The 72,089-nt window shown below is 35.4% G+C and overlaps 1 protein-coding gene across 1 annotated transcript; it reads left to right on the top strand.

Annotated features, from left to right (window-relative positions):
- The first annotated feature begins 41,175 nt into the window (after positions 1–41,175).
- On the top strand, positions 41,176–43,216 carry LOC110777582 (uncharacterized). Its single transcript, XM_021982183.2, has 2 exons — positions 41,176–41,707; positions 43,047–43,216. Exons 1-2 carry the CDS (start codon positions 41,176–41,178, stop codon positions 43,214–43,216), a joined length of 702 nt encoding a protein of 233 aa, XP_021837875.2.
- Positions 43,217–72,089: the final 28,873 nt, after the last annotated feature.

The raw sequence follows: 72,089 nt of genomic DNA, 5'->3' as shown, positions 1-72,089 counted from the left end.
CAACGAGAAAGACGTTTGGAAAGGGAGAGGTCTTCCATTCGGACAAAAGACCACTTCTTCCTCCACCAAACCCAACTAGAGGTCTTACCCACCACCGTCTTATATCCCCGACGGCTGTAAAGGGTGAACCATCCCTGGGGAGAACGAGAAGAAGGGGCAATAACTACGAGACGAAGGAAAGCATGAAAGGAAGGGGTGACGCCGCTCAAAGCACACTTGGCAATAAAACCAAAGACATTTGCCCAGGAGTTGGGTGTCAATTGAGCAAGGCCAATGTCATACCCCTCTAAAACGTCCATCACAAAAGGGTGCAATGGAAATCTAAGGCCCAACCTAAAGGCAGCAGTATAAACGACTACCTCCCCTTGGGAGAGTTGGTCCACGGAGTCATGAGGTCAGTGAAGGAAATAATGCCCTTGGTCCAAGTATGCATTCTATGTTAAGTCTAATAAATGCGGTTCAGTATTAATTAACAAGTTAATAATTCAGTGAGATCAAGTGAGCTGAATGCCTAGCTAGAGGCCGCTTCATGTCAAGTGGAATTAATGATATTAGTCCACAGCTTACTCTTAACTGAACCCGTAGGGTCACACAAATAGTACGTAAACGGATCAAGTATTTAATGGCATTAAATACTCCATCTATGGATATTCGGATTCGACGGATCTTGGTTTCAGTGGGAGCTGAGATCGTCACAGGCAAGAAAAGAATACTCCGGAAACGATGATATTGCCGGAAACGGAAATATGGATCGTATCGGAAATATAAATATTATCCAAGTCGTAGATGTTGCCGGAAACGGAAACATGGTACGCATCGGAAAATATTATCGGAAATGGAAATATTGCCGGAATCGGAAATATTGCCGGAAACGGAAATATTGTCAGAATCGGAAATATTATCGGAATCGGAAAATAATTCCGGAAACGGAAATATTAAATATTTGTTCGAAACGGAAATTGATTCCGGAATCGGAAATATTAAATATTGTTCGTATCGGAAATGAATTCCGGAACCGGGAATTTAATCGGAAGCGTATCGTACATCGGACGAGGCCTGCCGGACGAAGGCCCAGCACGAAGTCGGGCCATCGCCCAGCAAGCCAAACGCGCGCCCAGCCAAGGCAGCGCCCAGGCCCACCGCAAGGCAGGCCCAGCGCGCGCCAAGGCCATGGCCTCGTTGCGTGGGCTGCTGCTCGCACGCACACGCATGGCCGGCCCTCGTGGCTGCCGTGTGTGTGTGAGTTTGTGTTCATGCATGATTCCTAAAACTATTAGAGTTAGTATATGATTAAATTCCTATTCCTAAAAGGATAAATTAATTAATTAGAGTTCTTGTAGGATTCTAAGTTTAATTAATTCGTATCCTACTAGGATTCCAATTCCCTTTCCATAACTCTATAAATACGTGCCTAGGGTCACATATTTTCAGAGATAATTCAAGTATTCAAAGTGAGTTTTGAGAGAAAAATTCAGTCATATTTCTTACCTAAGAGTGCCGAAAATTCTAGTACCTTAAGGGCGATTCTAGTTGGTCAATCTTAAGGCGGATCCGGACGTGCTGTGGACTATCTACGGAGGGACGACACTTGGAGTCCTAAAGACTTGTTCTTGTTCGGTTCGGGCGCAGCTAGGGAAGGCACGCAACAAAGTGTATGCATCTAAATTATGCTATATGATTATGTGTAAATAATATGTATTCCTGGGTTAATGGTTGTTTCCGCATGATTTATGTAATATCATATGTATCATAACCTAACAGTGGTATCACGAGCCCCTTATTATTTTCATAATCTAAATTGCATAAACATGGTTAAATATTACAAATTTGCAAGAATTAAAAGGGGTGATTAATTTTCGTAATTGTTAATTTATTGCAAATTGCGTTTATTTAATTATACGTACGCAGTTTTTCGGCAGTTTGTTCGTTACTCATCCAAATCGAGTGATTTTTGTGTCAATTCCGCATGTAAAAGGCATTCTAAAATTTTGACAAAAATAGTAATTTTCTGCCGAACCCAGAATTCTCAAATTCGAAGCCTAACTATGACTTTTCGAAGGTTTTAGTTTTTCGAATGCAAAATTTCGTAAATTTAAGATGTTAAATTAAATATTTGCGATTCTTGTTGATAAATCTTGAATTTTTGATTGACCTAATGTATATGTTTAACAAGTTTGAATGCCTAGCCTTGTTAATTATGCAATCTAATTTGTAATTATGATTAATTTGTTGAAAATTAGAATAATTTAGAATTAATTTGATTTTCATAATTAATTATAATTTAATTAGAAACCTATGATTGTAAACCTATGATTGTAAACCACCATAAAAATTGTAAATTTATGATAAATTTTAAATTTTTATGACCTAGACTTGAATCCATAATAATCGGAAATCAATTGGATAATAAATTTTCGATTTTTCGCCCTAAAATTATGAAATTAATATTATTTATTAATTTGTCATTAATTTTAAATATAAATTTTAAATATTTATGCGATTCGTTCATATAACTTGCACGCACAAAGCAATGGACGCTTCGTGTTACCCTTAAGGGGTGTTGTATAGTGCGGGCATGCGACGACGAGCAAGGGAGCTCGTCGCCCGTGCGGCACGAATGTAATGAGCAAGGCATGGTGCACGAGCACAAGGCAGCAGCCCTGCCTTGTGTCGTGGGCCACGAGCTATGGACGAATGGGCATGGGCGAAAGGCAAGCCATGGCAGTCGCGTGTGGGCAGCAAGCGAGCTGCGCCACAACGCGCACTGCCTCGCGCAAGGGCGCGCAGCCTCGCGCGCAGCGAGCGCAAGCTCGCGTGCCACGAGCGCTGCGCCCAGCGTTGATCGCGCGAAATTGCTCGCGTACAGCGAGCGATGGCTCGCGCGCACAGCGAGCGATGGAGCGCGCGCAGCGAGCGCTGGCGAGCGCGCATAGCGAGCGATGGCTTGCGTGCGTCAAGCGCTGGCGCGCGTGCAGCGAGCACCACAGCGTGCGATGGCTTGCGATGGAAGATGCAGCAGCTATGCGACGAGCGCATGGGCTGCGCACACATGGCCAGCGATGGCTGTGTGCGTGCGGCCCATGGGCGTGCAATGCGTAGGGTGTTTGCGTTGCGATTAGATCGTTTTGAATGTTTAATTTGAAATTTTTCAGTTTACGTAATTTTAATTAATTTTAAAATTAATAATTTAAATTATTTTCTTGGATTTTAATTTTGAATATTGTAATTATAATAAATTTTATTTATTCTAATTATTTTACTAAAATTAAAATCATGAATTAATTTAACTACGACTGAAATTAAATTAAACTTTTTGGATTCAATTATAAATTTATATGAGCTTTAAATTTTAATTAAATTTGTATGTTTCCGGTTAGACTTGAAATACATTTTTATGTTTAAAATTAGTAAAGCATATGAATTTATTGGTTTAAGTGGGAGCGCTTTTAGTCATAAACTCTTGATTAGGTCTACAAATCCTTAAGGTTAAAACAACTTGATTAGAATTAATAAGGACTGAATAATTGGTAGATTATTGGTGCCCTTGATTAATTGCTGCAAATGTTTACGTGATGCATAATGTGTTTTACTAACCAGCTATGTGGGCCATTCATGATAATGAATGGGTGAATGGTATATATTGTATATGTACTGTTTTGCAGGTTATGAAGTGACTAGTATGGCCCAAATAGGATAGAAAATATGGTCTGCGTACCATTAATTTGAATGTAATTGGTCTAAAGTACCAAAGTCGTTTCTCAATTCAAATATGGTCTGTGTACCATCAAATAGTTGTAATTAGTTTTAATTATAGCTTATCCTATTTGAAGAAAATGGTGCCTCCCACGGAGATTTTCGAGACGGACTTTGAAGTTAAAGCTTCAAGATGAAGTCGGGCCATACTAGATCACATTTATCTTATGCATGCTTTAAGTTATTTATTGCTTTAAATATGTCTTAATTATGCATTAGATTGTGGCTTGATTATGTTGCATGATTAAGGATCTTAGTTCACTTAAAATCTAACCAACATAGTAAGAGCCTTAAGTTCCAAACTTAAAAATTGAGTTAAAAGGTGCCATGCCAAAATATACACTTGCTTGGATATCCTTTACATCAATCTAGTAATAGTTTTCGCTCAGCGAGGTGTTACTTATTGGTCCTAAAGGGGCAAGGTACACAAATAATTGTGAGTACATGTTAGTTTTGGTGAAACTCAACGATATAAGTAAGGAGTCCTTTTATGTCGTGGCAAAATCGATAGGTTTACCTAATAAGTTCTTAGACGTACCTATCAACCAAGAATAGTTTCTAGACTATTAGCAAAAGGCTTTTGCTTACCTAAGATGTTTTAGGATTAAGTCGACAAACTGTGCTTAGTTCTTCAATGATTTTAGGATCTTGGAATCATTTTATTCACACCTGCCGGAACAATAAAATCGAATAAAATGCTAATAACTTGTTTGAATTGCATGGTTGCTTTAATTTCAAGTTATTATTCATGATAAATGTTTAGACTTTGCATGCTTCAATGTATGTTTTAATTATTGTTTATAATTAAATATCTTGCACTGCAATAAATCCTTTTAGAAAGGTAACAGTAAATTTCCTCGATTGGTAGTGAATCCAAGAACGATTCACGGAAATGAGAGAAAGTGAGCAATTTAAAATGTACGTTTCTTATAGCGACTTTTATGGTTGTTTTCGAATATCAAAATCGAATGGCAAACCAATTGGTGCTTGTGAATTCAAAATACAATGTAGTTTTGAGATCATAAAGCATTGAGTTTAATACGCTCAGCTTTACCAATGGTTAACAACCTAAAATCTTTGTCCATTTAATTCTCGAATGAGTCTAGTCCCTAGACATTCGAATAGATCGATGCTTAGAGAACTTTAGAAGCTCCTGGTAAGATCATCTAGTTGAAACAAAATATTCAACATAAATTAAAATGGTAAAGAACCTTGTTGGTGACATTGGACATGTCTAACAAAGTATAAAAGTCAACACTAAAGAATTCAATTCTTAAGACTATAAGAAAGGGTACAAGAAATAGGAAAACGAGGAACAAATGAAAGGAATTTACGATTCCGTTTCTACCTATAAATTTATGTTTAAAGAGAAGTGACCTAGCAATCAAACTTCCTTGGTATCATATACCGCTTGAGGTTCTTACTTCGGTAATAACTCAAACAATGGAAGCTAGGATACACTAATGACCTACAAGTGGGAAATGAAGCATGGCAATGCTACATTAGTTGTAGGGTCATCTAGTTTGTTTTAAGTCCTTTCAAAGGCTGGAACTTAATGGCTATTTTGTTCCATAATCAACATACCTAAATTTCTGTTTTCAAACACAGAAAGACTCACATTCAAGAAAAACAAAAACAATGTTTGTTTGTTTATTTGAATGAAATGGTCAATTACAGGTTGAGTCAATATGCTTGATTAAAACAAACAACTCTTTAAAGAACTTTACTAGGTTCAAATCAACCCCTTGATTTGAGTTCCACTAATCTTTGGCACTGTTGCTTAGACCATATCAACAAGTTAACATTCAAAAGCTCTATTTTGATAGACTCTTGAAAATTGATTGATTTCTAGATCAATTTAAGACAACTAGTCTTACTTGTTGAAAGTAACAAAAGATATGAACTATTGTTAGAACGCCTAGACAATAGAGTTCAAAGCTAAAGAAAGATTTTATGACTTTATTATTTCACATGGATTTGAGTGAATATAGGTTTATTTACTCAAATGTGATATAAATTTGAATCTGTTTGGCTAGTTCAAAGATTCAGAAGTATAAAATCCACTTGGCAAGAAATCATAAATATCTAGGTTAGATCATGTTCATGATTACTTGAGACCAAATATGATCATCAATGATTGTGTGTTGTAATTTCACAATCTAGGTCCATAAGATATGGCATATCTTAGTTGGAATAATCGAAGTCAATTAGTACTTGATTCGATCAATGATGGATCATAAAGACTTTTCCTATAATTTCTAAAACAAAATGCTCAACTACCACCAAACTAAACCAAATTCGTCAAAGCTATTGAAAAGTAATTTCAGGATATCTTTTCAATTATATATATCTAAATAGTTGCTAAACTCAGTGGGAGCTTAGTGTTTGTTATTCAACAAACTAAGGCCCAAATCTAGATATATGTTTCATTGTGATTTATTCAAATGAGACACAAGGGTATTGTTTCTACCACGAATTTTTGAGAACATAATGTTTGTTTGCTCGAAATAATGTCCTTTTGGAGATTCGTTTCCAAAATGACAAGTGGGAGAAAATAGACCTCGAAAGTCTTCGAGGCGAACAACAAACATAAACGGACATTCCGGAGGCTTTTCGAAGTGCTTCAGAAAATCCGAACTTATTCTGTAAGGACTTTACAAGTGGCTTTAAAGAATAGACATCTCTTAGAAGACTTTACAAGTGCTACAAGGAGAACAGAATATTCAAAGGACTTTCAAGTGGCTATTGATATTCTATTGTTTGATGTTCTATACTCAAGTAGGCATAGAATTCAAGTCACTGAAACTATGAGATTCTTCTATTAGATAGTGAAGAAACATAGAGATCAGGTCAATGAAATTATGAGATTCTTCTATTAAATAGTGAAGAAACCTACAACTTGCAGTCAAACTATTATCATATAGATTAATGAGTTTGTGACTTGTAAGAAAGCTATGACGAAATATAGATTCCCTAAAATGGTTAGAGGCCATATATAGACTATATGTTTAATTGGTTAAAGGCCATAAAACATACTCAATGTTTTGATGACAAAATTGAAATTTTGTTGATTTGCAAGAATAGTTTCACACCTATTGGTTGCAAGTTTGTTTTAAGGATAAAAACCATCAAACATGGAATTGTGTTCACACACAAAGCTAGATTAGTTGCTAAAGGTTACAAGCAAATTCATGGTGTGAATTGTGTTGAAACCTCATGCATAATCGTAATGCTCAAGTCTATAATTCAAGCAATGATTGCATATTGGTACATATAGCAATTGGATGACAAAACGTATTCCTCAATCAAATGTTGGAATAAACTATGTACATGGTATGTCATAGGATTTGTGGATCCAAATAAATGCTTGAAAGAGAAAGCTAGCTTATAAAATCTAAGTACAGATTTAAGCAAGCAATTGGGAATTGGAACTGTATTTTAGTGAAGCTAATAAGCATTTTAGTTTCATAAAATATACATGATTCTTATAGATATATAAGAAGTTTAGTGGGATTACGTAAAACTTATTTGGTCCTATGTGTATCACACATATCTCTCTGTTGTGAAATAACATTCAAATGCTAATGACTTAGGTTTGAAATTATTCATCAATGATGGACCAAGGCGAAACTTAGTACATACTGGGTATTAAGATCTATTTACAAAGATCTTATGATATTGTTTTGGATTAAGTAATGGCATTTACTAAATCAAACACGAAAGTCTCCATTGGAGATATTCGACCCATGTGAATAAATCTAAGTAAAGGATGTTTGAACTATGTATAAGCATTTACTAAGTTAAAACATCAAAGGATCTAAGTGAGATTCTTCACCTATATTTTATGTCAAAGAATTTAGCTGGATTCAGTATCTACTGAAATTGAATGAGCTAAAGTTACATGAATAGAACTCAATTGGGAATCATTCTGCAAAAGAATTTATCATGTATGATATAATATGAGGATCGCCAAAAACGTATCGTATGACTTTAGGCATGACGAACATATACCAATCTCTATTGATCTAAGTAAAGATCAACTAGATTGAGATCAAGAATACTTATGGTACTTGAAAAGGTACATAGGAATAGTTCTTGATTCAAGGAAATAAAGATATGCTAAATATTGATGCTACACGCATAAACACTGGCAAAGGATCAAGCAAGACCCTTTGGAGTTAACCATTGATAAGGACGAGCTATAGAGCATCGTGTTTTGAAAATGGCAACATGGGTTGGAGACCATGAGTTGTTGCGTGGGAAATTAAAATAATAATTTCTATGTTCTAAGATATAGTTGGAGAATCTTCCACATATCTATGAACTGCCTGGATAGGTAAATCCAAACAAAGCATCACTAGCAACCTATACAGTTGAAGTAAAAGTAATTATTGCCTAAGAAGCAATAAAACAGGGTTGTTTAAAGTTCTTCACTGAACTTGGGTAGATCACCTATCTGCTGGCTTGATGGTTCTTCATTGAAAAATGCGTAGAACCACTCTTGAAGCAAGAAAAACGTCTGCTAACTTGATGGTTCTTCATTGCAAAATGAGTAAAACCACCATCGAAGTAAGAAAGACTAGATCACATAATAAACAAACTCGAAAAGATCTTATCATCATATCTCAAAGAACATTCGATGAAAAGGATGTTAAGATTGGCAAAGCATGATAACTAAACCTATGCAACAAGTGAGAAGCAACACTCACATTGTCGCACTGGAAATCAAGCATAGCTTTGAATTCCATGAACTGTTTTAAAGATGGGTTTGAGGCCCATGGTTGTAAAACATTAGGGTTGAACATTTATCATATATGAAATGTATTTTCATATTCCATTTAATCTTGGTTTAGTATTAAATGATGAGTCCCTTCAATTTGACGATATATTCAAGATAGACTATCAGGACCAGTCCTGTGACTAAGAAATGTCTATCAAGTGAACTTGAATGTCAAAGGTTGAAAATGGTCCCTAGTCGGAGTTTTCTATAAAATTGGACGCATAGAAAACGTTAGACGATTAGAATGCAAGATGACTAGTAGTTCTGTTTCTTGAACTATGTGGACATGGCAATGTCATAATCATTTGCATAGATACTTACTTTGGGAAGACTAGTATCGGACAAGACCTATGAAACTTTACTGTAAGAGATGAAAGTCTGTCATAAGTAAATTTCATTAAAATTATTAGACACTAAATCCTCAATACCTGAGTGATTTGAGATTACTTGTTTGAGAACTGGTTGCTTTGACGTTGACCAACCGTCGCACCGTAAAAGGAGGCTATAAAGGCAACGCTCAGGTAATCACCTATCAAACGAAGTCTAATCTCAAGATCGTAAGATTGGGATTGTCCTCCCATAAATCGGGATGAGATGCTTAAAAGTTGTACAAGGCCACTCGGAGAGCTAGAAACAGTGAAATGCATGGCCGTGCTCGGATGAATCATAGTCTATGATTATCTGTTTATTTGATCAGTTGAACTCTGAAACCGAGGAACACCTCTGGACATAATAAGGATGACAACTCTTACCTTATGTTCAAGAGCAAGCATCGAGCGACAAAGGAATTAGGAAATGCACACTTGTCCCTAAGGACAAGTGGGAGACTGAAGGAAATAATGCCCTTGGTCCAAGTATGCATTCAATGTTAAGTCTAATAAATGCGGTTCAGTATTAATTAACAAGTTAATAATTCAGTGAGATCAAGTGAGCTGAATGCCTAGCTAGAGGCCGCTTCAGTTCAAGTGGAATTAATGATATTAATCCACAGCTTAGTCTTGACTGAACCCGTAGGGTCACACAAATAGTACGTAAACGGATCAAGTATTTAAAGGCATTAAATACTCCATCTATGGATATTCGGAATCGACGGATCTTGGTTTCAGTGGGAGCTGAGATCGTCACAGGCAAGAAATGAATACTCCGGAAACGATGATATTGCCGGAAACGGAAATATGGATCGTATCGGAAATATAAATATTATCCAAGTCGTAGATGTTGCCGGAAACGGAAACATGGTACGTATCGGAAAATGTTATCGGAAATGGAAATATTGCCAGAATCGGAAATATTGCCGGAAACGGAAATATTGTCAGAATCGGAAATATTATCGGAATCGGAAAATAATTCCGGAAACGGAAATATTAAATATTTGTTCGAAACGGAAATTGATTCCGGAATCGGAAATATTAAATATTGTTCGTATCGGAAATGAATTCCGGAACCGGGAATTTAATCGGAAGCGTATCGTACATCGGACGAGGCCTGCCGGACGAAGGCCCAGCACGAAGTCGGGCCATCGCCCAGCAAGCCAAACGCGCGCCCAGCCAAGGCAGCGCCCAGGCCCACCGCAAGGCAGGCCCAGCGCGCGCCAAGGCCATGGCCTCGCTGCGTTGGCTGCTGCTCGCACGCACACGCATGGGCGGCCCTCGTGGCTGCCGTGTGTGTGTGAGTTTGTGTTCATGCATGATTCCTAAAACTATTAGAGTTAGTATATGATTAAATTCCTATTCCTAAAAGGATAAATTAATTAATTAGAGTTCTTGTAGGATTCTAAGTTTAATTAATTCGTATCCTACTAGGATTCCAATTCCCTTTCCATAACTCTATAAATACGTGCCTAGGGTCACATATTTTCAGAGATAATTCAAGTATTCAAAGTGAGTTTTGAGAGAAAAATTCAGTCATATTTCTTACCTAAGAGTGCCGAAAATTCTAGTACCTTAAGGGCGATTCTAGTTGGTCAATCTTAAGGCGGATCCGGGCGTGCTGTGGACTATCTACGGAGGGACGACACTTGGAGTCCTAAAGACTTGTTCTTGTTCGGTTCGGGCGCAGCTAGGGAAGGCACGCAACAAAGAGTATGCATCTAAACTATGCTAAATGATTATGTGTAAATAATATGTATTCCTGGCTAAATGGTTGTTTCCGCATGATTTATGAATTGTCATATGTATCATAACCTAACAGTCAGGGGCTCCTAAGGCTAAAACCTGGAGGCAAGAGCAGAAAACGCTCAAAATCGCGACCCTTCTCCCTCAGGTACCGCAGCCATTTCATGCTGGGAAAGATATCCGACGGGAACAGATTGACGTCTTCCTTCCCCCGGACCATAGGAGGAAGATTTTTTTGCAAACTCCTCGTCTGAGGAGCTAGAGGAGTCATCTTCAAAATCCTCGCGGGGAACGCGGGGACGGGAAGCCACATTCTTTCTTCTCCTAGGAGAAAGTGCTGTTCTAGTGGCCCCATCTCCTGTATCATGGGAAGGATAGACTCCACTCCTACTTCCTTGGGACGGGTTCGAAAAAGGAACCCTATCGTCCCCCTCTCGCGGTGCACCCCATGCACGCACGTTAGCTGTCTGTCTAATTCGAGCCATACCGTCCTGCATAAGGGACAGGATGTCTGACTTTAGCAATGAATGAAAGGGATAGGTGGCATAACCCCCAAGACGCCTCCACAGAATACTATAAACAATAAATGAGAGAGGTCCCACAAGCATGCAAACAACAAGGTGTTGATAGAAAACTTACCAGAAAATGATCAAACTGATGAGAAGTCTTGGCAAATCCTCTAAACCCTCAAGAACACTGGACAGCAAATCCAAGAACACTCAAGCGCACGCACCAGCAGATCTTTGGCAGAACGGAATTTACTTTCTCTCTCTAAAAGAAAAAATCTCTCTGAAGTAACAAAAGAAAAATGAAAGAGGAATTGAAGCTTTTAAAGGAAAATCTAAGCTCGGAGAGGCCCTCACACGTGGCGTTCCTCCCTATCAAGCAGCCTACCCCACAGTGACAAGGGGCATCCTCCTTGAGGGGCAAATGATGTGGCCTAAAAGAATGCCACCTAACTGCACTATCAAAACCCAGAAGAAAGAGCCCACAAGCTTGCCTACGGGCATTCTCCAAAACTGCACAGAGCCCAGGCCCAAACGATAAAGAGGTCCACATTGGGCCTAAACAAGCCTACAGAACCAAGGCAGGACACGTATCCCAATCTTGCGTAAACTCTCAATCATGCGGGACCAGTTCCCGAGTAACCCTAGAACTATAAATAGTGCAAATCCCTAGGTAAAAGGGCATTCAATTCTTGCCCAACCACAACGAACTTGTCTTTGCTCTGCCTTCTCTCTACAAATCACTTATCTCTCTAGCTTATACTTACTTAAGCATCGGAGGGAATATTCCTACGGGAATATTCTTGTTTTGCAGGTTGCCAGAAGTTCGTGCCAAGTCATACTTGATACCTCCGAGGAGCGCGTGCCACATCAGCACCGTAAAAGTTCCCACAACAATACTGGTTCTGGTCTAGATATATAATGGTTCTGATATGTAAAAATCAGTAATGATATGGAAATGATCTGATCATATTGATTCTGATATGGACTTAATGGTTTTAATTTGGACATGATGAATTTTAATATTTTGTTATTGTTTTTTATGCCTTAAATAATAGATTTTAATTGCACCGAAAACAACATTCTTTTTTATTAAAACAATAATAGTAATAATAACAGTGATATAAATATATACCAATAATAATAATAATAATAATAATAATAATAATAATAATAATAGCATTTGGTTTTCTCTCAAAGGGCGATTAGGTTTAGGGTGTTCCGGTGACTGTGGGCTCGGCAAAGAACCACCATCGACGGCGCAAAATTCAGGCATTTTCCCGGCGGTTATTTAGGGCAGTTTGGGTACGATTTTCAGGCGGCTTTGGTGTAGTTTTGGTTCGATTTTAAGCCGTTTTTGGTGTTGTTCTGGGTCCGTTTCCGGTGCGGTGTATGTGCAAAATACAGGGGGTTCAGGCGTGTATCTTCAGGTGACGGATAAAGGTATTCTGACGTGGTGTATTGGCGTAGTTTTGGGCTGTTTTAGTGCGATCATCAGGCGGTTGTTGTGCGTTTTTTTTTGGTGCGGTATATGGGCGAAATACAGGGAGTTCGAAGCATAGGCGGTGTCTTCTGGTGTTGCTGGTGGTTTGGCGGTGTATTGACATCATTTTCAGAGGTTCATTGCGAAGGTTTCTTGTTGGGGTTATTTTCATAAGGTTGTTTGTTGTTTGTTGGTGTTGCGTTGTGGTGGTGTTTTGCGTTGTTGGTAGTAGTTGCTGGTTGTGCGTTGTTCTGGTTGTGCGTTGTTCTGGTTGTGCGTTGTTGGTTGTAGTGGAAGGTTTTGGGTGGTGATACGAGTGGTGTTTGGACATTGGTGTTTGGTCATTGGGTTTGCGTTTGCTGTTTGTTGTGGATGGTCATTACGAGTGGGTGGTCATTACGAGTGGTGTGCAGTGTGGTTAATTCCTTTTAATTTTGTGGGGGTTAGCAGCATTATTTTGGTTTAATTACTTTGGTTTCTACAGCCTATCTCACGGCATCATCGTGGGAAGCTACATAACTCACAGTACATTGGTGGTTTTAAATAACCTTGTTGCTGCTTTGACTTGTTGTTGGTTACCACTTTTTTCGAACTACCACGGGCTAATGCCGATTGTCGTGGTACGTTTTCATTGCCCATTTGTGGGTCTTAATGGGTGTAAAGATGGCGGGGGAAACGGGCTTACAAAGAGTTCTTTGATCACTCATCTTCGTGATCGTCATTGTAGTGTTGATGCTCAAGTACTCACACGGCACTCTCTAACCACTGACTTGGCTATTTTTAATGCGGCTGAGTTGACTTTCCGCCGTATGGGGATTTGTCTTTGTGGGGATTGTTTTAAGACGCATTCTATTCATTCTAAATGTCGTCATGGCCAAGGTTCTGATTTTGTTGCCCCACCTGATGTTGGGGATTGTGTAGTTCGGTTTGTGCTCTATGGTCTTTCTAAACCGTCACTTGCTTCTGATGCTCTCATGGATACTGCGGTACAAGAACATGATTGTGGTTTTACTGTCACTATTCTTGATAGATTGCTTTCTAAGCGGCTTTGCACTGTGAAATCCATTCCTCCTAAGTGTCGATTGGGTTTTTCCCGGGTTTTGAAAGGCGTTCTTGATAAGGTGATATGCATGCCTGGCGACATTTCTGGTTGGGTTACTCTTCTCGTGTTGCCTTTATGTATCCTTAGAACTTTTAGTCCGAGGAGTAACCGCGAGTGTTCATCTGGCGTTAGGCGGCAACGACAGGAAGAGAGCATTGCTAATGTTATTCATACTTGGAGTGAGCCAGGTGGCAGTATGCTTCTTTTGCGGGAAGCTTGGCAGCTAGATCGCCTACTTTGATGGAGGCTGAGGAGGATCTTGAGTTGGCAGAGCGGAATCTCAAGCAGTGTCTTAGGAAGATTTGTGATGGCCATTACACCGCCGCAGTCCGTGTTCTTTCTTCTTCTGGCGTTGCTCCTTATAATGAGGCAACTCTTGTGGATTTACAGTCGAAGCACCCTTCTACTCCTGTTCCAGCCTTGCCTGATATTCCTGTTGATCACCACCATCTCACTGCTTCTTCTGTTGTTGTTTTGGACCGGATTAGGAGTTTTCCACGTGGCACATCTTGTGGGAGGGACGGTTTGCGTGCTCAACACCTTATGGACTGCTTAAGTGGAGCTGTTGTGGCTGTTTCAGATGAGTTAGTTGACTCCATTGCTGGGGTGGTTAACCTCTTTTTTGCTGGAAAATGTCCCATGGAATTGGGACAGTATATTGCTAGTGCTCCTCTCACACCTCTTGTCAAGCCCGGTGGTGGTATTCGTCCTATTGCTGTGGGTACTGTTTGGCGACGTCTGGTTTCGAAGGTTGGTGCTGTTATGATTGGTCCGTCTCTGGGGAGTTATTTTGATGGTCTTCAATTCGGTGTCGGGGTATCTGCGGGTGGTGAGGCAATTCTTCATGTTGTGAATCGGTTAATTGAGGATCGGGGTTCTGATGTGGGTCTTTCGATGTTGTTGGTGGATTTTCAAAATGCGTTCAATTTAGTTGATCGTACGACCATGTTACGTGAAGTTCGTCTTCGTTGTCCGGGCATTTCGCGTTGGGTTGATTTCTGCTACTCTACTCCAGCCAGATTGTATTATGGGGAGCATACCTTATGGTCGTCTCAAGGTGTGCAGCAGGGTGATCCCCTTGGTCCTTTGCTTTTTGCTTTGGTTTTACAACCCCTGATTTGTAAAATCAGAGATGCTTTTGATTTATGTCTTCAGGCATGGTATTTGGATGACGGCACTATTATTGGTGACACCTTGGTGGTTGGAAAGGTTTTGCAGTTGATTATGGAGGAAGGGCCTTGTCTCGGATTACACCTTAATGTGGAGAAGACTGAGGTTTTCTGGCCTACAGATGACCCTCGTAGCAGGCTTGTGGGGGTCTTTCCCGTTGATATTGTTCGTCCTTTGCATGGTGTTAAGTTGCTTGGGGGTCCCGCTAGTTCCGATCCAGTTTTCAGTGGTGAGCTTGTGATGCAGAGGGTAACCAAGACCATTGGGCTTATGGATAAGGTTGCTCAGCTTGATGATCCTCAGTGTGAGTTGTTGTTACTTAGGGCATGTACTGGAGTTTCTAAACTCTACTTTGCTTTGCGTACTTGTCCTCCTGGTATCTTTGAGGCGGCTCAGCGCTCTTTCGATGAGGCTATTCGTTCTTCCTTGGAGCGTATTGCTACTGCTTCGGGGCCTGGCTTTGGTGATTGGCAGTGGCGTCTTGCCACCTTACCTTTTTCCTTTGGCGGACTTGGTGTCTATTCCGCAGGTGATGTTCGTCATTATGCTTTTCTTGCTTCTCGTTTGCAGTCTTCTGGTTTGCAGTCACAACTTCTACGGCATGTTGGTATTGTTGGTCCTGGTCGAGCATTTGAGGATGCGTTGAGTCTATATAATAGAACGGTGGGGTATGACATCCTGAGTAACCCTAGTGAGGTCGCTGCCCCTAAACTCATGAAGAAACTGGCAGATATATACACTAGAGGAAAAAACTTGATAAGTTGCTCTTAAAAGTGGCTTATAAGTTGCCCTTCGTAAGTGCCACCAATGGGGGGGGGGGGGGGGGTCACTTTTGTAAAATTATCATAAGTTGCCCTTAACAAGGGCAACTCAAGGGCACCTTATGTGAAACTTATAAGGTGCCCTTGTTGCAACAAGGGCACCTTATAAGCTGCACATAAGTTGCCCTTGTTGCAAACAAGGGCACCTTATAAGCTGCACATAAGTTGCTCTTGTTGCAAACAAGCGCAACTTTTGAGTTTTTTTTTATAAAAAAAAAAAAAAATCTGCAATATAATTCCTAATATTCTGCAATATAATTTCTGATTTTGCAATATAATTTCTGTTTCATCAAACATCAGCTTGACATTCTCAAAAATCATATAAATTTCAAATTTCCAATAATATTACCAAAATAATTCAAATGTAATAAATTAAATCGATAAATAACAAAATAATGTAAGAGTCACGAATAACTACAAGTCTGCTTTATTTATTACACTGAGGGTAGTTCACAATCGTTGAAGTAAATAGCCCACTTGTCTCGAACTTCATCCAACTCCTTTTTGGTAAAGGGCCCCTCCCTTGGAGTTTTGAAAACCTTTAAAAGAACACCGTACATGCAAACCAATAAATTAAATTAAGTTTCATATGCGAAAACAAAAATTATGTTGGTCGGGAAAACAATTATATTGGCCAAAAATGACATTTTTGAACCCAACTACAGCCAAACGAACCTCTTTCCACATTCTAACCCTTTTTCATGATTTATATGATTAGTCAGATGATTATAAGACTCATTTCAAGTTCGTTAAGCATGCCTATTGGTCATTTGGGTCGATATAGATCATTTATGGCTAAAAATGGCATTTTCGATCCCAACTACGAACAAACGAACTTATATCCACATTCTAAACCTTTTTCATGATTTAGATGATTAGTTATATGATTATAAGACTCATTTCAAATTCGTTATGCACGCCTATGGTTCATTTGGGTCGATATAGGTCATTTATGGTCAAAAATGGCATTTTCGATCCCAACTACCAACAAACAAACCTATATCCACATTCTAAACCTTTTTAATGATTCATATGATTAGTTATATGTTTATGAAACTCATTTCAAGTTCGTTATGCACGCCTAAGGGTCATTTGGGTCGATATAGGTCATTTATGGCCAAAAATGGCATTTTCGATCCCAACTACCAACAAACGAACCTATTTCCATATTCTAAACGTTTTTCATGATTCATATGATTAGTTATATGATTATAAGACTCATTTCAAGTTCGTTATGCACGTCTATGGTTCTTTGGGTCGATATAGGTCATTTATGGTCAAAAATGGCATTTTCTATCCCAATTACCAACAAACAAACCTATATCCATATTCTAAATGTTTTTCATGATTCTTATGATTAATTATATTATTATAAGACTCATTTCAACTTCGTTATGCACGCCTAAGGGTCATTTGGGTCGATATAGGTCATTTTTGGCCAAAAATGGCATTTTCGATCCCAACTACCGACAAACGAACCTGTTTCGATATTCTAAACGTTTTTCATTATTCATATGATTTTTTATATGATTATAAGACTCATTTTATGATATTTATGAACGTCTATGGGTCATTTGGGTCGATATAGGTCATTTTTGGCTAAAAATGGCATTTTCGATCCCAACTACTAACAAATGAACCTAAGGAAACTTTCTAAATCTTTTTCATGATTCATATGATTAGTTATATGTTTATAAGACTCATTTCAAGTTCTTTATGCACACATAAGGCTCATTTGGGACGATATAGGTCATTTATGGCCAAAATTGACATTTTCGATCCCAACTACCAACAAACGAACCTATTTCCATATTCTAAACGTTTTTCATGATTCATATGATTAGTTATATGATTATAAGACTCATTTCAAGTTCGTTATGCACGCCTATGGTTCATTTGGGTCGATGTAGGTCATTTATGGTCAAAAATGGCATTTTGGATCCCAATTACCAACAAACAAACCTATATCCATATTCTAAATGTTTTTCATGATTCTTATGATTAATTATATTTTTATAAGACTCATTTCAACTTCGTTATGCACGCCTAAGGGTCATTTGGGTCGATATAGGTCATTTATGGCCAAAAATGGCATTTTCGATCCCAACTACCAACAAACGAACCTATTTCCATTTTCTAAACGTTTTTCATTATTCATATGATTAGTTATATGATTATAAGACTCATTTCATGATATTTATGAACGTCTATGGGTCATTTGGGTCGATATAGGTCATTTTTGGCCAAAAATGGCATTTTCGATCCCAACTACTAACAAATGAACCTAAGGACACTTTCTAAATCTTTTTCATGATTCATATGATTAGTTATATGTTTATAAGACTCATTTAAAATTCTTTATGCATGCATAAGGCTCATTTGGGACGATATAGGTCATATTTGGTCCAAAATGGCATTTTCGACGGTTCATTCCAATTATAGGCGAATAGTTTTTTTAACTAATTTCTAGCCTAATAATACATCATAAATAAGCTATTTTATGTACCTTTTCCAGATCTTGAACTTCCTTGCAACTTTTGAATATGTCATGCATGAATTTCATCACGTAATAGCCACACTCGACCCCACCCTCTTGTTGGGCGCACTAGATTAAAGACAAAATATGGAATTGATTCTACACAAACAAATAAACATGGAAATGTTAGTTAACATGTATAGTCCCAAGCATATATTCCCGAGTGCAAGACATATGATCAGCAGCTGAACAGATCAGCAACAGCAGATCAGCAGCTGAACAGATCAGTTTTCTGATCAGTTCAGCTGCTGATCTGCTGCTGCTGATCTACAGCTGAACTGATCTGATTCTGATCTGTTCAGCAGCTGATCTGCTGCTGCTGATCTGCAGCTGAACTGATCAGATTCTGATCTGTTCAGCAGCTGATCTGCTGCTGCTGATCTGTAGTTGTGGTCGTTTAACAATTCTAAGGTATGTACATTTTCGTATGGAGCTGCTGTTGTATAGTAGCTACTCGCGAGTGCAAGGATTCATTAAGTTTTAGTAGCTACTGCTGTTGATCTGTTGTATAGTAGCTACTAGAGGATAGTCCACCTAGAAACCGTGCTTGTCTGTATCTATCCCCTAGTCCTAGTGACAGCACAACTGTATTGAAGTTTCTGTCCCCAACCTGTAACTTAGTAGACAAAATACTCTCATTATCCAGATTATACTAATACCTTAAAACTCTCAACCATTAATCCTTAATAAACCCTTCAAGCTCAAAAACTCTCCCAACTTCCCAGGTAATTCCTAGAATCTGATCCCCAAATTCAGATTTAATTAGAGCCCAATTCATCTAAAACCTACTGGATTTTTAACCTTACAGTTACTAGCAGAGGTTTTTTAACCTTACATGCAGTTACCAGCAGAATCTGATGCCCAAATTCAGATTTTTAACCAATTCAACCTTGAGTGAAACTCAATTCACAGAACTCAAATTCAAAAACACAACTCAATTTCCAAAAAAGAGGAAATATTACACCAAATTACAGATAAAATTTTAGAAACAATCTCAAAATTTGACTATCATTAACAATTTTCATTTAGAAATTTCTCCTCATAAACAATCACATTTTGCGTAAGTCAAGTTACTCAAATCTCTGTATTATTTTCTGAATATCTGATATTTGATTTATTTCCAGTTGTTCTACAATTGGAATTAGTTGATACTTTCCTCTGCATATTTGAATTTAGCATAATCTAGACAATTACCATTATGAGTTCCATACAGTCTTTTCTAGCACTTGTAATAATCTAATGCATCAATATTCTTCTGCCTGATTATATGCCATGTGAATTACCCTGAAAAACAAGGCTACACTTCTGCCTTCAACTTCTACATGAGGCAGCCAATTAGACTAAGACAAACCAACTTAGAACGGGAAAACAACACTAAGAATTCAATTACCCTGGACTGCAGCCTCCAAAACCCATCTAACCTTCACCATTTGCTGAACTAACCCGAAACCAAACTGCACTGAACAAAATCAAAGCTCTAGGTTCTGATCAGTCTCCTACAAGACTGCGGGAACTCAGAAAATACATTTGAACTAAACCAAGCACACTTCAGATCTGATCGGGTCTACAAATGAAGTGTAACCTCAGTGTTTGGCGCCGTGTTATAGTGAGGATGTGTTGCTTCTGCTAAAGCCACATTGATAGGAGAGAATCCTTGGCCTTTGACGATGGCATTCTTTTTTTTAATAATAACTGTGATGATGAGAAAAAAGACACACCTGGTAATAATAGTTGCACCTGGTAATAAGAATTTGAACCTGGCCGGCTAGTGTAAGTGGCGAGTGACTCGGAACATGCAACAACAACCAATCAGTTGTTTTTTCCAACTTTTCTTCTCTTTAGATAAAGAAGAGGAGCCTTTATCATATAAAAACATGAATTTAAATATAAAATAGAAACTATTAAGGTAAGTTGTTTTGTACCTGACTAATCCACAGCAGAGCCCAACTCAATAGCTCCAAGTTGAATCATATCCCAATAAAGATATTTAAGACAAAATCAATCATAAATGTTAGCACATTAATTAGCTAATTCTTTGTTTACTATATCAAGTGAAAAATTTCTACTGCAATCTAAACAAGAATAGCACAAAAGTAATTACAAGGAAGAAACCTCCAACTCCATCACAACGAAAGGCAAACTACAAAATTAAACGAAGTAAAACAAACCAAAAGAACTCTCAACTAGAGCAGCAGCAGCAAGTTGACCCCAAACAAGCCAAAAACAACAAGCAACATACCAACAGACAACAACAACCCAACCAACTGAAAAAAATCAGACAGTAGTAGAGAACATGTACAGTAGAGAACTTTGGAGTCCATATTTTCGGCAGAGAGAAGGTTCTTGATTTCTCAACTTATACACTATGGTACTATACTCATGGTGCTAAATTGGTTAGCCTTGGGGGAAATAAGGGTTAACTGAATAGAAGATGTTGCTATATAGTTCAACAAACACTTAGAAAATGTAACAAGCAAACTGATATGCAAGCTGCTGGATTAGCGACTGACCGAACTTGATTCCATTACCAATGAAACGGTCAGACTATTTTTTCATGTTCAGGTTCTGTGACATACTAGAAAAACACAATGATAGAGAATTTATAGCAGTTGTTATGGTTTACTTGATTTCCTCGATCATCATCTTCAGTTAGGAAAGGCAGAACTAGACTCTTAATATACCTTTGAGCATGAATAAGTCCAGGATTACAGGTACTAGTACCAGACTTGAAATTCATGTTCCAAATGAACAGTAGTTCACCAGAACTCAGACTGTCATATTTAAGCAACAAAACTTTTCATGTTGATCCCTCCATAAACAACAACGACCGGACAGGTCACATAATGTGATGATCCCCATCACACTGTCTCCATATGTATGAACCTTGTACAATTGATCTTGTACTACTTTGATCATTATTCGTACCTCTACCCATTACGTTCAATGTAAATCCCACAGTGTCGGTTGATATTTCGGTCATGAATTTGCAATAATAACAGCACACAACCAGAGTAACAACATGCTTGAACATTATTAACAAAATAACTGATGGTTGATTCACAAAATATTTAACAAAATTGACTGGTGATTATAACTGGATGTTAATTCACAAAATAATTAACGAAATTGCAATTATTAACAAAATTAACACAATTAAATGGTGGTTATAATTCACTCATTAGTATTTATTAGTGATAATTAACATATTTGCAAAACAAAATTAACAAAATTGGTGATAATTAACAAAATTGCAGAAATAACCTAGCAGTGTCCAGTGGGAGGGGAGCCAGCAACAGCCCTGGTGCGCGCGGGAGAGGAGAGGAGAGGAGGCGGTTGCGGGGGCGGCTTCCTGAAACACAAGAGAGGCACACAACTGGGGGGAGAAACGCGGGTGGAAGGGGGGATACAGCAGCCACGATACGGTGGTGGTTTGTTGGGGGGTGGTAGAGAAGAAACAGTGGTTTTTTTGGGGGGTGGTGGGTGAGAAGAACCGAGCAAACACCGAGAAGCAGCGAGAAGAGAAGGGGAGAAATATCAAGTTTCTGTACAAAAGATTTACTTTTTAATTTTTTTGTTTTACTTTTTGTCAATTAAAAGATGCTCTTGTTAGATAAGGGCAGCTTTTGATTTTTTTAACCATTATAAGTTGCTCTTGTTGTATAAGGGCAACTTTTGATGAGCAACTTATAAGGTTTTTTCCTCTAGTGATACTTCACAAAGGTTACTGCATCTGCAGAATCCACCTTCTCTTTATCTTCTCGACAGTTGGCGTTGTGGAAATCGCAGCAGGGAGATCACACCTCTGCTTGGCTTCGTGCGGTCCCCATATCAGGTTTGGGACAGACGATGAATGCTAAGGGTTACCGATGTGTGTTGTGTTATCGGTTGGGGGTTCCTTTGTTCTCTGTTACGGTGCCATGTTCTGCTTGTTCCAAGGTCTTTGCGGGAGACATCTTTGGTGATCATGCGGTCTCATGTGCCGGCATCGTGGGTATTAAACATCGGCATAATGTGGTTCGGAATATCCTTGTTGACGTTTGTTATCGTCCTGGGATTTCGGCGCGGAAAGAGGTTGATGTTGGTCTATCAGGAGGGAACGATGGGGCACTCCGACCAGCAGACGTGTTGCTCTACTCTTGGGATCGTGGCCGTGATGTGTGTGTTGACTTGACGGGATCATCCCCTTTGACACAGTCTGGGTTGGCTGGATTTGTCCCGGGCCGGGTTGTGGCTGATGCGGCTATTCGGAAACGGGCCAAGTACGAAGCACGTTGTAGGGCCATTGGTTATGGCTTTTTCCCGTTCTGTTTCTCTTCTTTGGGGGAGCTGGATAAGGATGCTGTAGCGTTGCTGAAGCGGATCCATAAGTTTTTTAGGACTCATGACATTGGGGCTCGTGCTGCTGCTCATATTTTCACCAGGATAGGCTTTGCTATAGCAAGAGGAGTGGGGGCCCAGATTGTATCTCGGCTTCCCACTAACTATTTGTAAAATTTTTTGACTTTGTTGGCATTTGATTTATTATAATAATAATAATAATAATAATAATAATAATAATAATAATAATAATAATCTGATTTGGTCTGGTCTAATCTGATATGATCTGGTCTAGTCTGATCTGATATGAAATTTTTTTCTGATCTGATCTGATCTGAACTTATTTTTTCTGATCTGATCTGGTCTGATCTGATCTAATCTGATTAAATCTGAAATAAGTAATAAGGTCCTGAAATAAGGTGAACTAAACAGGGCCTTAGACGGTTAAAGGATCGGGCTTAGATTTTCTTTTGATACCCATAGTTGCGCAAATTTTTTGTTGTATCCGGGTACAACTAGAGTTGGATGTACCTGTACCCCCATCCAAAACGAACATTTACTATTTCGAAATTGAACATTTATTTATTTATTTATTTGGCAATGAACAATTACTATTCTGGAAATGAACATTTTCTATTTTGGAAATGAACATTTATTTATTTATTTGGAAATGAACATTTATCTACTCATTTGAATATGAACGTATATCTAATTATTTGGCAATCCTCATTTATTCAACCAATTTAGAAATAAACATTTATCTACTAATTGTAAAATGAGTAGTTACTAATTTTAAAATGAACTTAGTTATTGCATTACTATGTTATTACTTTGAACATATATTTACATATATTGAGCAATTAAAACATGTCAAAAAACATATTTTACAAAAGAAATTAAACATTTTAGGCATTAATGTAAGTTTGTACTTGAATTACAAGATCCTGGTAGAAATCATCCACTTATCTTTCTATATCTTCAATCTTGAATCTTGTTTTTGATATAGTCTCGAGTTCTTATACCTTTGAATGTGGGTATGAAGTGTGATTTGAACACAATATTTGACTTTCACGGTTTCAATTTCCTCATTGTTGTAGACTGGAAATGAAAATAGTACGGAGTAAGTAATTTGATATGATGATCACAACTTATTTAAAAATGAACATTTACTGATTTAAAAATGATGAGAATGCAAAGAAAACAAATAACAAAGAATACAAGAGTTTATAAGATGCTCAGTAATAGAACAAGAAATAACAAAGAATACAAAAGGTATGAACAATAAAACAAAAAATATGAACGATTTCATTATGGACATTAACCACATGATTATTATGAACAAACAAATAAACAAGAAAAAACAAAAAATTCAACTAAAAAGAACAAACAATATAAATAAGAACATAAATTTCCAGAAGAAAGACAAAACAATACAACAATTATGAACAATTTTATGATGAATTTACAAAAACATGAAAGAATAAACAATGTAAAAATAAAGAACAAACAATACAGACGCTTGTAAAAACATAAAAGATCAATGAAGATCTTAATTTCATAAACAAAAAAGAACAAACAATATAAAAAAGATCATAAAATTTCAAAAGAAAGAACAAACAATACAACAATTATGAACAATTTTATGATGAATTTAAAAAACAATATGAAAGAACAAATAGTACAACAAGAAAGAACAAAAAATACAGGCACGTCGTTTTTTTGGGGGTACAGCCAGAGTTGGATGTACCCGGGTATAGCAGTTAGGGGTTACCCCTAGTTGCTATATCCGGGTATAGCCAAGTTGGTTGTACCCCACAAAAACATTGAGAAGCACGTGAGCGCACGCGCGACAGACAATTTTTTTTAAAAAAATGCACGTGACTACGTGAGTATAACGCAAGGAATTGCTTATAAGTACAAAAAAAAGGAGAAAATCATTTCGAAACCTGTTCAAATTCATTTGCACGCACAAAATTTTTCTCTCTTCCGCCCACTCATCGGTCACGACCGTTTTCTCTCTCCCAAAACCGCCATTAAACTTCCTCCAACCACCTTAATTTAGTCCCTCTCTCTTCAAACTGGTGCTAAACTTCATTATAAAAACTAAATTTGCAGAAAAAATTCAAAATGAAAATTTTGTTCTTTCTTTTTTGTGAAAACATAGGAGAAAAAATGGATGTTCGAGATGAAATTGACATGAAAAAGCTTGAAAATCCATAGAAAAAATAAAGTAAGTAATTACAAGTGATTCCGTTGCTTCGATTTTATTTCCGAACTAAAATTGAAACCTAATTTTGCTTAATTTTGTTCTATTTTAGAAGTACAAAGTGTTTGCAGGAAAAACAACTAACGTATGTAATTTCAGTTCAAAATTTGTACATGCACCTAGATTGTTAATTTTATTACTTACTTTCTGTTTAATTTAATAATGTTCAATTTTTTTCATTATAATGTTCAATTTTTTCCATTAAAATGTTTATTGTCGTTGCCTTATGATTTTACCAAACCCTAACTTCTGATTTTTTGGCTGTAGTACTAGAAAATCTACTAATCCTCCTGAAATCGGCACTGGAAAGCAAGAACGCACGACCGAGTAAGTAATTTTAAGTTTTCGTAGATAAATTTTGGTTTAACTTACTAATTTAATAAATGTTCATTTTTTTCAAACTGGATATTCTTTTTGGTCTACTGAGTTTTGTTTAGAAATGTTGAATTAATACAAATGTTATATTCATAATCCAAATATTTTTTGTACTTTTGTTCATTTCTTCTGTCCTAAAAAATTAAGTCTAGAACTCATGACAACTGTCTTTATGTTAAATGTTCATTTTGGTTTTGTAAAATGTTCATTTCTTTCAAACTGGATACTCTTTTTGGTGTGCTGAGTTCGGTTTAGGAATGTTCAATTATTTCAAGTGTTATATTCATAATTTAAATTTTTTGAACTTTTGTTCATTTCTTCTGTCCTTTTTTACAAATTAAGTCTAGAACTCATGATAATTGTCTTTATGTTAAATGTTCATTTTGCTTTCGTAAAATATTCATTTCTTCAAACTGTATTTTCTCTTGACACTCATAGATACAAATTTATAAATCTAGTGCTCAACCAAAAAGGTTAGTAACCAAATTTAAGCGGGGAGCTACTAGAAAATCCCAGCAAGAAGTTCAGAAAGCATTGAGGAATACAATAATGTCTATTTTTAATTTAATATGAATGATTTTAAATTTAATATAAAATAGGGTGTCCGTTAACATCATATTATTCAAATTACAGTGGAGGAGACGTGAAAGCTTCTTCAAATTCCCAGCCAGAAGTTCAAAAAACATTGAGGTATAAGATAATGTCAATTTTTAATTTAGTTGAATGATTTTAAATTTTATATAAAATAGCGTGTCCGTTAACATCGTATTATTCAAATTACAGTGGAGGAGATCACAAAGCTTCATCAAAATCCCAGCCAGAAGTTCAGAAAACATTGAGGTATAAGATAATGTCAATTTTTAATTTAGTTGAATGATTTTAAATTTTATATAAAACAGTGTGTCCGTTAACATCGTATTATTCAAATTATAGTGAAGGCGATCACAAAACCTCATCAAAATCTTCAGCACGAACAGAAAGTGAAACAAAAAAGAGGTACATTTTAATTCTGCAATGTATAATTAATGTACAATTTAATTTATAATGTTAAATTTAATATTTTTGTTCATAATATATTTTCAAAAAACAAAACAGGGCCTAGTAATTAAGATATTTGATTTAGTCTTGGCAAAGTTGTTAAACGGTCCACTAAAACTTCTCTCTCTGCCATGGAAAGAGCTTAGGATAAGGTTCTTGCTATCGTGCGCACCCTTTCGAAAATGACGAGGAAGAAGAAGAATCAAAAGCATGAGGTTCGTGACATCAATGAGGAGGCCTCTTCTCTACTCAATACTGTAAATTTGCGGCCAAAGAACCAGCATCAACTGAGAAATACGACACCCAGCTATGGTGGTGAAAATCGACAATCGCCGCCGACAATTTCTCCGTTTCCGTCGCATCCAAAAACTGAACCGCCTACTCCTGAGATGCAGGAAGCCATTGATGCTTACCATGCTGCCATTAACTACACTCCCCCTCTCATAGTGCCAACCTAGGTGGTTTCTCCAAAGATCTCGGAGATGGTGGAAGGTGGACAAGGCAGTGGGGTTCTCAAAGGGACCACGTTGGAAAGGGTAAAGGAGATGATGAGGAATGTGAACGCTGTGCTTGGATTGAAGAATGGTACGGAAACCCTTGTTGATAAAGGGAGCTTGCAATGTTCAGAAACAGAGCATACGGCCAATGTTCAGCAAAGGGTGAGTCCTTCAATGGAGCAGTGTGAAGATGGTGTGGATCCAAAAACACCATGGGTGAGCCTCTTTAGGGGTGCTCAGTTGACTGGTAAAGGTAATTCTCTCTCTTTCATCCCTCCCACAATTTCAGATGGTTGTCCTGTTGCGGTGCTTGATAGATTAGATATAAAGAATATGGCTGCTCAGTGGGATGCAGCTCTTATTTTGTATGTTGTAGGGGAGAAACCATCCATTGGGGCTGTAATTAGGTATATTGCAAATGAATGGAAAAATCTTAGTAAGCCTTCTTTTTTTCTGCATGATGAAGGGTATTTTGTGATTAAGTTTGCAGCTAAGAAGGATAGGGAATCAGTGTTGTTATCTGGACCCCATACCTTCTATGGTAGACCCATGATCACCAAACCTTGGGCTGCTAACTTTGATTTTCAGGAGGAGTAGGTAAGACTTCCAAATCTTCCTTTGAGCTGTTGGGGTATTGACTCCCTCGGTAGGATTCGAAGTTTGATAGGAGTACCACTCTTTGCTGACGAGTGTACTTCTAAGCAATTAAGAATTTCCAGGATGTTGGTTGAAGTGGACATCACCAAGGAATTGCCAAAATCTGTTCAGATTAAGGATAGTGCAGGATTGGCTATTAGACAGAAAGTAGAGTATGATTGGCTTCCTCCCTTCTGCAAAACCTGTAAGGTGATGGTGCATGATTGTAGCATTAAAAAGAGCAACACCACTAGATTTCAACCTGCAGTGTTTGCAAAAAAGATCCAGAAAGTTTGGAGACCTAAAGAACCTAGAGTAACTACTGTTGCTCCTGTAACTATGGAGGTTGAGAAATCTACTGAAATTGTGGAGGTTCTGGCTTCCACTATAGTTGAGAACACCCCAGCTGCTGTTACTAAACAAAGTGATGATGGGTGGAGGGTTGTATCAAGGAGAAGAAGAGAACCTAGGTCTCACATTCCTGCCCTTGGGTTGGCTCAAGTTCATGCTTCTGTGGTGAGCTCTTCTGAAGATGAAGGTGGAGGTGGGGGAGAAGGTAGTGTGGAATTTCCCCCATGATAATATGAGGGGACTTAATTCTCCTTCCAAGGTGGTGGAGGTAAGGAGATTTTTGCAGAAGAATAAGGTTGATGTTGTAGCTTTAGTGGAGACTAGGGTAAGAGAAATTAATGTCAAGAAAATTCAGAATAAACTTGGGGGTGAAGGAAATAATGCCCTTGGTCCAAGTATGCATTCTATGTTAAGTCTAATAAATGCGGTTCAGTATTAATTAACAAGTTAATAATTCAGTGAGATCAAGTGAGCTGAATGCCTAGCTAGAGGCCGCTTCAGTTCAAGTGGAATTAATGATATTAATCCACAGCTTACTCTTGACTGAACCCGTAGGGTCACACAAATAGTACGTAAACGGATCAAGTATTTAATGGCATTAAATACTCTATCTATGGATATTCGGAATCGACGGATCTTGGTTTCAGTGGGAGCTGAGATCGTCACAGGCAAGAAATGAATACTCCGGAAACGATGATATTACCGGAAACGGAAATATGGATCGTATCGGAAATATAAATATTATCCAAGTCGTAGATGTTGCCGGAAACGGAAACATGGTACGTATCGGGAAATATTATCGGAAATGGAAATATTACCAGAATCGGAAATATTGCCGAAAACGGAAATATTGTCAGAATCGGAAATATTACCGGAATCGGAAAATAATTCCGGAAACGGAAATATTAAATATTTGTTCGAAACGGAAATTAATTCCGGAATCGGAAATGTTAAATATTGTTCGTATCGGAAATGAATTCCGGAATCGGAAATTTAATCGGAAGCGTATCGTACGAATAAGCATCGGACGAGGCCTGCCGGACGAGGGCCCAGCACGAAGCCAGGCCATCGCCCAGCAAGCCAAGCGCGCCGCACAAACAGCCACGCCAGGCCCAGCGCAAGGCCAGGCCCAGCAGGCCGTGGCAGCGCGCACAGCGCGCGCGGGAGCTGCGTGGGCTTGCAGCTCGCGCAGGCCTCGCTGCGTGGGCTGTTGCTCGTGCGCACGCATGGGCGGCCCATCGTGGCTGCCGTGTGTGCGTGTGTAAGTGTTTGTGTTCGTGCACGTTTCCTAAAACGTGCAGAGTTCGGTTAATGATTAAATTCCTAATTCTATTTGATAAATTAATTAAATTAGAGTTCTTGTAGGATTCTAGGTTTAATTAATTTGTATCTTAATAGGATTCCAATTCCCTTTCCATAACCCTATAAATATGTGGCCTGGGTTCACAATTTATAACGAGTTTTAAAAAGTATTCAAAGTGAGTTTTTGAGAGAAAAATTCAGCCACACATCTTGCTCAAAAGTGCCGAAAATTCTAGTACCTTAAGGGCGATTCTAGTTGGTCAATCTTAAGGCGGATCCGGACGTGCTGTGGACTATCTACGGAGGGACGACACTTGGAGTCCTAAAGACTTGTTCTTGCTCGGTTCGGGCGCAGCTAGGGAGGGCACGCAACAAAGAGTATGCATCTAAATTATGCTATATGATTATGTGTAAATAATATGTAATCCTGGGTTAATGGTTGTTTCCGCATGATTTATGTAATATCATATGTATCATAACCTAACAGTGGTATCAGAGCCCCTTATTATTTTCATAATCTAAATTGCAAAAACATGGTTAAATATTACAAATTTGCAAGAATTAAAAGGGGTGATTAATTTTCGTAATTGTTAATTAATTAAATTTCTTTATTTAATTATACGTACGCAGTTTTTCGGCAGTTTCTTCGTTACTCATCCAAATCGAGTGATTTTTGTGTCAATTCCGCATGTAAAAGGCATTCTAAAATTTTGACAAAAATAGTAATTTTCTGCCGAACCCAGAATTCTCAAATTCGAAGCCTAACTATGACTTTTCGAAGGTTTTAGTTTTTCGAATGCAAAATTTCGTAAATTTAAGATGTTAAATTAAATATTTGCGATTCTTGTTGATAAATCTTGAATTTTTGATTGACCTACTGCATATGTTTAACAAGTTTGAATGCCTAGTCTTGTTAATTATGCAATCTAATTTGTAATTATGATTAATTTGTTGAAAATTAGAATAATTTAGAATTAATTTGATTTTCATAATTAATTGTAATTTAATTAGAAACCTATGATTAAAAACCACCATAAAAATTGTAAATTTATGATAAATTTTAAATTTTTATGACCTAGGCTTGAATCCATAACAATCGGAAATCAATTGGATAATAAATTTTCGATTTTTCGCCCTAAAATTATGAAATTAATAATATTTATTAAGTTGTCATTAATTTTATAAATTTTAAATTTTTTTATGCGATTCGTTCATATAACTTGCACGCACAAAGCAATGGACGCTTCGTGTTACCCTTAAAGGGTGTTGTATAATGCGGGCATGCGACGACGAGCAAGGGAGCTCGTCGCCCGTGCGGCACGAATGCAATGAGCAAGGGCGTAGTGCACGAGCACAAGGCAGCAGCCCTGCCTTGTGTCGTGGGCCACGAGCAATGGATGAATGGGCATGGGCGAAGGGCGAGCCAAGGCAGTCGCGTGTGGGCAGCAAGCGAGCTGCGCCACAACGCGCAATGCCTCGCGCAAGAGCGCGCAGCCTCGCGCGCAGCGAGCGCAAGCTCGCGTGCCACGAGCGCTGCGCCCAGCGTTGCTCGCGCGCACAGCGAGCGATGTCGCGCGCCCAGCGAGCGATGGCTCGCACGCACAGCGAGCGATGTCGCGCGCCCAGCGAGCGATGTCGCGCGCCCAGCGAGCGATGACTCGCGTGCAGCGAGCGCTGGCAAGCGCGCACAGCGAGCGATGGCTCGCGTGCGACGAGCGCTGGCGCGCGCGCAGCAAGCACCACAGCGTGCGATGGCTTGCGATGGAGATGCAGCAGCTATGCGACGAGCGCATGGGCTGCGCGCACATGGCCAGCGATGGCTGTGTGCGTGCGGCCCATGGGCGTGCAATGCGTAGGGTGTTTGCGTTACGATTAGATCGTTTTGAATGTTTAATTTGAAAATTTCAGTTCACGTAATTTTAATTAATTTTAAAATTAATAATTTAAATTATTTTCTTGGATTTTAATTTTGAATATTGTAATTATAATAAATGTTATTTATTCTAATTATTTTACTAAAATTAAAATCATGAATTAATTTAAATAAACGACTGAAATTAAATTAAACTTTTTGGATTCAATTATAAATTTATATGAGCTTTAAATTTTAATTAAATTTGTATGTTTCCGGTTAGACTAGAAATACATTTTTATGTTTAAAATTAGTAAAGCATATGAATTTATTGGTTTAAGTGGGAGCGCCTTTTAGTCATAAACTCTTGATTAGGTCTACAAATCCTTAAGGTTAAAACAACTTGATTAGAATTAATAAGGACTGAATAATTGGTAGATTATTGGTGCCCTTGATTAATTGCTGCAAATGTTTACGTGATGCATAATGTGTTTTACTAACCAGCTATGTGGGCCATTCATGATAATGAATGGGTGAATGGTATATATTGTATATGTACTGTTTTGCAGGTTATGAAGTGACTAGTATGGCCCAAATAGGATAGAAAATATGGTCTGCGTACCATTAATTTGAATGTAATTGGTCTAAAGTACCAAAGTTATTTTTCAATTCAAATATGGTATGCGAACCATCAAATAGTTGTAATTAGTTATAGCTTATCCTATTTGAAGAAAATGGTGCCTCCCACGGAGATTTTCAAGACGGACTTTGAAGTTAAAGCTTCAAGATGAAGTCGGGCCATACTAGATCACAAATATCTTATGCATGTTTAAGTTATTTATTGCTTTTAAATATGTCTTAAAATGCATGAGATCAAAAGCTTGATTATGTTGCATGATTAAGGATTTTAGTTCACTTAAAATCTAACCAACATAGTAAGAGCCTTAAGTTCCAAACTTAAAAATTGAGTTAAAAGGTGCCATGCCAAAATATACACTTGCTTGGATATCCTTTACATCAATCTAGTAATAGTTTTCGCTAAGCGAGGTGTTACTTATTGGTCCTAAAGGGGCAAGGTACACAAATAATTGTGAGTACATGTTAGTTTTGGTGAAACTCAACGATATAAGTAAGGAGTCCTTTTATGTCGTGGCAAATTCGATAGGTTTACCTAATAAGTTCTTAGACGTACCTATCAACCAAGAATAGTTTCTAGACTATTAGCAAAAGGCTTTTGCTTACCTAAGATGTTCTAGGATTAAGTCGACAAACTGTGCTTAGTTCTTCAATGATTTTAGGATCTTGGAATCATTTTATTCACACCTGCCGGAACAATAAAATCGAATAAAATGCTAATAACTTGTTTGAATTGCATGGTTGCTTTAATTTCAAGTTATTATTCATGATAAATGTTTAGACTTTGCATGCTTCAATGTATGTTTTAATTATTGTTTATAATTAAATATCTTGCACTGCAATAAATCCTTTTAGAAAGGTAACAGTAAATTTCCTCGATTGGTAGTGAATCCAAGAACGATTCACGAAAATGAGAGAAAGTGAGCAATTTAAAATGTACGTTTCTTTTAGCGACTTTTATGGTTGTTTTCGAAGATCAAAATCGAATGGCAAACCAATTGGTGCTTGTGAATTCAAAATACAATGTAGTTTTGAGATCATAAAGCATTGAGCTTAAACGCTCAGCTTTACCAATGGTTAACAACCTAATATCTTTGTCCATTTAATTCTCGAATGAGTCTAGTCCCTAGACATTCGAATAGATTGATGCTTAGAGAACTTTAGAAGCTTCTTGTAAGATCATCTAGTTGAAACAGAATATTCAACATAAATTAAAATGGTAAAAACCTTGTTGGGGTGACATTGGACATGTCTAACAAAGTATAAAGGTCAACACTAAAGAATTCAATTCTTAAGACTATAAGAAAGGGTACAAGAAATAGGAAAACGAGGAACAAATGAAAGGAATTTACGATTCCGTTTCTACCTATAAGTTTATGTTTAAAGAGAAGTGACCTAGCAATCAAACTTCCTTGGTATCATATACCGCTTGAGGTTCTTACTTCGGTAATAACTCAAACAATGGAAGCTAGGATGCACTAATGACCTACAAGTGGGAAATGAAGCATGGAAATGCTACATTAGTTGTAGGGTCATCTAGTTTGTTTTAAGTCCTTTCAAAGGCTGGAACTAAATGGCTATTTTCTTCCATAATCAGCATACCTAAATTTCTACTTCAAACACAGAAAGACTCACATTCAGAAAAAACAATGCTTGTTTGTTTGTTTATTTGAATGAAATGGTCAATTACAGGATTGAGTCAATATGCTTGATTAAAACAAACAACTCTTTAAAGAACTTTACTAGGTTCAAATCAAACCCTTGATCTGAGTTCCATTAATCTTTGGCACTGTTGCTTAGACCATATCAACAAGTTAACATTCATAAGCTCTATTTTGATGGACTTTTTGAAAGTTGGTTGATTTCTAGACCAACTTAAGACAAGCTGGTCTTACTTGTTGAAAGTAACAAAGAATATGAACTATTGTTAGAACGCCTAGACAATAGAGTTCAAAGCTAAAGAAAGGTTTTATGACTTTATTATTTCACATGGATTTGAGTGTATATAGGTTTATTTACTCAAATGTGATATAAGTTAAATCTGTTTGGCTAGTTCAAAGATTCAGAAGTATAAAATCCACTTGGCAAGAAATCATAAAGATCTAGGTTAGATCATGTTGATGATTACTTGAGACCAAATATGATCATCAATGATTGTGTGTTGTAATTTCACAATCTAGCTCCATAAGATATAGATATCTACGTTGGAATGATCGAAGTCAATTAGTACTTGATTCGATCAATGATGATTCATAAAGACTTTTCCTATAATTTCTAAAACAAAATGCTCAACTACCACCAAACTAAACCAAATTCGTCAAAGCTATTGAAAAGTAATTTCAGAATATCTTTTCAAAATATATCTAAAGAGTTCCTAAACTCAGTGGGAGCTTAGTGTTTGTTATTCAACAAACTAAGGCCCAAGTATAGATATATGTTTCATTGTGATTTATTCAAATGAGACACAAGGGTATTGTTTCTACCACGAATTTTTGAGAACATAATGTTTGTTTGCTCGAAATAATGTCCTTTTGGAGATTCGTTTCCAAAATGACAAGTGGGAGAAAATAGACCTCGAAAGTTTTCGAGGCGAACAACAAACATAAACGGACATTCCGGAGGCTTTTCGAAGTGCTTCAGAAAATCCGAACTTAGACATCTCTTAGAAGACTTTACAAGTGCTTCAAGGAGAACAGAATATTCAAAGGACTTTAAGTGGCTATTGATATTCTAATGATTGATGTTCTATACCCAAGTAGGCATAAAATTCAAGTCACTGAAACTATGAGATTCTTCTATTAGATAGTAAAGAAACATAGAGATCAGGTCAATGAAACTATGAGATTCTTCTATTAAATAGTGAAGAAACCTACAACTTGCAGTCAAACTATTATCATGTAGATTAATGAGTTTGTGACTTGTAAGAAAGCTATGACGAAACCCAGATTCCCTAAAATGGTTAGAGGCCATATATAGACTATATGTTTAATTGGTTAAAGGCCATAAAACATACTCAATGTTTTGATGACAAAATTGAAATTTTGTTGATTTGCAAGAATAGGTTCACACCTATTGGTTGCAAGTTTGTTTTAAGGATAAAAACCATCAAACATGAAATTGTGTTCACACACAAAGCGAGATTAGTTGCTAAAGGTTACAAGCAAATTCATGGCATGGATTGTGTTGAAACCTCATGCAAAATCGTAATGCTTAAGTCTATAATTCAAGCAATGATTGCATATTGGTACATATAGCAATTGGATGACAAAACGTATTCCTCAATCAAATGTTGGAATATAATATGTACATGGTATGTCATAGAATTTATGGATCCAAATAAATGCTTGAAAAGGAAAGCTAGCTTATAAAATCTAAGTACAGATTTAAGCAAGCAATTGGGAATTGGAACTGTATTTTAAGTGAAGCTAATAAGCATTTTAGTTTCATAAAATACACATGATTCTTATAGATGTATAAGAAGTTTAGTGGGAGTACATAAAAACTTATTTGGTCCTATGTGTATCACACACATATCTCTCTATTGTGAAATAACATTCAAATGCTAATGACTTAGATTTGAAATTGTTCATCAATAATGGACCATGGCGAAACTTAGTACATATTGGGTATTAAGATCTATTTACAAAGATCTTATAATATTGTTTTGGATTAAGTAATGGCATTTACTAAATCAAACACGAAAGTCTCCATTGGAGATATTCGACCCATGTGAATAAATCTAAGTAAAGGATGTTTGAACTATGTATAAGCATTTACTAAGTTAAACATCAAAGAGTCTAAATGAGATTCTTAACCTATATTATATGTCAAAGAATTTAGCCGAATTCAGTATCTACTGAAACTAGATGAGCTAAAGTTACATGAATAGAATTCAATTGGGAATTATTCTGCAAAAGAATTTATCATGTATGATATAATATGAGGATCGCCAAAAACGTATCGTATGACTTTAGCCATGACGAACATATACCAATCTCTATTGATCTAAGTGAAGATCAACTAGATTGAGATCAAGAACACTTATGGTACTTGAAAAGGTACATAGGAATAGTTCTTGATTCAAGGAAATAAAGATATGCTAAATATTGATGCTACACGCATAAACACTGGCAAAGGATCAAGCAAGACCCTTTGGAGTTAACCATTGATAAGGACGAGCTATAGAGCATCGTGTTTTGAAATGGCAACATGGATTGGAGACCATGAGTTGTTGCGTGGGAAATTAAAATATTAATTTCTATGTTCTAAGATACAGCTGGAAAGTTTTCCACATGTCTGTGAACTGCTTGGATAAGTAAATCCAAACAAAGCATCACTAGCAACAGTTGAAGTAAAAGTAATTATTGCATAAGAAGCAATAAAACAGGGTTGTTTAAAGTTCTTCACTGAACTTGGGTAGATCACCTGTCTGCTGGCTTGATGGTTCTTCATTGAAAAATGCGTAGAACCACTCTTGAAGCAAGAAAAACGTCTGCTAACTTGATGGTTCTTCATTGCAAAATGAGTAAAACCACCATCGAAGTAAGAAAGACTAGATCACATAATAAACAAACTCGAAAAGATCTTATCATCATATCTCGAAGAACATTCGATGAAAAGGATATTAAGATTGGCAAAGCATGATAACTAAACCTATGCAACAAGTGAGAAGCAACACTCACGTTGTAGCACTGGAAATCAAGCATAGCTTTGAATTCCATGAATTGTTTTAGAAGATGGGTTTGAGGCCCATGGTTATAAAACATTGGGGTTGAACATTTATCATATATGAAATGTATTTTCATATTCCATTTAATCTTGGTTTAGTATTAAATGACGAGTCCCTTCAATTTGACGATATATTCAAGATAGACTGTCAGGACCAGTCCTGTGACTAAGAAATGTCTATCAAGTGAACTTGAATGTCAAAGGTTGAAAATGGTCCCTAGTCGGAGTTTTCTATAAAATTGGACGCATAGAAAACGTTAGACGATTAGAATGCAAGATGACTAGTAGTTCTGTTTCTTGAACTATGTGGACATGGCAATGTCATAATCATTTGCATAGTTACTTACTTTGGGAAGACTAGTATCGGACAAGACCTATGAAACTTTACTGTAAGAGATGAAAATCTGTCATAAGTAAATTTCATTAAATTATTAGACACTAAATCCTCAATACCTGAGTGATTTGAGATTACTTGTTTGAGAACTGGTTGCTTTGACGTTGACCAACCGTCGCACCGTAAAAGGAGGCTATAAAGGCAACGCTCAGGTAATCACCTATCAAACGAAGTCTAATCTCAAGATCGCAAGATTGGGATTGTCCTCCCATAAATCGGGATGAGATGCTTAAAAGTTGTACAAGGCCACTCGGAGAGCTAGAAACTGTGAAATGCATGGCCGTGCTCGGATGAATCATAGGCTATGATTACCTGTTTATTTGATCAGTTGAACTCTGAAACCGAGGAACAACTCTGGACATAATAAGGATGACAACTCTTACCTTATGTTCAAGAGCAAGCATCGAGCGACAAAGGAATTAGGAAATGCACACTTGTCCCTAAGGACAAGTGGGAGACTGAAGGAAATAATGCCCTTGGTCCAAGTATGCATTCTATGTTAAGTCTAATAAATGCGGTTCAGTATTAATTAACAAGTTAATAATTCAGTGAGATCAAGTGAGCTGAATGCCTAGCTAGAGGCCGCTTCAGTTCAAGTGGAATTAATGATATTAATCCACAACTTACTCTTGACTGAACCCGTAGGGTCACACAAATAGTACGTAAACGGATCAAGTATTTAATGGCATTAAATACTCTATCTATGGATATTCGGAATCGACGGATCTTGGTTTCAGTGGGAGCTGAGATCGTCACAGGCAAGAAATGAATACTCCGGAAACGATGATATTACCGGAAACGGAAATATGGATCGTATCGGAAATATAAATATTATCCAAGTCGTAGATGTTGCCGGAAACGGAAACATGGTACGTATCGGGAAATATTATCGGAAATGGAAATATTACCAGAATCGGAAATATTGCCGAAAACGGAAATATTGTCAGAATCGGAAATATTACCGGAATCGGAAAATAATTCCGGAAACGGAAATATTAAATATTTGTTCGAAACGGAAATTAATTCCGGAATCGGAAATGTTAAATATTGTTCGTATCGGAAATGAATTCCGGAATCGGAAATTTAATCGGAAGCGTATCGTACGAATAAGCATCGGACGAGGCCTGCCGGACGAGGGCCCAGCACGAAGCCAGGCCATCGCCCAGCAAGCCAAGCGCGCCGCACAAACAGCCACGCCAGGCCAAGCGCAAGGCCAGGCCCAGCAGGCCGTGGCAGCGCGCACAGCGCGCACAGCGCGCGCGGGAGCTGCGTGGGCTTGCAGCTCGCGCAGGCCTCGCTGCGTGGGCTGTTGCTCGTGCGCACGCATGGGCGGCCCATCGTGGCTGCCGTGTGTGCGTGTGTAAGTGTTTGTGTTCGTGCACGTTTCCTAAAACGTGCAGAGTTCGGTTAATGATTAAATTCCTAATTCTATTTGATAAATTAATTAAATTAGAGTTCTTGTAGGATTCTAGGTTTAATTAATTTGTATCTGAATAGGATTCCAATTCCCTTTCCATAACCCTATAAATATGTGGCCTGGGTTCACAATTTATAACGAGTTTTAAAAAGTATTCAAAGTGAGTTTTTGAGAGAAAAATTCAGCCACACATCTTGCTCAAAAGTGCCGAAAATTCTAGTACCTTAAGGGCGATTCTAGTTGGTCAATCTTAAGGCGGATCCGGACGTGCTGTGGACTATCTACGGAGGGACGACACTTGGAGTCCTAAAGACTTGTTCTTGCTCGGTTCGGGCGCAGCTAGGGAGGGCACGCAACAAAGAGTATGCATCTAAATTATGCTATATGATTATGTGTAAATAATATGTAATCCTGGGTTAATGGTTGTTTCCGCATGATTTATGTAATATCATATGTATCATAACCTAACAGGGGGTGAGTGGAAGTGGGAAATGAACTACTCCTGCTCTCCTAAAGGATGAATTTGGGTTGGTTGGAGACACAATTTGATTACCTATCAGATGGTGAATAAGTCAGACCAGTTCATTCATGGAGTTATTTGCACTAAGAATGGCTTAACTAGTGCTGAGTTTACTGCTGTCTATGGATTACATACCATAGAGCATAGAAAGCCCTTATGGGTTGATTTGGTCAACACTGCAGGTACTGTGAACAAACCCTGGCACCTTATGGGGGATTTCAACTCTGTTTTGTATTCTGGAGATAGGATTAATGTAAATCAAGTTCAAGATTCTGAAACAAGGGACTTTGAGAGGTGTATTGATGTTGCTGGTTTGGCTGAACTGAAGAGTTGTGGGCACTACTTCTCTTGGAACAATAAAGGGCAAGGTGATTTGAGAATCATTTCTAGAATGGATAGGGCCTTAGGGTGTGCTAATTGGCATACTGTTTTTGATGATGTTGTTGTGGACTATCTCAATCCTGGACTGTCTGACCATTCTCCCCTAGTCCTCACTTGTAAAATGGAGGATCATTCTAAAGGGAGGCCTTTTAGGTTCTTTAACTATATGGCTGATCATCCTAGTTTTAGTCATGTGGTTAAATATGGTTGGAAGGTTAACATTCAGGGTACTGCAATGTACCAGGTGTGGCAAAAGTTGAAATGTGTTAAGCAGGGTTTGAAAACTTTACACAAGAAGGAGTTTGCAAGGCTTGAGGAAAGAATTGATACTATCAGGAGTGATCTTGATGGCATCCAGGTTCAACTGGCTGCTTCCCCTACTGACACTGATCTACAGGTGAATGAGAAAAGGCAAACTGAGTTACTTAAAAAATTCCTGGGAATTCAGGAGAGTGCATACAGACAAAATTCAAGAATTCGGTGGTGGAAAACAGGTGACTCAAATTCTAAATTCTTCTTCAGTGCTATGAAGGAGAGATACATAAGGAATAGCATAAACTTATTGTACGACACTGCTGGCCAGAAACTGACCACTATAGAGGAAATTCAGAAAGAAATTTGTGGCTTCTATAAGGAGCTGGTGGGGTCTGCAGCTGATAATCTTGTTGGGATTGATCTGAATATTGTTAGAAGAGGGAATCAACTGGCTGCTGATGCTGCTCAAGGCCTTGTGATTCCAGTTACAAATGATGAGATAGATGTTGCTTTAGCAGGTATTAACATTCATAAAGCCCCTGGCCTTGATGGTTTCAATAGCTTTTTCTTTAAGAAGGCATGGGAAACAGTTAAAGTTGTTATCTATGCAGCTGTTAAGGAGTTCTTTGACACTGGGAAAATGCTGAGACAAATCAACAACACTTCTGTGACCTTGATTCCTAAGGTTCAGAATGCCACAAGTGTCAAGGATTTTAGACCTATTGCCTGTTGCTCTATTGTTTATAAGCTTATTTCTAAAATCCTAACTTCAAGAATGCAGGCCGTGATAGGTGATGTGATAAGCAATGCTCAATCAGGGTTCATCCCTGGTAGAAATATCTCAGATAATATTTTGTTGGCTTCAGAGTTAGTTAAATGCTACTCTAGAAAGTACATCTCACCCAGGTGCATGATCAAGGTGGATTTAAAAAAGGCTTATGACTCTATTGAATGGCCTTTTCTCAAGCAGATGTTGCAAGAATTGGGGTTCCTTGGTAAATTCGTTCACTGGATTATGCAATGTCTGTATTCAGTTTCTTACTCTATTCTGGTAAATGGAGCTCCTACTTCCCCTATTCCTGCTAAAAAAGGTTTGAGGCAAGGGGATCCTATGTCCCCCTATTTGTTTGCAATAGGAATGGAATACTTGTCAAGGTGCTTGGGTAGTGTTGCAGAAGATAAGCAATTTAAGTATCATCCAAGATGCAAGAAACTGAATATAACCCATATGATGTTTGCCGATGACCTATTGATGTTTTCTAGAGCTGATATCCCTTATGTGACTGCTTTGTTTGGAGCTTTCACTAAATTCTCTCTTGCTTCTGGTCTGTTGGCTAACCTTCATAAGAGTGAGGTCTACACTGCTGGTATTCCTGATGATATGTCTGCTCAGATTGTAGAACAAATTGGCATTCCAAAGGGTTCCTTTCCCTTCAAGTACCTGGGTGTTCCTCTGACAACCAGGAAACTTAAGTTTTCTGATTGCAAACCTCTTATTGAAAAGATAGTTGATAGAGTGAGGAGTTGGACTGCAAAATTTTTGTCTTATGCAGGGAGGTTACAGTTGATCAAATCTGTCTTATTTGGTATTCAAATGTATTGGTGCCAAATTTTTGTGATGCCAAAGAAAGTAATGAAGGAAATTCAGAGGATCTGTAGGTGTTTTCTTTGGACAGATTCTGATTTGGGTTCAAAGAAAGCTCATGTTGCTTGGGAGCAAATGTGCTTCCCTAAGAGTTGTGGAGGGTGGAACTTGACCAATCTTGTTACTTGGAACAAAGCAGCTGTAGTGAAGCATCTCTGGGCTCTTTCTATGAAACAAGATAGACTGTGGGTCAAATGGATACATGTTTACTATGTCAAGAATCAGAATTTCTGGAGTATGCCTGTCCCTAATGGTCTCACTTGGTCTCTAAGGAAGATATAGCACAACAGAGAAATTGTGATGCAAGCTGGTGCCTTTGACCAGTTCATTTATGCTGGCAAATTCAAGATTAGCAAAATGTATAAGTATTTGCATGATATTGGAGGGCATGTTGCCTGGAAGAGAATTATATGTAATAGCAAAGCTACCCCTAAAGCTTCCTTCATTGTTTGGTTGGCACTGCAGAAAAGGCTCCCTACTAAGGATATGTTGAGAAGTTGGGGGATGAGTATTTCTAGTTCCTGTGAGCTGTGTCAGGCTGCTGATGAAAGCCTTGACCACATGTTCTTTGATTGTTCAGTTTCTAAGGAGGTTTGGAGTTGTGTTCTTTTGCAGCTGGGAGTCAGTAGGTCAGTGATGCAATGGGAGTTGGAAGTGCAGTGGTGTTCAGTCAAAAGCAGAAGCACAAAAGAAGCTGATATCAAAAGAAGTATTGCATTCTCAGAGACTGTTTATGCTTTGTGGCTGCAGAGGAATGCTAAACTCTTCAAGAACAAACTTGATTCCGTTGATTGTATTATTAGGAGAGTCTTATTCATTGTTGCTTGTAGGAGTCAGTAGGTAGCTTTGTTTCTATTTGCTTGCTTGTTGGTGTTGTTCCCCTTCTGTTGGTTGGAACTGCTTGGTGGCTTGTTGTTTTGGTGTTTTCACCTCTCTTGGTAATAATATCCCTTATTATTTGCCAAAAAAAATTAAGCTTTTCAATGATCTGTTATGTTTTTAAAAGCTTTTGTATTGTTTGTTCTTTCATTTTGTAATATTTGTTCTTTCTTTTTGTACATTTTGAACTTTTTGTTTTTTAAAAAATCATCTGCCTCTTTATTCATAATAATTTTATTTTTTGTTCTTTCTTTTGGAATTTTTTGTTCTTTGTTTTATATTCTTTATTCTTTCTTATTGAATGTTTTGATCTTTCTTATTTATTTATTTGTTTGAATTTTAATGAAAATGGTCATGCTTTTTCTTTTAAATGTTCATTTCAGTTGAATGATTTTAAATTTTATATAAAATAGGGTGTCCGTTAACATCATATTATTCAAATTACAGTGAAGGAGACGAGAAAGCTTCATCAAAATCTTCAACACAATCGGAAAGTGAAACAAAAAAGAGGTACATTTTAATTTGCAATGTATAATTTCAATCTTATTTATAATATTTAATTTATATTTTTGTTCATGAATTTTTTTTAAACAAGGCCTAGTAAGCTTATCCATAATCTTATATGTTTTTACAAACTCCTGTATTGTTTGTTCTTTCTTTTTCTATTGTTTATTCGTTCTTTTTGTACTGTTTGGTTTTCATTTTGTTTTTAAAAATCATCTGTATATTTGTTCATAGTTGTTTCATTGTTTGTTTTTAAAAATCACCTGTAAAATTGTTCATAGTTGTTTCATTGTATGTTCTTTCTTTTTGTATTGTTTGTTCTTTCTTTTTGTACTGTTCGTTTTTCATTTTATTTTTAAAAATCATATGCATATTTGTTTATAATTGTTTTATTGTTTGTTATTTCTTTTGGAATTTTATGTTTTTTTACATGGTTTATTCTTTCTTATTGAATTGCTTGTTCTTTCTTGTTTATTTGTTAGTTTAAATTTTAATGAAAGTGTTCATACTTTTTCTTATATATGCTCATACCTATGGTTTTCTTTGTTTCTTGATTTTTTTTTTCTTTCTTTTTAACCTATTTGTTCATGATGTTTAACCTCTTTGTTATTATTTTTACTTGAAGCTTTTACATATGTTATTTGCGTATCAGGGGCAATATTTTAGTGAAAAAACTTCTAGCAAAGAGCATCAGGAAGCACAAGGAAAAAATTCTGTATAAAGGGTAGCTGCAGCTGCTGCAAAGGCCAACAGAAGCTGAGGAAAGGATAGCTAAAGTGCTGCCGCAGAAGCCCGAAGAGAAGCTGAGGAGAAAGAAGCTGAAAACAAGAGGAAGGAGGCTGACAAAAAGGAGGAAGGACATAAAGATGAAACAATGAGGAAGGAGGCTGAGAAAAAGAAGGGGGAATATGAAGGTGAATATAGGAGGATTCGGGCTCAGAAAAAACAAAGAGTATGAAGAGGAAGCAGATCGGAAAATGAGGGAAGCTGAGAAAAAGAAAAAAGAGGAAGATGATGCTACCAAAGCTATTAGCACAGTAGTTGAAATGAAGGTCAAACCAATAATGGTAATGGTAGAAAATGAGGAAGAAAAACAACAGCTCACAAGAAGAAGACCATTCCAAATTGTGCAAGACTACTTATACATTATCAGTTTTTGGAAGTCTATGCATGAAATATTTGTTCTATCTTATTTGTCCTTAATATTCATTTTTTTATACTTTTTGTTCTTACTTTTTGTTATAAGTGTTCATATTTCCGTGTTCTTTGTTCTTTTTCTATATCCATGATTCATAAAATTGTTAATAAAAGTTGTGGTGTTTGTTCTTTATTTTAGAATTGTTTGTTCTTTCTCTTTGAAAATGCCTTTGTTAATTAAATTTTGTTCATTTCAAAAAACAGATGGAAGATAATCTTCATAGATGAGAAGTGGAATCCTCCTGGGATAAAGTCCCATCAGTTCAGAAAATCTTGAAGTACTAAAGTAACAAGGAACAAATTGAGGCTGGACCGGATGCAAATTTCATTACAAGCTTCTTGGTGGTCACTGTAAACACGCTGATCAAGAGCACGTTGTCAAACCAAGCATACTACAAATTCATGTTCTCGATGATGGACCATGGGCAGATCAGGAACTTAAACTGGTGCAAGTATGTGTAAAATGCACTGCTCTCAACTACTGCACAGTATTAAAAAAAAACTTGAAGGAGAAGGCAATAGCACCATATTTTACAGGACCGTTTCCTTTATTGACGGTATAACATCAATTACCCCTTCTAAATTAATGAATTTAATGTACTTGATCAATATAAAGTATTTGCTAACACTTATACTTTGTATAACAGATTTTCTATTTTGACAGAGTTCAGAGAATGAACTTTTTCCCTCTAAGATAAATTTCACTTATGTCAAGCTGGACAAAGAAAATAGGGCAGGAGCGGAATAAGTTGGAGGAAATTGGCTTTGGATTGGGGAAGGTGTTACCCAAAATCAAAATTGAACAAAAACAATCTCGGAAGGTATAGCTAACTTCATCACATTCCAATACATTAAACTTAATTCATTCTGAAAAATATAAATATGTGTTAGTAAATATTTTATGTTCCTTCCTTTAATATGTTAAATAATATTTTTAGAACATATATAAATTAATGTTCATAATTTTTTGCTTAAATGTTCTTTATTTTTGTATGTAATATTCATAATTTACATAGACATATAATTATAAAATGAAGAATTAGTGCATTAAATACAGAATGTAATAAAATGTTCAAACTTCTTTACTTATTTGTTCAAAGGTTTTCTATACAATGATCTATTGTTTTTTCTGTTTGTGCATAAGTGTCACATGACATATATACTTGCTGATACTCTTACATCTAAATGTTCAAATTGTAGCACCTAAAAGTTTACTGTTTCCCTGATGTATATAAATTTATTTTAAAAACACATGAATTTATGGACGAGTTTGTGGGTATAATTCAAGCAGTTGGTGATAATTTGTCAAAGCTTTATGATTCACTCAAGAAGGCGCAAAAATTCTTCTCTGGAAATGCGTTGATGTCTAAAGTGTAAGAATTCTTGTCAAAAATGGCAAAAAAACCACCATTAAGCCAAGATGACTGGTCCGATTGATTCATAAAAGCTCTACTGGAAAAAGAAAAAGAATTGCTAGATGCAATTAATCTGGACGAGAAAGCAAAAAAGGATAATTAGAGATATGAGTACAATATCAAGAAAGCATTTGACTTGGAATTTACACCATCACCTGTAGTAGTTGATGGCAAGTTGAATGATGAGAAAGTTGGTACATCCACCTCTACACGAAGTCTATCTGTTGAAGAAATAGATGCTTCACTGTATTCTGCTATGCTATGCCTAAAACAAAGGAGAGTAGAAGAGACAAGCAAAAATGAAAAAGCGAAATCTGATAGAAAGGCGCAAGCAGAATCAGAGGTGAGAGAAGCAGCTTCAGAGGCAACAATAGAACAACAAAAAACAACAGAGGAGGAGATGATTCAACAAGAAGGGGAGAATGTCAAGTTGAATGTGTTAGGTTATGAAAAACATAAACAATATAATTCATGCGGAAAAACCATAAAGCCAGGAATCCAAATTAATTGCCACATAGTCAATTAGCATAATTAGGATACATACAATGTGATGCGTGCCTTCCCTAGCTGCTCCTGAACCGAACAAGAATAAGTTTAGGACTCTAAATGTCGCCCCTCCGTAGATAGTCCACAACACGTTCGGATCCGCCTTAGATTCAACCAACTAGAATATTCTCTAAGGTTTTATGTGCACCCAGGAAACGTATTATTATGTTAGGAAAAAATTAAATTCTCTCTTGAACTTAATGTATTAGAATACTTATGAATTGCATTATAAATTGTGATCATGAACCACATATTTGCAGGGTGGCCGGAAATAACGGAGTTTGAATTCTATTAGGAATCGAATAACTAAACCCATTAGGATTCTAGTTAAATAGTATCATTAGAATTTTACGTTTAATCAAATACCTAAGTATTTCAGATTTAACAAAAATATCCAATTTGAGTAGAATTAGGAAAACGCGATTACTTGACAATGAAGTAATCCTAACCGGCCAAGGTAATGGCAGTGTAGCACGCACAACCCGCAGCGAAGCGCAGCCCGCAACACGCAGGCCCACGAGTGGCACTGCTGCTTGCTCGCTGGCCCAAGGGCTCTGGCAGCATGCACGCGGCCCACTTGGGCGCTGCTGCTGCTCAGCTTGCCATGCTTGGCTTGCTCTGCGCGCGCGGGCTTGCTGGGCGTTGGGCCTGGCTTTGCGTCTCGCAAGCTCGTTCGTCGATCGTTCGCACAACGCGCTTCCGATTTGTTTTCCGATTCCGGAATTCGTTTCCGATTCGAACAAATATTTAATATTTCCGATTCCGGAAATTATTTCCGATTCGAACAAATATTTAATATTTCCGACTTCGACAATATTTCCGTTTCCGGCAATATTCCCGATTCCGGCAATATTTCTATTTCCGATAATATTTTTCGATACGTACCATGTTTCCGTTTTTTGGCAACATCTACGACTTGGAAAATATTTGTATTTCCGTCTTGATCCATATTTCCGTTTCCGGCAACATCATCGTTTCCGGAGCATTCTATATTTTGCCTTTTGATGATTTCAGCTCCCACTGGAACCGAGATCCGTCGTTTCCGAATGTTCATAAATAGAGTATTTAATTCACTTAAATGCTTGATCCGTTCACGTACTATTTGTGTGAGTCAAGATTAAGCTGTGGATTAATATTATTAATTCCACTCGAACTGAAACGGTCTCTAGCTAGGCATACAGGTCACTTGATCTCACTGAATTATTAACTTGTTTAATTAATACTGAACCGCATTTATTAGAATTAGCATTGAATGCATACTTGGACCAAGGGAATTATTTCCTTCAGTCTCCCACTTGCCCTTAGGGACAAGTGTGCATTGCCTAATTCTTTTGTCGCTTGATGCCTGTTTATGAACATAAGCTAAGAGTAGTCATCCTTATTAATTTCCAGAGGTATTTCTCAGTTTCAGAGTTCAACTGATCAAATAAACAGATAATCATATCCTATGATTCATCTGAGCACGGCCATGCATTTTTCAGTTTCTAGCTCCCCGAGTGGCCTTTTAAAACTTTCAGCATCTCATCCCGATTTATGGGAGGATAATCCTAATCTTGTGATCTTGAGGTTAGACTTCGTTTAATAGGTGATTACCTGAGCATTGCCGTAATAGTCTCCTTTTACGGTGCGACGCTTGACAACGTCAAAGTAACAAGTTCTCAAACAAGTAATCTCAAATCACTCAGGTATGGAGGATCAATGTCTAATAATGTAATGAAATTTTACTTATGACAGATTTTCATCTCTTACAGTAAAGTTTCATAGGTCTGTCCGATACTAATCTTCTCAAGTAAGTATCTATGCAAATGATTGCGACATTGCCATGTCCACATAGTTCAAGAAACAGAACTACTAGTCATCTTGCATTCTAGTCGTCTAGCGCTTTCTATACGTCCCCCTTTATAGAAAACTTCCGACCAGGGACCATTTTCAACTTTTGACATTCAAGTTCACTTGATAGACATTTCTTAGTCACAGGACTGGTCTCGACAGTCTATGTAACACCCTAATAATTCCTTGCTTTTTATAAAACATTTTCCGACTTAAAAGACAGTAATTACCAAGATTTTACCGCCACCGTGATAACGGCTAAGGCTATTTACCAGAATTACGCAGCGGAAATAACTAACTTTCAAAACATATTAAATAGTTAATGGTCATTAAAACAACTTGGAACCATTAAGGCCAAAAACCAAAGTATTAAATATTTCAAAACCCATTAACTATAAATAGTAGCAATAGTAGTAGTCATGACTATAAATAGAGTTTATAAAATACGGAAGAAATAAACTCTCAACACGAATCCCATGATAACTTCTCCAGCAAGTTATCTCTACAAACCTGCTTTATTAAAATCTACTCCCCAACAACGCAAATGCAATGATGGATCATCATAGGGTCATTAAGGCGAAGGCCATGACCAAAAGACATGAAGCACGAAGTCAGCAAAAACTGAGTACGAACAAGCTAGAATAACATTCTATCCTAACATGCTTCACTCAACGAATTAATAATCCACATGCAAAAGCCAATTAATAAACGAGTAAACATGGAGACAAGACTCGACACTTGACTCACAGTTTAATAAAGAAGTAGCTTCGAACGGGTAAATAAAGTATCCTCAAAAGGAAAGAAAAGGATGATGGGAGCCAACCATACACCAAATAATAATAAGTCGGACTCCTACCGAGAGTCGGGCCATACCGACGGAATTCCAATGCATAACAACATTTAAAGAAAGAATGAAACAACGTCTTGTATCATTCAAGGAGTACAAGTTTTCCGACAAGACTGCCCCCATTGTTCATACTCGGGGTATATACGTTCCAAGAGTTTTGAAGCTCATTCGGGTTACACTTTACGTTAATTAGTGTGTTAGGTTCAAGGCGACTCAAGACTCTATACAAGACATAACATGCAAACAATCCAACAATTAAACAATCCAACAATCCAACAATGACGCTTCATTTTAATCCTTTAGGACTTGTGATCAAACATAGGACTCAAGTGAAATTACTCCCATTGTTCCTTCTCAAAAACACTGTTTGAGATAACCCGACATTGCCTATTAACAAGCGAGGTGTGCCCTTAGCACAAATTGTCCTTAATTCAATTCACATAGACTCTCTAACATATTCTACCCCTTGGTAGAATATATATTGCTCTCCGGCAATACTCAGTAGGCTCAACATATGCTAGACATCCCGTACTATAGCATAATAATAATAATAACTTGCATGCGCAATACTCATACATGCAAATCAACTTGAACAACATGCTTCACATAATTCAACGATTATAAAAGTCCATAACATGATAGTTCAACAGAATCTATAAAGCATAATTCAATTCATAACATGCTCGTTCACATAGATTCAATAATAATAATCACATGCTTGTCTACACATCAAACATGAAATCCCAACATATAAATTCACATGATTCGCATTCAATACACTTCACAAAGTCCTTAAGGGATGGGTGGTCACCCTAGTCTTGTACGTACCTGGAATACCTAAGTACGGGGGCCACTATGAAAATCACGACTCACTAGAAATCAACTCCTATAAACACAAAGGAGAAACTAAATTATTATCCATGTTTACTAAATTTCCAGCAACTATTTAAGAAACTAAAACCCTTAGTTTAATTAGAAATCAATCGTTAATTGTTAATTTAATAGTCTCAAATAGTCAACTCAAGTCCTAGCATAAAAACATTGACTTTATAGCTTTAAAACCATTAAAAACCAACTTTTTAAAGCTTATAAACAATCTGAAAATTTAAGTTGATTCCCATAATTTAAATCGTGATTAAATTATGTGAATCAATCGCTTAATCAATTGGAATTAAAACCCGACCTAGTAATAGATTATCATAAAAACCATGTTTTGACTTCAAAAATTGACACTTTATTAATTCCTTAAATCTGAAAATAATAATTCCTATCATCAAAATCAATCCCTTTAATTTAAATACGACAATACTTAAATACGGTGTTCATAACCGTTCCAATCAATTTAAACAACCCAAATAATTAAATAATCATAATAATTAAAACAATTTAAAAACTGAAATTAAAGTTTAAAAGTATACAATTGATTATCACCAATCAACAACACACACACACACACAACAACAATTGATGTGTTGTGTGTGTGGGGCGTCGAGCAACAACAAAAACAGCACACACGCACCGCACGCGGGCAGCGCACACAAGCAGCGCGCACAGCGTGGGCGCGAGGTAGCGACGAGGCTGGGCGAGGGCACGCGAAGTGCTGGGCAAGAGAGGGCGAGGGCACGCGAGTGCTGGACGAGAGAGGGAGCATGCGAGTGCTGGGCGCGCAAGGCAGCAGCAGCACTACCGGTGGGCGCTGCGGGGCCGCGGGGCGAGGCAAGGCAAGGCAAGGGCACACGAGCAAACGCTCGTGCCTAGGGCTGCAAGAAAGGGGATAGACGAGAGGAGTGGGAGGGTGCCGCAAGGAGAGAGGAAAAGAGGAGAGAGGGAGTGCTGAAAATTGTGTGAGGGTTTAATGAAATGGTCTATTTATAATTTTTCTCTCCCACATGGGCTAGGTTTTGGTAGTTTTAGTTGGGCTTACTTCCGGGCTCAATTAAATTTAATCCTTGCAAGCTTTGTTGGGTTTGATCATGGGAAATTAACTGGGCTTTAATTAAATTAAATTCGTTTTCAAAATACGACCCAACAAATCCCGATTAAATAAATTCGTTGAATCTATTTAATAAAAATACGGTTTTCATAATTAATTAATTAATAATTAAACTAATTAAAAGTAAAATGTATTTAATTCTCATTAGATGGAATTAAATTTATAAAAATACTTTTTAAATACGACGAAATACTTTATAAATATAATAAAATATATTTATAATTATAGAAAAATACGAGGTATTACAGTCTATCTTGAATATATCGTCAAATTGAAAGGACTCAACATTTAATAAACCACAAATTAAATGGAAAAATAAATTCTATTCATTTATATGAATGGTTAACCAAAATGTTTTACAAAGTATTAAACTTTAAAACTTAAAAACATTTATTAAGGACAACAAAGCCATTCTCCAACATGCTTGATTCCCATAGCTGCAGTGTGCGAGTTGTGCTTCGCTTGCGGCAGAGGTTTAGTTAATGGATCTGAGATATTGACGTCAGTTCCAATCTTGCTTATCTCGACTTCTTTTCTTTCAACGAACTCTCGTAGAAGATGAAATCTACGAAGTACATGCTTGACTCTCTAGTGGTGTCTAGGATCCTTTGCCTGTGCAATAGCTCCGTTATTGTCCCAATATAGAGCTATTGGTCCTTTGACGGAGGGGACTACACCAAGTTCACCTATGAACTTCCTTAGCCAAATAGCTTCCTTTGCTGCTTCATGTGCAGCAATGTACTTCGCTTCAGTTGTAGAATCCGCAATGGTGCTCTATTTAGCACTTTTCCAGCTTACTGCACCTCCATTGAGGCAAAAGACAAACCCAGAATGTGATCTGAAATCATCTTTGTCGGTTTGGAAACTTGCGTCCGTATAGCCTTTAACAATTCATTCATCATCTCCACCATAGACCAGGAAATCATCTTTGTGCCTTTTTAGGTACTTCAGAATATTCTTGGCGGCAGTCCAATGCGCCTCTCCTGGGTCTGACTGTTATCTGCTCGTAGCACTGAGGCATATGCAACATCTAGGCGTGTACATATCATAGCATACATTATTGAACCAATCAATGATGCATATGGAATCCCACTCATTCGTCTACACTCGTCCAATGTTTTTGGGCACTGAGTCTTGCTTAGAGTCATTCCATGAGACATGGGTAGGTAGCCTAGCTTGGAGTCTACCATCTTGAACCTTTCAAGCACCTTATTGATATAAGTTCTTTGACTAAGTCCAATCATCCTTTTAAATCTATCTCTGTAGATCTTGATGCCCAGTATGTACTGTGCTTCTCCTAGATCCTTCATCGAAAAACATTTCCCAAGCCAAATCTTGCCAGAGTTCAACATATGAATGTCATTTCCGATAAGTAATATGTCATCGACATATAATACTAGAGAAGCAGTTTTGCTCCCACTGACCTTCTTGTATACACAAGATTCGTCTGCGTTCTTGACGAAGCCAAAGTCATTGACTACTTCATCAAAATGTATATTCCAGCTCCTTAATGCTTGCTTCAATCCGTAAATGTATTTCTTAAGCTTGCATACCTTTTTATCATTCTTTAGATCCTCAAAACCCTCAGGCTGTGTCATAAACACAGTTTCATTTAAAACGCTGTTTAAGAAAGCGGTTTTCACATCCATCTGCCATATTTCGTAATCGTAATATGCAACGATTGCTAACATTTTTCGAATAGACTTTAGCATTAAACCTAGTGAAAAGGTTTCATCGTAATCCACACCGTAGACTTGCCTATAACCTTTTGCAACCAATCTAGCTTTGAAAACTTCTAGTTTCCCATCCTTGTCCTTTTTCAGTTTGAAAACCCATTTGCTTCCTATGGCTTGGTAGCCATCTGGAAAATCGACCAAATCCCAAACTTAGTCTCCAGACATGGAGTCTAACTAAGATTGCATGGCTTCTTGCCATTGCTTGGATCTAGGGCTCGTCAAGCTTGATTGTAAGTCGCAGGTTCATCGCTTTCCAGCAATAGAACTTCATGGCTCTCGTTCGTGAAAATACCTAAGTATCTTTCCGGTTGAGACCTATATCTCTGCGATCTACGCGGGGTTACATTTCTAATTGGTTCTTGATTCTCACCAGATACTTCTAAAGATCTCTGAGTTTCAACCTGAATGTCATCTTGAGAATTCTCTAGAGTTTGTTGTTCGACTCGAATTTCTTCGAGGTCTACTTTTCTCCCTCTTGTCATTTTGGAAATATGATCTCTCTCCAAAAAGATACCATCTCGAGCAACAAACACCTTGTTCTCAGATGTATTGTAGAAGTAATACCCCTTTGTTTCCTTTGGGTAGCCCACAAGGATACATTTGTCAGATTTCGGTTGAAGTTTGTCTGAAATTAATCGTTTGACGTGTACTTCACAACCCTAAATCTTAAGAAAAGACACATTTGGAGGCTTTCCAAACCATAACTCATATGGAGTCGTTTCGAGAGCTTTAGACGGAGCTCTGTTTAGTGTGAGTGCAGCTGCGTTTAGTGCATGTCCCCAAAATTCTATTGGAAGTTCGACCTTACCCATTATTGATCGAACCATGTCTAGCAAGGTCTTGCTCCTCCGTTCTGACACACCGTTCCATTGAGGTGTTCCGGAAGGAGTCAATTCTGACAGAATTCCACATTCTTTCAGATGTTCATCAAATTAATAGCTTAGATATTCACCGCCTCTATTAGACCGCAGTGCCTTAATCTTCTTGCCTAATTGATTCTCTACTTCACTAAGAAATTCATTGAATTTGTCAAAGGATTCAGACTTATGCTTCATTAGGTAGACATAACCATATCTACTGAAGTCATCAGTGAAAGTGATAAAGTAGCTGAAACCACCTCTAGCATTTGAACTCATTGGTCCACTTACATCTGTATGGATTAAACCAAATAGTTCAGTTGCTCTTTCTCCAACTTTAGAGAAAGGTTGCTTTTTCATTTTGCTAAGTAAGCATGATTCGCATTTACCATAATCCTCTAAGTCAAATGGTTCTAGAATTCCTTCTTTTTGAAGTCTTTCTATGCGTTTCATGTTAATATGGCTTAATCGACGCCACAATAGGTGAGATATGAATCATTCTTTTTGGCCTTTTTGGTATTTATGCTATAAACTTGTTTGTTGTGATCTAGTAAATAAAGTACATTAACTAATCTAGTAGATCCATAAAACATCTCTTTAAAATAAAACGAGCAACTATTGTCTTTTATTAAAAAGGTAAATCCCTTAGCATCTAAGCAAGAAACAGAAATGATGTTTTTAGTAAGACTTGGAACATGGAAACACTCTTCTAGTTCCAAAACTAGCCCAGAGGGCAACGACAAAAAATAAGTTCCTACAGCTAATGCAACAATCCTTGCTCCATTTCTCACTCGTAGGTCGACTTCACCCTTGCTTAACCTTCTACTTCGTCTTAGTCCCTGTGAATTGGAACATAAGTGTGAGCCACAACCTGTATCTAATACCCAAGAAGTTGAATTAGCAAGTATACAGTCTATAACAAAAATACCTGAAGATGGAACGACAGTTCCGTTCTTCTGATCTTCCTTATATTTGGGACATTCTCTTTTATAATGGCCAATTCCATCACAATAAAGACAGCTTGATGTGGACTTGTCCTGCTTTGTCTTCTTTTTGGGAACTGACTCAGCATTTCCCTTGGACTTTCCACCTTTCTTGAAGGGTCTCCTTCTAGCCATGAGTAAATCTTAGGCTTCACAATCGAGTACTATTTCAGCATTTTGGACTAGCCGAATAAACTCACCGATTGTCTCTTCTCTTGGTTCACTCATATAGTATTGCCTGAAGCGTCTAAATCCTTCATGAAGTGAATTGAGTAAGACGAAAACATCCATCCTTTCGCTTATTGGTGTACCTAGTAGACTCAAGTGATCAAACAATGATAACATGCAGTTCACATGATCCCTAAGTGGCTTACCAACTCTTTGTTTAGTGCGAAGAACTTGAGCATGCATTTCATGGACTTCTTGCCTAAAACATCTGTTATGAAGATCAACCTTCAGCCCTTTCATCGATTCAATCAACTCATGGACATTTAGGTCTCTTTCTTCCGTGCTTCCACGACAGATATCCCTTAGATGCCCGAGAAGCATATATGGTTCGTAAGCTACAAACCTTCTATGCCAATCGTCTGGGATGTTGCTCAGCATGAGACTCATGACCTTCTTGAGATCCGCATCCCAGGCGGCGTGTCTTTCAGGAGTCATGTCTCTTGCATAATAGCTTGGCATAGGGTAGAACAATGCATACTCAATGCCATTGAGTTTTACTACTTCAACCCGCTTGTCTTGCCATTCAAGAAATTTTGTTAGGTTCAACTTGATCATAAGTTCAGAACCCTTGATGATGTTTTGATTGTTGTTTGCCATAGTTAAAACTACAATTGAAAAGAATAAACAAATAAATAACCATTCACAGTTTCTCTTAATAAACTTAAATTCTAGCATTATGCATAATTCAATATTTATTAAGCATTTTATTCGAGTTATGTGTTCTGACAGGTGTGAATAAAATGAATCCAAGATCCTAAAATCATCGAAGAATTAAGCACATTATGTATTTAGACTCAATTCTAAAATATTTTAGGTAAGCAAATCCTTTGCTAATAGTCTAGAAACTACTCTTGGTTGATAGTTACGTCTAAGAACTTATTAGGTAAACCTATCTGCTTTGCCACGACATAAAAGGACTCCTTACTTATATCGTTGAGTTTCACCAAAACTAACATGTACTCACAATTATTTGTGTACCTTAACCCTTTAGGATCAACAAGTAACACCTCGCTTTGGCGGAAAACTATTACTTAGATTTACGTAAAGGTTATCCAAGTAAGTGTTATTTTGGCATGGCACCTTTTAACTCAAATTTTAAAGTTTGGAACTTAAGGCTGTTACTATGTTGGTTAGATTTTAAGTGAACTAAAATCCTTAATCATGTAACATAATCAAGCCATAATCTCATGCATAATTAAGACATATTTAAAGCAATAAATAACTTAAAGCATGCATTAGATATAAATGTGATCTAGTATGGCCCGACTTTACCTTGAAGCTTCAACTTCAAACTCCGTCTTTGAAAATGGATTGGAAACTCCGTCTTGAATTTCACCATGGGAGGCACCATTTTCTTCAAATAGGATATGCTATAATTAAAACTAATTACAACTATTTGATGGTACGCATACCATATTTAAAATAAAAACTTTGGTGCATTAGACCAATTTTACATTCAAATTAATGGTACGCAGACCATATTTTCTATCCTATTTGGGCCATACTAGTCACTTTCCGTAACCTGCAAAACAGTACATTTACAATATACCATTCACCCATTCATTTTTCAATGAATGGCCCACGTAGCAAGTTAGTAGAACATATTATGCATCACATAAACATTTGCAGCAACTAATCATGGGGTTCCAATAATCTACAAATTATTCAACCTTATTAGTTCTAATCGAGTTGTTTTAACCTTAAAGGAATGTAGACCTAATCAAGAGTTCAATGACTAAAAGCTCCCACTAAAACCAAGAAATTTACATGCTTTACAAATTTCAAACATAAAATTGTATTGCCTAGTCCAACCGAAAACTTACAAATTTAATTAAAATTTAAAGCTCATATAAAATAATATTCAAATCCCTTTATTTTATTTTCAGTTGATTAAAATTAATTAATTTAAATTTATCAAAGTTTTAATTTTAGTAAAATAATTATTACAAAATAATTCATAATAATTAAATTAATCAAAATTAAATTCCGAGAAAAAAAATAAATTACGAAAGCCTCCAAATGTACGACCAAAATAGCCCAAACGTTTAGGCCGAAGCCGAATCCTCGCCCAAGCATCGTTTTCAACCGAAACATAAACAAAACAGCCCAAACGTACCAAGGCAAGGCTTTAGGCCGAAGCCCAAGCCTCGCCCAAGCATCAACTCCGCAGTGCCATGGGCCGCGTGCACGAAGCAGCGCCCAAGGCCCGCGTTGCTGTGGCCGAGTGATGCACCATCGCAGCGCACAACTTCGTGTTGTGCTTGCTGCTCGCTGCTCGATGGCTGCGCGCTGGGTAGTGGCATGCGCAACGGCATGCGAGCTCCCTTGTTCGTATGTTGCTGCCTTGCCTCGTGCCTAGCGCTACGATGCATCGCTGTCCAATTTTTTCTCGACCATCCACACGGCACAGGCCATTGCCTGCCGCGCATGCCTTGCTTGCTCATTGCCCCGTACCGCATGGGCGACGAGCTCCCTTGCTCGTCGACGCATGCCCGCAATATGCAACACCCCTTAAGGGTAACACTTAGCTTCCATTGCTTCGTGCGTGCAAGATTGTGTTAGGTTATGATACATATGACAATTCATAAATCATGCGGAAAAACCATTTAGCCAGGAATACATATTATTTACACATAATCATATAGCATAGTTTAGATGCATACTCTTTGTTGCGTGCCTTCCCTAGCTGCGCCCGAACCGAACAAGAACAAGTCTTTAGGACTCCAAGTGTCGTCCCTCCGTAGATAGTCCACAGCACGTCCGGATCCGCCTTAAGATTGACCAACTAGAATCGCCCTTAAGGTACTAAAGATTTTCGGCACTTATAGTCAAGGAATGTGTCTGAATTTTCTCTCAAAAACTCACTTTGAATACTTGAATAATCTGTTAAAATATGTGACCCTAGGCACCTATTTATAGAGTTATGGAAAGGGTTTTGGAATCCTATTAGGATACTAATTTATTTAATTATAACCTTACTAGGACTCTAATTAAATAATCATTATCTAATAATTTTAGGATTTAATCACACTTCGAATCCCGATTGCTTCAGGATTCCCGCACAAGCATTGCACGAGCACCGTACACCCGCGCAAGCCTTGCGGCCCACGCTAGGCGCACAGCGCTCGGCCCATTGCTGTGCTCTTGCGCGCGCGCCCAAGGCCTTGGCTGGGCCTGGCCTTGCGCTGGGCCTGATCGAGGCTTGGCGTGCGATGGTGCGCGTTGGCTCGCTGGGCGACGGCCTGGCTTCGTGCTGGGCCTTCGTCTAGCGGGCCTCGTCCGATGCTATTTCGTACGATACGCTTCCGATTAAATTCCCGATTCCGGAATTCATTTCCGATACGAACAATATTTAATATTTCCGATTCCGGAATCAATTTCCGTTTCGAACAAATATTTAATATTTCCGTTTCCGGAATTATTTTCCGATTCCGATAATATTTCCGATTCTGACAATATTTCCGTTTCCGGCAATATTTCCGATTCTGGCAATATTTCCATTTCCGATAATATTTTCCGATACGTACCATGTTTCCGTTTCCGGCAACATCTACGACTTGGATAATATTTATATTTCCGATACGATCCATATTTCCGTTTCCGGCAATATCATCGTTTCCGGAGTATTCATTTCTTGCCTGTGACGGTCTCAGCTCCCACTGAAACCAAGATCCGTCGATTCCGAATATCCATAGATGGAGCATTTAATGCCATTAAATACTTGATCCGTTTACGTACTATTTGTGTGACCCTACGGGTTCAGTCAAGAGTAAGTTGTGGATTAATATCATTAATTCCACTTGAACTGAAGCGGCCTCTAGCTAGGCATTCAGCTCACTTGATCTCACTGAATTATTAATACTGAACCGCATTTATTAGACTTAACATAGAATGCATACTTGGACCAAGGGCATTATTTCCTTCAGTCTCCCACTTGTCCTTAGGGACAAGTGTGCATTTCCTAATTCCTTTGTCGCTCGATGCTTGCTCTTGAACATAAGGTAAGAGTTGTCATCCTTATTATGTCCAGAGGTTTTTCTCGGTTTCAGAGTTCAACTGATCAAATAAACAGATAATCATAGCCTATGATTCATCCGAGCACGGCCATGCATTTCACAGTTTCTAGCTCTCCGAGTGGCCTTGTACAACTTTTAAGCATCTTATCCCGATTTATGGGAGGACAATCCCAATCTTGCGATCTTGAGATTAGACTTCGTTTGATAGGTGATTACCTGAGCGTTGCCTTTATAGCCTCCTTTTACGGTGCGACGGTTGGTCAACGTCAAAGCAACCAGTTCTCAAACAAGTAATCTCAAATCACTCAGGTATTGAGGATTTAGTGTCTAATAATTTTAATGAAATTTACTTATGACAGATTTTCATCTCTTACAGTAAAGTTTCATAGGTCTTGTCCGATACTAGTCTTCCCAAAATAAGTATCTATGCAAATGATTATGACATTGCCATGTCCACATAGTTCAAGAAACAGAACTACTAGTCATCTTGCATTCTAATCGTCTAACGTTTTCTATGCGTCCAATTTTATAGAAAACTCCGACTAGGGACCTTTTTCAATCTTTGACATTCAAGTTCACTTGATAGACATTTCTTAGTCACGGGACTGGTCCTGACAGTCTATCTTGAATATATCGTCAAATTGAAGGGACTCATCATTTAATAAACCACAAATTAAATGGAAAAATGAATTCTTTTCATTTATTGTGAATGATTAACCAATAATGTTTTACAAAGACTTAAACTCTAAAACTTTAAAACATTAAACAGAGACATCAAAGCCATTCTCCAATATGCTTGATTCCCATAGCTGCAGTGTGCGAGTTGTGCTTCGCTTGCGGCAGAGGTTTAGTCAATGGATCTGATATGTTGTCATCAGTTCCAATTTTGCTTATCTCGACTTCTTTTCTTTCAACGAACTCTCGTAGAAGGTGAAATCTACGAAGTACATGCTTGACTCTCTGGTGGTGTCTAGGCTCCTTTGCCTGTGCAATAGCTCCGTTATTGTCACAATACAGGGCTATTGGTCCTTTAATGGAGGGGACTACACCAAGTTCACCTATGAACTTCCTTAGCCATATAGCTTCCTTTGCTGCTTCATGTGCAGCAATGTACTCCGCTTCAGTTGTAGAATCCGCAATGGTGCTTTGTTTAGCACTTTTCCAGCTTACTGCTCCTCCGTTGAGGCAGAAGACAAACCCAGACTGTGATCTGAAATCATCTTTGTCGGTTTGGAAACTTGCGTCCGTATAGCCTTTAACAATTAATTCATCATCTCCACCATAGACCAGGAAGTCATCTTTGTGCCTTTTCAGGTACTTCAGAATGTTCTTGGCAGCAGTCCAATGCGCCTCTCCTGGGTCTGACTGGTATCTGCTCGTAGCACTGAGTGCATACGCAACATCCGGGCGTGTACATATCATAGCATACATTATTGAACCAATCAATGATGCATATGGAATCCCATTCATTCGTCTACGCTCATCAAGTGTTTTTGGGCACTGAGTCTTGCTTAGAGTCATTCCATGAGACATGGGTAGGTAGCCTCGCTTGGAGTCTGCCATCTTGAACCTATCAAGCACCTTATTGATATAAGTGCTTTGACTAAGTCCAATCATCTTTTTAGATCTATCTCTGTAAATCTTGATGCCCAATATGTACTGTGCTTCTCCTAGATCTTTCATCGAAAAACATTTCCCAAGCCAAATCTTGACAGAGTTCAACATAGGAATGTTATTTCCGATAAGTAATATGTCGTCGACATATAATACTAGGAAAGCAATTTTTCTCCCACTGACCTTCTTGTATACACAAGATTCGTCTGCGTTCTTGATGAAACCAAAGTCACTAACTGCTTCATCAAAACGTATATTCCAGCTCCTGGATGCCTGCTTCAATCCGTAGATTGACTTCTTTAGCTTGCATACCTTTTTAGCATTCTTTGGATCCTCAAAACCTTCAGGCTGTGTCATAAACACAGTTTCTGTTAAAACGCCGTTTAAGAAAGCAGTTTTGACATCCATCTGCCATATTTCGTAATCGTAATATGCAGCGATTGCTAACATTATCCGAATAGACTTTAGCATTGCAACTGGTGAAAAGGTTTCATTGTAATCCACACCGTGGACTTGCCTGTAACCTTTTGCAACCAATCTAGCTTTGAAAACTTCAAGTTTCCCATCCTTGTCCTTTTTCAGTTTGAAAACCCATTTGCTTCCAATGGCTTGGTAGCCATCTGGCAAATCGACCAAATCCCATACTTGGTTTTCAGACATGGAGTCTAATTCAGATTGCATGGCTTCTTGCCATTGCTTGGAGCTAGGGCTCGTCATAGCTTGTTTGTAATTCGCAGGTTCATCACTTTCAAGTAATAGAACGTCATAGCTCTCGTTCGTCAAAATACCTAAGTACCTTTCCGGTTGAGATCTATATCTTTGCGATCTACGCGGGGTAACATTTCTAGTTTGACCATGATTCTCACCAGATTCTTCTAAAGATCTCTGAGTTTCATCCTGAATGTCTTCTTGAGCATTCTCTAGAGTTTGTTGTTCGACTCGAATTTCTTCGAGATCTACTTTTCTCCCACTTGTCATTTTGGAAATGTGATCTTTCTCCAAAAAGACACCATCTCGAGCAACAAACACCTTGTTCTCAGATGTATTATAGAAGTAATACCCCTTTGTTTCCTTTGGATAGCCCACAAGGATACATTTGTCAGATTTTGGATGAAGTTTGTCTGAAATTAATCGTTTGACGTATACTTCACATCCCCAAATCTTAAGAAAAGACACATTTGGAGGCTTTCCAAACCATAATTCGTATGGAGTCTTTTCGACAGCTTTAGACGGAGCTCTGTTTAGTGTGAGTGCAGCTGCGTTTAGTGCATGTCCCCAAAATTCTATTGGAAGTTCGACCTGACCCATCATTGATCGAACCATGTCTAGCAAGGTCTTGCTCCTCCGTTCTGACACACCGTTCCATTGAGGTGTTCCGGAAGGAGTCAATTCTGACAGAATTCCACATTCTTTCAGATGGTCATCAAATTAATAGCTCAGATATTCACCGCCTCTATTAGACCGCAGTGCCTTAATCTTCTTGCCTAATTGATTCTCTACTTCACTAAGAAATTCATTGAATTTGTCAAAGGATTCAAACTTATGCTTCATTAGGTAGACATAACCATATCTACTGAAGTCATCAGTGAAAGTGATAAAGTAGCTGAAACCACCTCTAGCATTTGTACTCATTGGTCCACATACATCTGTATGGATTAAACCCAATAGTTCATTTGCTCTTTCTCCAACTTTAGAGAAAGGTTGCTTTGTCATTTTGCCAAGTAAACATGATTCGCATTTACCATAATCCTCTAAGTCAAATGGTTCTAGAATTCCTTCCTTTTGAAGTCTTTATAAGCGTTTCAAGTTTATATGGCCTAATCGACAATGCCACAGATAGGTGAGATCTGAATCATCCTTTTTGGCCTTTTTTGGTATTTATGTTATATACTTGTTTGTCGTGATCTAATAAATAAAGTCCATTGACTAATCTAGCAGATCCATAAAACATCTCTTTAAAATAAAACGAACAACTATTGTCTTTTATTAAAAAGGAAAATCCCTTAGCATCTAAGCAAGAAACTGAAATGATGTTTTTAGTAAGACTTGGAACATGGAAACATTCTTCCAGTTCCAAAACTAGCCCGGAGGGCAACGACAAATAGTAAGTTCCTACAGCTAATGCAGCAATCCGTGCTCCATTTCCCACTCGTAGGTCGACTTCACCCTTGCTTAACTTTCTACTTCTTCTTAGTCCCTGTGGATTGGAACATAAGTGTGAGCCACAACCTGTATCTAATACCCAAGAAGTTGAATTAGCAAGTATACAGTCTATAACGAAAATACCTGAAGATGGAACGACTGTTCCGTTCTTCTGATCTTCCTTTAGCTTCAAGCAATCTCTCTTCTAATGCCCCTTCTTCTTGCAGTAGAAGCATTCAGATTCAGAAGTGGGTTGACTGACCTTCCTCTTTACAGATTTGGCGCCAGTTTTCTTAGTTGGGCTGGCCTTGTCGCCACCTTTCTTAGCATTCCTCTTCTTTCCAGATTTCTTGAACTTGCCCCCACGCACCATAAGCACATCCTGCTTATCACTTTTGAGCGTCTTTTCAGCGGTCTTCAGCATACCGTGAAGCTCAGTGAGCGTTTTGTCCAGACTATTCATACTGTAGTTCAGTTTAAACTGATCATACCCGCTATGAAGAGAATGGAGGATGGTGTCTATAGCCATTTCCTGAGAAAATTGCTGATCCAGCCGACTCATATTCTCAATGAGTCCAATCATTTTGAGAACATGTGGACTTACGGGCTCGCCTTTCTTAAGCTTGGTCTCAAGAATTTGCCTATGAGTCTCGAATCTTTCGACTCGAGCCAGATATTGGAACATGTTCTTCAACTCACTGATGATTGTGAAAGCATCTGAGTTAATGAACGTTTTCTGCAGATCCGCACTCATGGTGGCGAGCATTAGACATTTCACATCCTTGTTGGCATCAATCCAACGATTGAGGGCTGCCTGAGTGACCCCGTCGCCTGCGGCTTCGGGCATCGCCTCATCTAGGACATACTCCTTTTCTTCCTGCATAAGAACTATTTGCAAGTTCCTTTGCCAGTCTAGGAAGTTTTTCCCGTTCAACTTCTCCTTTTCGAGAATTGATCGAATGTTGAATGAATTGTTGTTTGCCATATTAAAAACTACAATTGAAAAGAATAAACAAATAAATAACCATTCACAGTTTCTCTTAATAAACTTAAATTCTAGCATACATGCATAATTCAATGTTTATTAAGCATTTTATTCAAGTTATGTGTTCCGGCAGGTGTGAATAAAATGATTCCAAGATCCTAAAATCATTGAAGAACTAAGCACAGTTTGTCGACTTAATCCTAAAACACCTTAGGTAAGCAAAAGCCTTTTGCTAATAGTCTAGAAACTATTCTTGGTTGATAGGTACGTCTAAGAACTTATTAGGTAAACCTATCGATTTTGCCACGACATAAAAGGACTCCTTACTTATATCGTTGAGTTTCACCAAAACTAACATGTACTCACAATTATTTGTGTACCTTGCCCCTTTAGGACCAATAAGTAACACCTCGCTGAGCGAAAACTATTACTAGATTGATGTAAAGGATATCCAAGCAAGTGTATATTTTGGCATGGCACCTTTTAACTCAATTTTTAAGTTTGGAACTTAAGGCTCTTACTATGTTGGTTAGATTTTAAGTGAACTAAAATCCTTAATCATGCAACATAATCAAGCCACAATCTTATGCATAATTAAGACATATTTAAAGCAATAAATAACTTAAAGCATGCATAAGATAAATGTGATCTAGTATGGCCCGACTTCATCTTGAAGCTTTGACTTCAAAGTCCGTCTTGAAAATCTCCGTGGGAGGCACCATTTTCTTCAAATAGGATAAGCTATAACTAATTACAACTATTTGATTGTACGCAGACCATATTTGAATTGAAAAATAACTTTGGTACTTTAGACCAATTACATTCAAATTAATGGTGCGCAGACCATATTTTCTATCCTATTTGGGCCATACTAGTCACTTCATAACCTGCAAAACAGTACATATACAATATATACCATTCACCCATTCATTATCATGAATGGCCCACATAGCTGGTTAGTAAAACACATTATGCATCACGTAAACATTTGCAGCAATTAATCAAGGGCACCAATAATCTACCAATTATTCAGTCCTTTTTAATTCTAATCAAGTTGTTTTAACCTTAAGGATTTGTAGACCTAATCAAGAGTTTATGACTAAAAGGGCTCCCACTTAAACCAATAAATTCGTATGATTTACTAATTTTAAACATAAAAATGTATTTCTAGTCTAACCGGAAACATACAAATTTAATTAAAATTTAAAGCTCATATGAATTTATAATTGAATCCAAAAAATTTAATTTAATTTCAGTCGTATTTAAATTAATTCATGATTTTAATTTTAGTAAAATAATTAGAATAAATAAAATTTATTATAATTACAATATTCAAAATTAAAATCCAAGAAAATAATTTAAATTATTAATTTTTAAAATTAATTAAAATTACGTAAACTGAAAATTTCAAATTAAACATTCAAAACGATCTAATCGCAACGCAAACACCCTACGCATCGCACGCCCATGGGCCACACGCACACAGCCATCGCTGGCCATGTGCGCGCAGCCCATGCGCTCGTCGCATAGCTGCTGCATCTTCCCATTATTTATTATTTATTATTTATTATTTATTATTTATTATTTATTATTTATTATTTATTATTTATTATTTATTATTTATTATTTATTATTTATTATTTATTATTTATTATTTATTATTTATTATTTATTATTTATTATTATTATTATTATTTATTATTTATTATTTATTATTTATTATTTATTATTTATTATTTATTATTTATTATTTATTATTTATTATTTATTATTTATTATTTATTATTTATTATTTATTATTTATTATTTATTATTTATTATTTATTATTTATTATTATTATTTATTATTTATTATTTATTATTTATTATTTATTATTTATTATTTATTATTTATTATTTATTATTTATTATTTATTATTTATTATTTATTATTTATTATTTATTATTTATTATTTATTATTTATTATTTATTATTTATTATTTATTATTTATTATTTATTATTTATTATTTATTATTTATTATTTATTATTTAGGAAAAATTGGTAATATTAATCCAACCTTTTGCCTATTTTCTTTTATTAAGCCCACCTACGACATATTTTTTAATAATCCCACCTTTACCACCCAACGTCTTTTATTGGGCCCAACACGTCATAAACCTATTGTCGGCGGTAATATATCCCTACGTGGAAGTACTCTCTCTAGATGTATTCAGTCATCATCATCAATTCATCACCATCTCGATGATTTTTTCACCAGTTATCGGTCACTTAAGCCCAATAAAAGTCGTTGGGTAGTAAAGGTGGGATTATTAAAAAATATGTCGTAGGTGGGATTAATAAAAGAAAACCGGCCAAAGGTTGGATTAATATTACCAAATTTTCCTATTATTTATTATTTATTATTTATTATTTATTATTTATTATTTATTATTTATTATTTATTATTTATTATTTTTCATTTATTATTTATTATTATTATTTATTATTTATTATTTATTATTTATTATTTATTATTTATTATTTATTATTTATTATTTATTATTTATTATTTATTATTTATTATTTATTATTTATTATTTATTATTTATTATTTATTATTTATTATTTATTATTTATTATTTATTATTTATTATTTATTATTTATTATTGATTATTTATTATTTATTATTTATTATTTATTATTGATTATTTATTATTGATTATTGATTATTGATTATTGATTATTTATTATTTATTATTATTATTTATTATTTATTATTTATTATTTATTATTTATTATTTATTATTTATTATTTATTATTTATTATTTATTATTTATTATTTATTATTTATTATTTATTATTTATTATTTATTATTTATTATTTATTATTTATTATTTATTATTTATTATTTATTATTTATTATTTATTATTTATTATTTATTATTTATTATTTATTATTTATTATTTATTATTTATTATTTATTATTTATTATTTATTATTTATTATTTATTATTTATTATTTATTATTTATTATTTATTATTTATTATTTATTATTTATTATTTATTATTTATTATTTATTATTTATTATTTATTATTTATTATTTATTATTTATTATATTATTATTTATTATTTATTATTTATTATTTATTATTTATTATTTATTATTTATTATTTATTATTTATTATTTATTATTTATTATTTATTATTTATTATTTATTATTTATTATTATTATTTATTATTTATTATTTATTATTTATTATTTATTATTTATTATTTATTATTATTATTTATTATTTATTATTTATTATTATTATTTATTATTTATTATTTATTATTTATTATTATTATTTATTATTTATTATTTATTATTTATTATTTATTATTTATTATTTATTATTATTATTTATTATTTATTATTTATTATTTATTATTTATTATTTATTATTTATTATTTATTATTTATTATTTATTATTTATTATTTATTATTTATTATTTATTATTTATTATTTATTATTTATTATTTATTATTTATTATTTATTATTTATTATTTATTATTTATTATTTATTATTGATTATTTATTATTTATTATTTATTTATTATTTATTATTTATTATTTATTATTGATTATTTATTATTGATTATTTATTATTTATTATTTATTATTTATTATTTATTATTTATTATTTATTATTTATTATTTATTATTTATTATTGATTATTTATTATTTATTATTTATTATTTATTATTTATTATTTATTATTTATTATTTATTATTTATTATTTATTATTTATTATTTATTATTTATTATTTATTATTTATTATTTATTATTTATTATTTATTATTTATTATTTATTATTTATTATTGATTATTTATTATTTATTATTTATTATTTATTATTTATTATTTATTATTTATTATTTATTATTGATTATTTATTATTGATTATTTATTATTGATTATTTATTATTGATTATTTATTATTTATTATTTATTATTTATTATTTATTATTTATTATTATTTATTATTTATTATTTATTATTTATTATTTATTATTTATTATTTATTATTTATTATTTATTATTTATTATTTATTATTTATTATTTATTATTTATTTATTATTTATTATTTATTATTTATTATTTATTATTTATTATTTATTATTTATTATTTATTATTTATTATTTATTATTTATTATTTATTATTTATTATTTATTATTTATTATTTATTATTTATTATTTAGTATTATTATTATTATTTATTATTTATTATTTATTATTTATTATTTATTATTTATTATTTATTATTATTAGTTATTATTTATTATTTATTATTATTATTTATTATTTATTATTTATTATTTATTATTTATTATTTATTATTTATTATTTATTATTTATTATTTATTATTTATTATTTATTATTTATTATTTATTATTTATTATTTATTATTTATTATTTATTATTTATTATTTATTATTATTATTATTATTTATTATTTATTATTTATTATTTATTATTTATTATTTATTATTTATTATTATTATTATTATTTATTATTTATTATTTATTATTTATTATTATTTATTATTTATTATTTATTATTTATTATTTATTATTTATTATTTATTATTTATTATTTATTATTTATTATTTATTATTTATTATTTATTATTTATTATTTATTATTTATTATTTATTATTTATTATTTATTATTTATTATTTATTATTTATTATTTATTATTTATTATTTATTATTTATTATTTATTATTTATTATTTATTATTATTATTTATTATTTATTATTTATTATTTATTATTTATTATTTATTATTTATTATTTATTATTATTATTTATTATTTATTATTTATTATTTATTATTTATTATTTATTATTATATTTATTATTTATTATTTATTATTTATTATTTATTATTTATTATTTATTATTTATTATTTATTATTTATTATTTATTATTTATTATTTATTATTTATTATTTATTATTTATTATTTATTATTTATTATTTATTATTTATTATTTATTATTTATTATTTATTATTTATTATTTATTATTTATTATTTATTATTTATTATTTATTATTTATTATTTATTATTTATTATTTATTATTTATTTTTTATTATTTTATTTATTATTTATATTATTTTATTATTTATTATTTATTATTATTATTTATTATTTATTATTATTATTTATTATTTATTATTTTTATTTATTATTATTTTTATTATTTATTATTTATTATTTATTATTTATTATTTATTATTTATTATTATTATTTATAATTTATAATTTTATTATTTATTATTTATTATTTATTATTTTTATTTATTAGTTATTATTTTTATTTATTATTTATTATTTATTATTTATTATTTATTATTTATTATTTATTATTTATTATTTATTATTTTTATTTATTATTATTATTATTATTTATTATTTTTATTATTTATTATTTATTATTTATTATTTATTATTTATTATTTATTATTATTTTTATTATTTATTATTTATTATTTATTATTTATTATTTATTATTTATTATTTATTATTTATTATTTATTATTTATTATTTATTATTTATTATTTATTATTTATTATTTATTATTATTATTATTATTATTTATTATTTATTATTATTATTATTATTTATTATTATTATTTATTATTTATTATTTATTATTTATTATTTATTATTTATTATTTATTATTTATTATTTATTATTATTTATTATTATTATTTACTACTACCATCCGTTCCTAAATGATCTTACGGTTACTATTTGCACGGTAATTAAGGAATTTTGGTGAACATGTGATGGTGGGGTAACAAATGGAAAATGAGTTGGCTATAATTGTCCAACAATGTGAGTGGGTGAAACTAATATTAAAGTATTGTGAGTGGGTAAGTTTTGGTGGGCCAAATAAGAGTAAAAATGGAATAAAGTAGGAGTGTAAAGAACTTTCAGGAACGGACTAAAACGGAAAGCGTAAAGAACTTTTAGGAACGGAGGTAGTATTTACTATTTATTATTTATCATTTACTCCGTATCATTTATCATTTATCATTTATTTTTTATTAGTTATTAGTTATTAGTTATTATTTATTATATACAGAGTATTATTTATTATTTATTATTTATTATTTACTATTTATTATTTACTATATATTATTTATTATTTATTGTTGTTATTATTAAAATTTTTATTATTGTTAATAGTATTAGTAATAAGTTCCAACAAGTTTCAAGAATTTCCAATAAGTTCAGATAAGTTCCAAGAAGTTTCAATAAGTTCCAATAAGTTTAAATAAGTTTAGGTCAAATATTGTTTTTGACATGATAGTTCAGGTCAAACAAGTTGAATTGAACGAACCCGAAATCACAAAATTTTCGAACAATCAATTGAGAATGCCGATTGAAAATTCAATTTCGGACAATCGATTGAAAATATCCGATTGAAATTGTTTTCGAATTGAAAAGTGTTGATTGAGGAATTGGAGGAGGAAGGAGGAGGATCTGATAATCGACTGAAATCGATTGATTTTTAATTTTTGAATTGAGAAATTGATTGAAATTGATTTTAATTTTTGAATTGAGAAATCGATTGAAATCGATTTCGATTTCGAAGACTCGATTAGAATGCCGATTGAATTGATTTTGAATTGAGAAATCGAGAAATGAGAATTGCTTGATTGAAATTGTTTGCTGATTCGCGAACCACAACCTCCGCCACCAGCATTTTTGGTTTGATTTCTGGTTCGACGACCGGCGATGGAATTGCTGCGAGCGGCGATCAGCGAGCGGCAATGGACAGATATTGGTGGTGGCTACGAGCGAAAATGGCTGGATGATAGTGGTGTTCGAAAAGGAGAGAGAGGGAGGGGGAGGAAGTGAAGAGAAAGAGAGTCGGAAATAATGAAGAAAAATAAAGTGAAAGAATAATCTCGGTGGTTAGATTTGATTTGATCCTATGGTCTAGATAGTGTTCTTACGAGAGCCTCTCTCTCTCTCTCTCTCTCTCTCTCTCTCTCTCTCTCTCTCTATATATATATATATATATATATATATATATATTCGGGATCTGGTGAGAACCACCCCTTAAGATGAGAACTGAGAATTAATCTCAGCCCTCAAATAAATTCAATCAACAATCATAATTTCACCCGACCAAATAAAAAAATTAAGGGCAACTTAGTAATTTTGCAGCTTCGAATGACCTTCCTCTTCGCACATCAATTTACATAATTATTTCTCTCTCCTCCTTCGGTTTTCTCTTTCCTCCCGCAACTTCTCGCCATTCTCGATCTCCCTCCTCCGTTCTCTATGTCTCTTCTGCCAAAATTTGGAGAAGCAATACTTTCACCGTTCTAGCAAATCAATAATTTGGTAAGTTAATTTTACTCGGTTAATATACAATATTTCTTCAATTAATTTTTCGACTGAAATTCATGCGTTTGATTCAATCTTTCGAGTTCATTTTCGAATTTGTGGAATTAGGTTAATTCATTCGAATTCAGTTGATTTCTTTGAATTAGTAGTTTCGTTGAATTGAGTTCATTTAATTCAGTCTTTCGAATTAGGGTTTGTTTTTTCTTTTTTTTCTTTTTTTTTCCAGGAGTTAGCTAGGTGTTTATGCATTGTAATTCAATTGATTTGTGGAATTAGGTTTATGTATTGGAATTCAATTGATTCCGTTGAATTCAATTTAATCTTGAGAGTGCTAGTCAATATCTGGCATCTTGCATTTGTTAGAGTGGCTGACTGCTTAGTAATACTCCGTATGGCTTTTCTAGAAACAGAAAGCAAGCATAGGGTGTCAATTCAATTTAATTTTGTATGTTTGGTTCAGTTACATTTTCGACTGAAATTGATGTATTTGATTTAATTTTTCGATTTGATTTTGCTAGAATTTGGTGGTTTCTTTTGATTTTGTTGAATTAGGTTCATCATGGGAATTCATACAATTTCTTTGACTTGGTAGCTCGGTGAAATAGTAGTTTCATTGAATTGAGTTCATTTTGTTCAACCATTCGACTTAGGGTTTTGCTTTTGCTTTTTTTGATTTTCTGGAATTAGCTAGGTCTTTTACTCTAATGAGTTGGATTCTACTATATTGTTCGACTTATGATATCTTCTTATAGATTATAGTTACAGTTTGCTGTGTTATAATAAAAGCTAGCAGCTAGAAAACTGGTAGTTACAGACTTGCTATTGATAAGCTATCAAATTGGATTAGAAACATCTTATAGTAGAAGCCATTGAACCAGCTCAAAAAGGTAAAATGCAATTAAAGGACAAGTTTTTCATAATTCAAATAACTAGCTTTGAGCAAGGGATAAACTAATTGCAAATAGATGAAATTATTTTGAGCTAGTTGGTTAGTATATTTGGTTATATATTGTTTGGTTTGTTGGAGTGAGTAGTATGTTTTCATCGTGTCCGTGGGAATTACCAAGTATATCTTATTTGGTGGGAAGTAGGTCAGTAGTTTGATCACCCAACCAAATTGCAAATGCTGACTAAAGAGTCAATTATACACAGAGGATTAACCCAAGTTAACCTGTGCTTTCTGTTGTGTTGTTGTTCTTGCTACTTGGCTGATCTGTCGTTCTGCTAGACTTGTGCTGGTTATTTTGGTATAGTCTTAAAAAATCAATTTTGGTTATGTTCTTTGTTTGAATTCAATCTTGCTTATGTTGGTAATATCAGTTCATTGGTGACATGTGGGTTAGGTTTTTGATATCAGCTCAATGATAACCAAATTTTCCCTCATAATGTAAATGTTAATTTCCACTTTGGGTATTGCATGCTGCTAAGAGAAGCATGCCAAGGTCAATGAATCATTTATGACCTAAGGCCTCAAGAAGGAAGTTATTGCCAAAATCAAGTGGAATCGATATGAATTCTATTGCTCAATGATTCTTTACTTTTGAACCAAATTTATTTACTTTTATGAGTTATTTATCTACTTTTAAAATGTAAATAAGGAAAATCATATAAAACTATTTTAGAGCAAAAATACCATGACACATGTGTCTATCTTGCTCGTTGTTGTTGCTGGTCTGTAGTCTACTCTTTTCTGTTCTGCATTTGCAGTTGACTTGTTTTCTTCTGTTACTTCTTCTGATGATCAGTTTATGTTGTTCGCCTTTTTCTATGTGCTATTGTCAAGTGTTGAATTTTCCCTTTCTCTGATGTTAGTGTTGCTAATGCAGTGCTACTATATGCGATGTTGTTTGCTTGGGTCATGGTTGGAGTGATAAACCACTATCTATTATTGCTGGTGATTTTTTCTACTGAACTGCGTCTTAATTCTGCTAGAGACATGATGGGGGTAAGTATGTACTTGGCTGCAAATAATAAGTCAACTTTTGGGAAATAATAAGCTGATTTCCGTGGGTAGGATTTTAATCT

The sequence above is a fragment of the Spinacia oleracea genome, chromosome 1, assembly GCF_020520425.1.
Source record: "Spinacia oleracea cultivar Varoflay chromosome 1, BTI_SOV_V1, whole genome shotgun sequence".
NCBI lineage: Eukaryota > Viridiplantae > Streptophyta > Magnoliopsida > Caryophyllales > Amaranthaceae > Spinacia > Spinacia oleracea.
Note: the sequence above shows the minus strand (reverse complement) of the source record. Positions and strands in the feature narration are given on the sequence as shown.

Bases quoted from the DNA above. Each gene is read 5' to 3' on its own strand.
- LOC110777582 (XM_021982183.2), top strand. From the start codon at position 41,176: ATGCAAGCTGGTGCCTTTGACCAGTTCATTTATGCTGGCAAATTCAAG. The intron at 41,708-43,046 runs GTCAGTAGGTAG...GTGCTGCCGCAG, and splicing joins ATTCATTGTTGCTTGTAGGA to AAGCCCGAAGAGAAGCTGAG.